This window comes from Zingiber officinale, chromosome 11A (assembly GCF_018446385.1).
Source record: "Zingiber officinale cultivar Zhangliang chromosome 11A, Zo_v1.1, whole genome shotgun sequence".
In the NCBI taxonomy this organism is placed as follows: Eukaryota; Viridiplantae; Streptophyta; class Magnoliopsida; order Zingiberales; family Zingiberaceae; genus Zingiber; species Zingiber officinale.
The window spans coordinates 25027744-25099533 of NC_056006.1; the positions used below are offsets into that span (position 1 = coordinate 25027744).

The window sequence follows — 71790 nt, forward strand, 5'->3', positions numbered from 1 at the left end:
CAAAAAATTTATTACTGCAGAGTCAATAGGAGGATGACAAATCAAACTTATAGAACTTAGCTTTTAGCCCTGCCAGCATTATTGTCTTTGATATTTGCACGATTATCTAGCTTAACGAATCGTTTCAGGTCTTCAAAAGGAAGAGATTCTGAGTCCTTTCTTCGGAGCTCACTTAATGGAGGGCATTTGTCTAGTAGATGCCACAGCAAATCTGGATACTCTGTGTCCGGCAAAATTTTGGGGTCTCCACCTTCCTTAAGAATGTTGGCTCCATAAACTGTTGTGCTTTTCACTTCTTTGCTTAATCCAGCTGCTTTAGGAGCATCACCACCTTTAGAACCTGCTGCAAACCCTCTGATTGCCAAAAATTGTGCAGCCTTGTTGGGAATGATGAAACCTCTCATTAACCTCCCGTAACTCATGTCTTTTGCATCAAGTTTGAAGCTGCAGATTATGCATGCATTTAGAAAATGAATGTAACTACTGACTGATTCACAATTAGCACACATAACATAAATAAGAATAAAACTTTTTGCTATCGAGATTATATAAATGAATATTGTGTATTCATTCAACATCAACCCTATCTAATGTTATTCTACATCTAGTTCAAAAGGAGAAGTTGGGAAAACTAATTGTCTGTGTTTGAGAATAAGAAAGGCACATTTGGACTCTACTAATATCTTAATCTCTTCAATAACAATTATAATGAAGAAATATGACTCTTCTGCAGGTTGACATAGGAGTGAAATGCACAATGTGCTCATCTTGATGCTTGATAGTAAATTAGGTTCAATCAAACTGTATTCTCTTCAAAGTAGTAGATTGATATCCATTTTGTAAAGTTGGAAAAAGGAACAACATAACTCAGGTCCTATAATTCTTTGATTCTGCTGAAAAAGCAGTGTTTGGGAAATAATCACACGAATTTCTTCATGACCTTTTATACTTTAGTTAGCGTGCCCTCCTAACTCATACTATCGCTGAATAAGCTCCTCAACTAAAGCAATATGATCCCACGTTCTTATTTATACCTGAACTTTTAACTCAAGAGCTGGTTTAGTGTAAGCACTGGAGTTTTTTCTCACAAAAATAAAATGTCCATTTTTGCTAAAAAGCTTTTATGATGTTGCATAATTTGTAAGCATAGTTTCATAATCATTCTTCAGTGTAACAATGAATTGGTGGATCTTCAAGTACAACTACAATAGACTTCTTTCCCAGGAACACACTACTTATGCAATATCACCTCATTACTTAATTATTTCCTATTATTGATCGTTGAAAGAAAACTAATAAACTAATTGGAAAAGAAAAAAAAAGATTATGGAAAGCTTGTAGAAAATATTCTCAATCAATAATGCATGATATTTTTGCATCACCACATTGTCATCAAAGATATTATCATGTATAACCTAGATAAATGCACTAAACTCATTGTTGGGAAGAAAACAATAGAGGGAAAATCCAAAACTTCCAAATGGTGTCTATAGCTTCTATTCACACATCATGTTGTGACTAACTTTTCTTTCCATTTATAAACACCCATGTTTCTTTAAGCCTTTGGGGCTTTCAAGGGTATTAGCCATTGGATTTACCTAATGGGCCTTTGAATTAAAGACAAAAGATGGTGGGATCACCATACCATGTCGGGCAAAATCAGGAGTGAGTATTTTAATTGGAACAACCTTTTAGCTATTTTAATTTTATTTTAATTTTGAGTTTCAATAGATAGATGTAGCTTTTCATATGGATTCATCAGTTTCAAGGAGTGAAAACTTTCAACAGGTACAAGTTTGGGGAGCCAACCATCATAAAAGAGGGTCAATACAACCCACTCACAGATATGGAAACACTTATGAATTGTGACTAATTTGTTGTGTGCTCTCAAATATCTAAAAGCACTCCTTCATTCTTTTCTTTCCGATGTTCGACTTTGTTTTCCATTGCTACTCAAGAGTTGAAATGGTCTTAAGACAAGCTGGAACACCATTGTGTAGGCAGCGAAGGTGTCAGTTGCATCCTTGAGGTGCTAGAAGGCTTGATTCATCTGCACAGGGGTCAGAACGAGCCCTGGCTCGCCTAGGGATTAAACTTCTCCCCATCTCTTTTCCTTTCTTTACAAAATAAATATCTATAGAATTTGTGACGGATTCTCACCGTAATTTTTGATTGGTAGTTATTCATATGACAATTTCAATATTTCAACATCAAGGAAACTACTTAATACATGGGGATAAACCATACATGAACCAAATAATTCATGAATCGAGTATATCTTACACAAGTTCTTTATGCAATCTTATCTCGTTCACTTATTTCCTACACTTGATGTTACATATCTCTATATTTGTTCATATGCGCATCTGCATTAACTTTTTTCTAGAAATCAGCACATACATACTAGAAACACTCGAAAATCAGGTTATGACCTATATATGGAGGTTGAAAGATCCCAACTTTAGAATAAATCTGATGCAGACAACAAGAATTCGATATGGAAAGTAATTCATTCCATGAGTTAAAAAAAAGAAAGGGGAGGAGAAGAGGTTGCAGAAAATGATGAAGAGAGGAATAGAGAGCGATAGAAAGAAGAGAAAGAAGAGAGGAGAAAGCAGAAGCTCATACCTTGATGCTACTTCGCAAAGGTGAAGACGGGTAGATGGAGGCAGCGGACGACGAGTAGGGCAAAAAGAGGCAGTTCAAGAGGCCGCCACCCACGATGAAGCGTCTAGGGTCACAAAAGTGTTTATGTGATCATTCTAGTTTACTCCCAAAAGTATCAAACATTTCTGAATCAGACCGATAAAATTCAGAAATTTCTGAAATGAGCTGGAAATGATATATGTGGTCTACCCAAAATGCCCCTTTCAAAATAAGTCATTAGCTCCGGGCTATGGCCGATCCATTAAAAAATCCCTCATCTGGTGGGATGAGCTGGTCCGTCATCTTACCAAGCTAAGAAATATTCAAGTCAGTCCAATTCAAGATAGGTTGTGATCAAAATATAGCTGATACCTATATGAATAGTTACTCCAATAAATTTTAGAGTCAATTTTTAATGGGTATAAAAAGTCTTGTTGAGTATCTAATCTCTTACGCAAAGAATCGTTGTATTAGGGCAAATACCTCTTGATATACCCATTTTTAGAGAGTGTGAAACTGTCCTGGAGAGACTTGTAAGGTGACAATTTCAATTTTTGCTTCAATTATTATTTATTTTATATACTCAAGTTTAAAAATACTCAAATTGTATAGTGTATTCTCGAAATATCCTCTTTTTTTTTCTCTTTAGATTTATCAACTAGTTTCGGACGAAATTAACTATGGACTTAGAGAATTTTGAATCATTCAAACTAAGATTAATATACTCTTAAAAATCTCTACTTAATGTATTTTTGGATATATAGTAAATTGAGAGTATATCTTTAATTTATTACTCTACTCATTTGAAAATTCGTCACTCTCAATTTATATTACCAAATATAAATATGAGAGCATAGAAACATTAAGGGGTTTTTAGAAATAGAATCATTTTAATTTACTCTCAATTTATATTACCAAATATAAATATGAGAGCATAGATATATTAAGGGGTTTTTAGAAATAGAATCATTTTAATTTAAAAAAATTTGGAGTTGTCTAGATCTTTTTGTCATTTTCATCCGAAAGTGAGTAATGGACTTGGAAAAAACAAGAAGGTATTTTAAAAATATTTTAAGTGATTTAAGTATTTGAAAATTTAGATCCGTGAAATAGATAATACATTGTCCAATAAATTGCCAAAGCGTTTTTTCCACTCTATTCAAACCCATCCGAGCCGTCTAACCGGACCCCTTCTATCCAACCCGGCCCAACGGACTGAGAGCCCGCCACACGGCTATAATAGCCCCCTACCCCTGCCGTTTCGTTCATTCCCCTCTTCTTTCCGTTCGAAGAATCCTTTTTCGGCGAGAGGCGGAGCTCAGGCGAGTCGGGCGAAATCTAAGCGGAGACCTTCTCCTCGCGATCGACGCCGTCCCACATCAATCTTGACGCCCCTCTTGTGCTGGCCGGGGAGATCGGCCTTGAAGACGCTAGCTTCGCGGGTCTCCCACCAGTCGACGCGGGCGTCCGCGAGGCAGCGTCGTCCCCGAAGCCTCGGCGAGAATAGAGGAAACAGACTTCTCGGGCACGGCAGATCCGCCCGCCTCGACCTTGACGCCCCTCTTGTGCCGGCCGGGGAGATCGGCCTTGAAGACGCTAGCTTCGCGGGTCTCCCACCAGTCGACGCGGGCGTCCGCGAGGCAGCGTCGTCCCCGAAGCCTCGGCGACAATAGAGGAAAGAAACTTCTCGGGCACGGCAGATCCTCCCAACTCGACCTTGACGCCCCTCCTGTGCCGGCCGGGGAGATCGGCCTTGACGCCCCTCTTCTCGGGCAAGACGCTGATGGCCTCGAAAGAAGAGAAGACGGCGGATGGCGAGGGCGGAGCAGACGGTTCTAGTTCTCCGACGGCCAGTGCGAATAGAGGTAAGGAGGCTTCGAAACCCTATTTCTTGCAAACTAGTCGTGTTATTCATGTTAAATGGTTTTTATTTATTTTTTTTAATGTTTGGCTTCTTGATTAGGTTTAGACGATGATCAAAGGCACAGAGATGAGAAATTAAGGAAATACGAAAAAGCTGCTTCCTTGAAAATTGAACAATACTTCCTCTTAGATGATATTCCACGACTTATTAAAGGACTTGAAGACCTGGCTGCACCCGAGTATAATATTTTCTTTATTAAGAAATTAATCACACTCGCCGTGCAATGGAGGAACCAAACGGATGCCACATCGCGATTTCTCGCAAGGGCTGTGAAAGAAGATGTTTTATCACCGATTGATTTAGAGATATGTAACGAGTTCCCTGAGAATTCTATTGAAAGTGAAATTGTATCCAAGGCTTGCGCACTTGTATCAGCTGCACATGCCTCAGAGGCAATGCATTCGGTAGGTGCCGCATTTTGGATGGTTGTTTATTTTTATTTTGAATAAAAATTGAATGGTTTTTTTTTGTATGATAGTACCATGGATTTGTGTGTAAATTTGCAATATTAACACAACTTTTTAAAATCATAAGTAATCAAGATTTTTCAAAATTAAAATAAATAACTAAAATTTAACACAATCGAGTAATCACTCACTAATAATATCTTATTTTTAAAGATAATGAATATAATCCAAGAATACATATATGCTCCGCATAACACAATTTTTAATATAAATTTAAGGACCAAACTAGAATTAGCACGATCGATGTAAAAGTACAAGAGCACGGCATGAGCAGAAACAATGATAGAAATTTTCTTAATCTACATCATGGTGGACAATACATCTCGTGGAGGGCAAGTTGAGGATGTATCAAGGTTCAGCTGCTTTTAGATCTTCTGCATCATCCTCTACTGAATAATTAATTGACGGGCTAGACCAACCAGTCACGCACTTGCCTCTCCCTTGCTTTTACGGTCAAATTTCAACAGCCTCTTCAATCCCTGAAACTTTTTGGGATAAAGAAGTTCATTACTATCAGCCAGAAGCATTTGAGATAAAGAATTTCGATCAAGCACAAGAAGATGGTTTTACTGAAACTTTTTGGGATACTGCTAACTTCGAAACTTCAGTTGTTTGTAACAACATTGGTGGAGGATCTCTCCGAGGTCTCTGAAGATCGAACCAAATTACCCAACTTTTTAGCAGTGACACCAGATGTAAAGGCCAGCTCTGCTTTGCTCAGATTCAAGGTTTCCTGTGACACCTCAAGTTTTTGTTCCATCACATGATGTTTGTTTGCATTGTCTGCTCAAAGTTTCTCATCGTGTTAGCAGTAGACTCGGAGGAATTATCACTTTCTGTCAAACTCTTCCACTCAGATTGTGCAATTTTTGCAGGAGAGATGCCCTCAGTAGAAGATTTTGGTTTACCAATCGCTGCACCCAATGGATATATTCGTTCAATAATACCCTTGGGATTATTCTGTGAACCATCACAGCATTTTGCTATAACTGAGGATTCAGCCACTTGGTCTCCAGAAATCAATGATAAAGTACTTTGATAAAGGATACCTAATATCAGAAAGAAACAAACTCATGTATAAACCCACACAGTGGTACATCATTTGGTTGCGAGAAAACTGAAATAAAAGTAAAGACATTGACAATGAAAGAGAAATCATCTTCTTTCAGCTCAGCACAATTTTAAATGCATTAGGATGATTTGAACTGATAATATAATTGAGTATTTTAAGTAATTTTCAAAATCAAGCAAATTTTTTAAAATCACAAGTAATCACTAATATTTTTAATTTTTAAAGATAATGAACTTATAAGATAACAAAAAGTAATTTTCAAAATTAAAATGACTTCCTAGATTAGTCCTTGAAAATAAAAAACCCTATATGCACTAAAAAATAAAATAAAAGTTATTGAAAGAAAACCTTTTGAGTTCTTTATCTATCTGCTTGCTTCAATTCAAGTTGATTTAAATTGTTTTAAAAAAAAATCTGTGTTTTCTATCTGCTTTCTTCAATTTAAGTAAATCATCTACCCTGACAGATGCCGAGAGACCTAGCCACCGCATCGCTAGAGCATACCATCAACGAGTCTGCGACGGAGAAACCTGCCAAGAAGCAGAGATTGATTCCATCTCCCCCGCCCAAAATCACACTCATCTTGGATTTGGATTTAACTCTGTTGAACTCAATCAGCGTAAGTAAACAAAACAAAAATGGTTCTTTCTTTATTGATCAATGAATCGATATTTACATGTTTTCTATTTTTTTCAACAGTTTGATCGAGTGTCTGCCATCCATGAGCAAATTCTGAGAAAGAAGGTAATAGAGCATGATAACCGTGATCTATTTCGCGTCAGACGTTTTGGATTCTGGATCAAACTCCGACCAGGGATAAGAGATTTCCTCCACAAGGTATCTTATCTGCTTTTTATCTATCTGGTGCTTTTTATTTATCTGATGCCTATTATCTGATGTTTATATGTTTGTTCATGTGTTGTTGCAGGCTAGCGAGTTATTCAATCTGCACATTATCACCTTGGGGCGCAAGGATTATGCATATGCCATGGCGAAACTACTCGATCCCACTGGCACTTTCTTTTCCGGGAGAATCACTTCCAGGGAGGAGGCTCACATGGGTAAGGATGGTTACGTGAAAAATCTAAACTATGTCTCGACTACTGTGTCCAATGTCTTGATTCTGGACGACACTCCTAGAGTTTGGCCTGACCACCAGAGTAACCTTATCACGATTAGCAGGTATGCATGTATTTATAAGTTAGTCGTCTATTTTGCCTTTAATTTCTAATTAATTAAATTGTTTAATTTGTGCAGGTATGCATATTTTCCTCAAACCTGGCAACAGCAGCAGATGCCAGTTGGATTATCACCTCTAGAAACTGGCATAGATACCGATGACACCCTCACATTGATCTTATCAGTAAGTAACTAGGATTTTTTTAGTTTTCAAATTAATAAAATTTTAGTATTTCCAGGCATTCATTCATTACTCGTATTGTGCAGATGTTAGAGAAAATCCATGGTGATTATTCTTTGGCATATCAGTCGATGAGGGATGTTGATATCAGGAGCATCCTTGCTACTCACCTCATGCCATAGCGAGTTTGCATTATACTACTAGTCTTACTTACGGACATTAATTTTTTGAGTTTTTTTAGACTTTATTTTTTTTTACTTCTAAGTTTAGACTGCTCAGTGCAATTACCCCTACAATTTAAGGAGACCTGATGCTGATATCAGGAGCATCCTTGCTACTCACCTCATGCCATAGCGAGTTTGCATTATACTACTAGTCTTACTTACGGGCCTTATTTTTTTGAGATTTTTTTAGACTTTATTTTTTTTTTACTTCTAATTTTAGACTGCTCAGTGCAATTACCCCTACAATTTAAGGAGACCTGATTTTGTATTACATTCGTATATACTTCTCTCAATGAACTCTTTTCATGGAAAGGAAATCACATAAGGCTTCACTTGGCTGTCAAATGTAAATTATGTGGAACAATATGTGTCCTAGCATGATAGTTATGAAAAGCTAAAGTTCCTAATAGTCGTCAATTAAAAAATAAATACTAAAATACCTCCTTTCTTTGGCCTATATTCTGAAAATAAACCTCTTCTGCATGCTGTAAAATCTCAAAATTTTTAGTATTGCATCAGTTGACATCCTAGATATAACTATATTGGTAGAAATATCTGGCTTATCTGTCATGTTAGGAGCAAACAAAGTAAGCAGGTCAGGTCTTGGCTCAACAGACTCAACACTTGGACACGAGACTTAGAAAAGGCACTGAGCAGTGCCAACGATGGCTTTGATTGATTTCCACCCTTGAATCTTATATGTCATTATCACTCTACCACGTCACGATGCTCTAACATCTCCCTTTAGGTCGATCCCTCCTAACAGTCGGCCCTTTTGGTCGATCCCTCCATGTCGTTATAACTTGTACCTTGTTCTTCCGATTTCCTTGTTGCACTTGAGCTCGACACCTAGCTTAACTCAGAACAAGACTATATAAGACAAGCATCAATGCCCAGCCCCACAAAAGAAGGATCCAGATTTTGAGTATGTTGCTGCGCTGGTTCAGAATCAACAAATATTGATGAAAGCATTGATACTGGCTTAAAGTCCTAAACAAGGCTAGGCACGAAGAAGAACATCAGTACCTGGGTCAGGCTCAACAGATCTTATTGGGTCAGACTGGTCAAGGAGAAGAATCAGGCTTGAAAGCAGGCATGGAGCACATCAACAATTCCAACCTAGAAAAGAGATGGATCTCCTGTAGGCAATATATACAAGAGAAGCATATCTTGTCTCAGACCTAGGCAAGACAGTTGGAACGAAGAAGAAAAAAGAAGAGAAGTCAGTCCTCTTTCTCGTTCGAGGGTCTTGCTCACTATTCTAAGACAGCACTTTCGACCGCAGCGATCATCCTTCTTTTCTAACCAACCAATGTGGGATCCGAACCAACCGTCTGATATACGTACAGGTGGGAAGCAAAGTAGGGCAAGGGAGAAGGCATTGAATTAATAGGGAACCGTAGCCAAGTGGCAAAGGCAGAAGTCTGCAAAACTTCTATTCGTCGGTTCGAATCCGACCGGTTCCTACAGCGCCATTCCATCCATCCGGTTACATGATCATGCTCTTCTTTCCACCCAAAATGGTTGAGTTTGAATTCAAGTCGACTGAAAAATTAACTCAACTAAAAAAGAATTGGAATAAGAGAAACAGCTATTATAGTAAGGGTAGTCCTGCCTCCAAGTAAATAAAAGAGAAGAGAAGTGGATTGCTCGTTGACTGCTCATTTAGCAGCAGGGATAAGAGAACAGCTAATGCTAGAGCACCAACCAAGCAAAAGAAAGAGTGAATGAAAAGAGTGTTAAGTACTCATAAGGCATGACTGATAAGGATAGGAATGAATGAAAGAAGATATTTGTCACCCCACCATAGGACATCTGAAGGATAGGATCGACCGATAGATATGAGCATCGCAACGTGGTAGATCTTTCATAGTTTCGTACCAAAGTCATTCACAGCTGTTGCTGAGGGACGAATCATACTTATGATACGCTCGACCAACGGGTGAGTCCAAGTGAATAGTTGTTTGTACTAAACCACTAACTACTGGTACAAAGGCTCAATAAAACTCTTAAGCGAGGTACAAAGAGGGTATCATAAGATAGGCTCAACGGTAAGGAGAGGAAAAAAGCTTATACTTATACAAACAACTGCTCAAGGAGAAGAGATACGAGAAACAACGACATGGAGAAGAAGGGCTCAAGACAAGATTCAATCAGCAACAACAGCAGTTCATGAGAGTTGTTCAGAGAAGAGCGCTTCTTATAAGTATGTTTTCTCTCATCAAACAACAAAGTACGTGAGCACTAATCAAATATAGCCACAAGGCAAAGGAGAGCAACAACCTACATTCCAGGAGCTACGCCAGCCTAAATTGGAAGCGATTCAACTCATCAAGCGTAGGGAATTATCAGCGGTGAAGAACTAGAAGCAGACATTCAGGCAACGACTAACTCATAAAAAACACGGGGTGCCTCAAACTAAGTCTGCAGAAAGGTTGAATTCGGACCCGACGATAGCTTCTTTCAAAAGCTCTTCCGGAGACTGATAGAGATTTATAGGCTGCTTGCGTTTCTGCTCAGGTTGGCAACCAAGTCCTATTCAAATTTTCCCACACATTGTTGCTAGTATTTTTCCTGTCCCTCTCATCAAGATGCCATGTCAGTATTTCTCGTTCCTCTCCCTCTCCCTAATGATTGAGTCTATTTGTATAGATGCCCTAATGGTTGAGAAGTCTAAATTTCACTCTATGGGCAATAGTCATGAATGACTATTCAAAACTACGAAAGATCGTGCATATCGACAACAATCGTGAATGACCATTCAAAACTACGAAAGATACACCCCTATATCCCAACAACTTATAGTAGTCAAGTGAATGACTATTCAAAACTACGAAAGATCTACCCCTACGGTCGTCCCTATGGTAAGAGCACACGAGCACGTCGCTTCTCTCGCCCCATAAAGTTGTTCCTCTCTCTCTCTCCCTAAAGGTCGAGCTATCTAACGATACCCTATGGTGGAGCGCGTCATTATCACTCTATGGAATCACTCCTCACAACATAACTAAAAAAAAAACTCTCTTTCCCTCTGCCTAACTGTCGAGCTATTGCAAACCATCTCACGCATCAGCTCAAGCTTACTCCCTCTCCCTTAGAGTCGAGCCCTCCTTATAGTTGACTCTAATGGTTGATTCTATCCTTATGTTCAGTCAAGCACGCCATTATCACTCGCTCCTCTCCCTCTCCCTCCCTAACGGTCAAGCGTGTCATTATCAATCATTCCTATGCTTAAGCACATCGATTTTCTCATCCAGTAAATAAGAATTGTTCCTCCCTCTCCTGAGTAGTCAAGCTATTATACATACCCTCTGCAACAGTCATGAATGACAATTCAAAATTACAAAAGATCTACTCCCAATGATCGAGCCTATCCTTATGGATGCCCTATGATCGAACCTATCCTTATGAATGCCCTCTCATTATAGGTCGAGCTATCTAACGATACCCTCTCCCTCACTCGAACCTCTCCTAACAACTCTCTCTTGTCAAAGTGTCTATCAGTCTCCTTCACTCTATGATGTACTAGGGTATTAGAGAAAGGACAGAAGATCCTCGTCTTGCAACGGGAACATATTCGACTCTTGTCTAAGAAAGATGATTCTAGGCTACAACGTCTTCATTTTAACTCTGAATAGCTGCTGAGGCTCCGGTGTTTAAGGGAGGGCCCGAAGCATTGAATGGAAAAAGTTATTGGTATACGAGAAAGAGATAGGTGACCTGATACAAAGAAGAAGACTAACATGAGTTTGTGCAGAGTGGGGAAGAAATAAGAACCTACCTCAGACTCGGGAGACATGAAACAAGACCCAATAACCCTAGAGAAAGAGTAGCAAAAGCAAGAAAAGCAGCAGCAACTACTTATGAAGCAAGAACAACCTACCAAAGAACAACATAAGCAACAAAAGCTTAGGCAGCTTCATAAGGGGTGTTGAGTTTTAAGTGTCATCTGAGTCCGTTCCAGTTGCTCTTGGTGTAGCTCCTTTCCTTTTTCCTTCTCGCACCTTCTTTGAATGGCTACCTAGGAGTGGATTTCATATCTCCAAGGGACTTTGACAAACAAAAGGAATGAGGCTGAGTGGTGAAAAAGAAAGGCTCGAGGTAACGACGGGTAGCAACGTGAGGTCCGGCACCAATTACATGAATTTGAAAGCCTTTGGCAAAGCTGCTGAATATGAGTTTGAAAACTCAATGGAGCTACTTAAGAGGGAATGATAGCTGACTTGAAAAAGGAAAGGGACGTTAAGTGCTGTCCTGTTAGGGAGAGGGACGGAGTGAGTTAATTATTCTATTCTTATTTCTGGACTCAGGTTCATATGGGCATATTTCAAGATGGCTCTACCGGAACAACTTATAACTTACCCAATCACACTGGAACCTCTTATGAAGCTTATGCAGCCGGGAATAAAATTAGTACTCAACGGGCAGGGCAGGGAACTCAACTTGAGCTAATATCTTTTACACATTGCTTTCCATAGGCATAGTACATATTCCCAATAGCAGCCAGCTGAGTCTCTTATTGTTCATGGCCTTGATGCAGCTAATATAGTAATGAATAGCAACAAGGCTTGAACTCACATTCCAAAGAAAGTAACAGCAGCATTGAATTCCAACAAAGAAGTAAAAAACTCATTTAATTCAAAAGCAGGTGCCCAATAATAGTTAGTCTAAGGTCAGGAGGAAAAAGAATCAATCAACTGCAGCAGGTGGAGCACCTGAAGGCATATATCCTGTTGTTCTAATAAGAGTGAATGGACAGAAGTAATTTCTAAAAGTCATTTGTGAACTATACTTATTGGCAGAATTTTCTACTGGAGTTGAAGGTTTAAAGGGTATAGGTGGATACAATATATAACTCTAATAAAGGTAATGAGAGTGATTTTAAAAATTAAAATTTTACCAGTTATATAACATATTCATATATCCGACCTCAACTTGATGAGAATAACACAGCTTGTTGACGATTACGCTGATGATACTTACCAGGATTTATGAATATTCAGCATAATCACCTTATTACACAATCAATTAATGATCAACTTGACGTAATAATAAGATTATTGATGACTGAAATTCACACACACTAAAAGATAAGATTGGCTCAAACCAGTGCATTATATACCTCCAGAATCTGGTATTGCTTCCTCGAAGAAACTGTCATCATCTTCTCAATTCCAAAATTCAGTATGTTGACCTTCTAAAGGAATGTAGGTAGAGCTGGAAAGAAGCAAAAATAAAACTAAGGTTCAGAAAAGATCAATCAAGGAATTTATTAAACTAAAATTTGCATATTGATGCTAAGCCATGAAGTAAGATTAGCAGCTTTATGAAGCTCATTCAGATATGATCATATATTCTCTTAATTCTGATGCAGAGACAAAGCTGTGACCAAAATATAGTGACTCTAGGTTCTAGGACAGCTCATTTAGGTAATAAAATTTTCTATTAGTATTTTTACCTTCTTCACCATCTTGCAATTTCCTTCATCCTCAAATCAATGCAATGTGCCATTTAAGACATCCAGAATAAATTGGGATGATTTATTTATATCAAGTCAACAAAATTCTTCAGATTGGCATCATTGATGATAACATGGGTTCTGAAGCATGAACTATGGCCCGACCTTCCTCCATGCTTCAATTTCTATATACAAACATAATAGCCAGATTGAGTTGATGAATTAATGAAGTTATACAACATTAAATCTCTAATGCTAGCAATATGAAAGGTTGTAGATGATTGTCCTCAGATGATGCCTAACTGTGAGTTACTGATACCATGCCAAATATTCCTTGCTTATTGAATAACAGGAGTATAGATGAAATTAAGTTTGTCCGCCATATAATTAGCATTTATCTTGTGGGTATAGGACTTGTGATACCATGTCTACAATCTAATAGTACAAGTTTGTGCTAAACTGAAATATTTGGCTTCAAAGGAACTACTAAAAGAGTATAATTATCTTGTAGAGTTATCTTCTCCTTGTGTATGCATCATCACCACTCCTTGTTTTCCTTTTTGCATGCTTGAGATAGAATTGAAAATAAGTCGCAGCATTATGAGGCCTATATGTGTAGTCATCCAGCTAAGGCCAGGGAAAAAGCATTATATGTGACCTTGAGTTGAGGATATGGCAGAAGCTGGTGTTCAAATTCAAGTACTCCAAACACTGACACTTTTGCTAAGCATAATTGTGGTGAAACTCAACACTGAAAGTGCTCATGTCTATGAAGCCAGTTACATGCTGAACATGTGTACCCTAGGGCTAGATTCGATGGTGTCAAGTGCAGAGATGCCTTGCAATCTTGGGTCATGGCCCATCACGTCTAAATGTTTTAATAAAATACTAGTAGAAAATTATACCCATACAATACAAACTACTGGTGTCAGAACTATAACCAAACAGCATGAGAAAAGTAATAGTTGCATCTTGCAAAGAACAATAAAGTTACCAAATCATATATTGGACTTCTTTTTTTGAATTGCATCCCCAATAGTGGTGAAGGATGGTATGAATTAAGATTTAAGGCCATGGTTTTTCATCACCTTTATATCCTGATATACAAATTTAATCCATATTTCTCATTATATCTTCTCCACATGGTTATCTTATATCAAGCTGTCTAAGGATGGATACCTTGCATTTAGGCTACTTGGTTATAAACAAGTATTATTAGACACATGATTAACCTAAACCTAATGACATCTAACTTCAGACTTACGGATTAAAATTTTATATGACTAGCTTTTGTAACAAATTATAAATGGGGTTTTCTATTAAGAGCTCTAAGAAAAACAAAGCAAAAAATGGCGATTCTGAAATTTTAATTGGGTTTCAGAGATTTGAGAGAGTTCAGACAATATACAAGTTTAACCCATTCAACTTAGTTTCAACAGGCAGAAGGAAAGAGTGAGAACACAACTCAAGCATCACCATTTACATGTCATGTAAAATCCACATAACTAATAATTTCAGCTATATGTTATCTGTAAACATGCTTTGATCAGACCGGAAGGCAAACAGATTAGGAGGAATAGATCAAACCCCAACCCTGAAGATATGAAGGCATTCTTGCATCAAAAAGAATATGCATATTTAAAAATGGAGAGTTGGGAGAGAGAGCGGGTCCATGTACAATCTTAACCCTCCTAGGGCTCTCGACATTTGGTTCCAAAATATATTTTATTATTGAAAAAAAAACTATTGCTAGTTTAACCCATGTAAAAATATATAGCCTCCCATTGGAAAACAAAGGGATTAAAAGTATCTACTTTATGTTGTCTGATCATTGGAAAAATACCTTTTAGTCAAAATGGGAAAGAACTTGTCCTTCTGGGAGTAAGTTTTTCCCTCAAGATCCTTTAGGTGTTGTACAACTATGCTTGGTTGTTTACATGAATCACATGATTTCTGACATAAAGATGTTGACACCTATTCATGGAAAATGTTGAATCAAAAACTAAAAAGTCAAACATACAAAGTTCATTTTTGTGGAGAAACTAAGAAATATCATTGAATAAATAAAGTCAAGAAATAAATTTGTAGGCACCTGTTCGCCAAAACTTGGAAGAATCTCCCCCCTATGACAACCAGAACCTTCGTAGTATTCCACCATCTGTAGTTGTAACGTCTGTAAGTTAATCCAAGAAATTTTTAAAATTGAACAACACAACTAACACACCTGAGTAAATGTAGCTACAGACTTCTCTGGCAAGCCACCTGAGGGAAGTGAAGATTCTCTCTTTTTCATAGTGGCATTATGTAGAATGAATTCCTAGCACATGTACCTAAGTGTTAAGTGGAGATGATGTCTAGTATGTATAGTATAAACACCATCTTTTTGCAATCATCCAGTCCATGGTAGAATATACTCCGGAAGATTTGTGATAAAACAATTCCATTGATTTTGGAATATTGAAGTGACAAACAATGTGGAGATCCTTTCTATCAATACCGTAAAAACTGAAATAATTAACAACTCAGTACCAAGCACCTTAATAGAGTTCAGGATTTAGGGTAAGTTTAGGGTAAAAATAAGCTTCAAGACTTCCAAGATTAAAAAAAAAATTGTTTGTACCAGCATAATTAAAGCGTAAAAACCAAACCACAGTAGCAGCATCCAGAGAAAATTTCATTAGTATATAGAATAATAAAAAGAGTAGAAAATGAAGGGTTAAAAGGGATCTAAAGCTAGAATATAGGAGATATCAGCTAATATTTAACCCATATGAATCGAATCACAAAATTCAAACCAAATACACTGAATTAATTAACAAATGATAGCCACTTTGCAAACCCATCAGAAAGCATTTTTTATTTACACGTAGTGATAGTATAACTAGCATCGAGTATACTGACTAATCAGAAACGTCAAAAGTATAACATTCTAATATGTTGGAGACCTACTTACAAATCTCTAGGGACTTACAATATGCTATGCAATTATGCAAATATATAGGTAAACAGGACTACCTTGCCAATTAACATTGATAATTTTCCCAAATCAATATGGTATCAGAGTTGATACTTGCATTAAATCTTTGAAAAAGCTGAACTTGTAGCCATGTCTTGGTCAATACAAACCTCTTCTATTGCCCTCAATCTTCTCCACTACACTGCTAATTTCATTTCGGCAAATATCTCCTCGAAGCTTGATATGGCTTCAATTCAATCTCTATGCATTTTAGCATCCTGATTAGGCTTCTAGATCAACATCTCCAGCTACACCTCATTAATTCCACCTACAGACTTCTTCCTTGCTACTAGTATCTTCACTGTGATCCTTTCTTTGCTGCTCTTCCCAGCAACCAACAGCTCACACAATCAACCTTCAGCCTCTTGTGGAGCTTGAATTCCTAGAAACCAACACAAACCTCTTACTAGAAGAGCCTTTCTCTTTTGTGGTAGATCTTCCTGAAATCCTGCAATCATTGACAAGCTTCCTTCTCTACCATAAGTTTGAGGCACCACTAGCAAGATGAATCAGACTCAATGACAAGATGATATTCTTGGCAAAAGCCCTCTACAACACTGTCCGATTAGGTACTAATGCTAGCTTAAATTCGAGACTTCTTAGGTACACCTTTCATGTCATGATATCCTTGATTTGCCAAGGCAACTGACTTGCTTGCATGACATATATTGCTAGGTTCATTTTAGACTTGAGACCCTTCTTAGTGTACATTTAATGACTTGACTAAATGTACACTGGCACCTTTTTCTTTAGTTTTTCGATAATTAGTGTCCTAGTGCTGTCATTTTAAATTTAGCTTTAGGTGTTCTGTTAGTGTCCTAGTGCTGTCATTTTAATAACTTGACTAAATGTACACTTTAATGAAAGTTTAAGTGGACAACTTAGCTTTAAAACTTAGCAGTCAAAGGAGGATAGAAATTTAAATGTTTATCAGAGAATTCAAACTTCAAAAGTAAAACATATGTTAAATGGGATGTAAAATGGGAAAGCAATTAGATTGAATGATATTCCAATAGAGTTATAGAAATGACTAAGGAAGCGGGGCATTAAATGACTTAGAAGTTATTCAACCTCATATTGAAAACAAACAAAATATCCGATCAATGGAGGGCTACTCAAATCTCCTACATAAAAGCAAAGGATATATACAAAATTATATGAATTATAAGGGCATTAAACTATGGGTTATAGCATGAAACTTGAAAAAAGAGTAATATAAAAAGATTAAGTATCTAAGGTGACCTAAAATCATTTTCGATTAGTGCCTAAAAGGTCAATGAAAGAAATTATACATATTCTCAAATAATTGATTGAATAATATCATGAAAAGAAGTAAGAATTACACATTGTATTCATTGACCTCAAAAATGTTTATAACAAAATCTTAAAGAAAATTATAAGAAGAATTCTAAAAAAGAAAGGTGTTAGCATTATGTATATTAAAATAATTAAGAGTATGTATGAGGATGTAGGCAGAATAATTAAAAAAATTATAAGGTTATATCAAGGATAAGCTCCAACTCCAAACCTTTTTACACTAATTATGAGTGAACTCACTAGACACATTGAGGACACATTATCATGGTGCAAATTGTGTGACATTATTTTGCCCAATTAGACACATGATGAAGAAGTAAATGTTAAGTTCGAATCTTAATAAAAATTATTGAAAGGAAAAGATTTTAGACTTAGTAGAATAAAAATAAAACATATAAACTCTAAGTTTAGTAATATCAAACATAACAAGACAATTATTAAGAGATGACAAATTATTGAGAGCTTTAAGTATCTAGAATTGTATTTTCAAAAGGATAGAGTGGTTGATAGAGATATTTTTCCAAGTATACAAGTAGAATAGTTGAAATGGAAGAGAGTGTCAAATGTTTCTTCTTCTTCTTTTTTTTATTGTAAGGTACCTATAAAGCTTAAGAGAGTGACAATTAAATATGCTATGTTACATGAAGTTGAATATTGTGCTATGAAGCGGGTATATGAACAAAAGATGAAATTTACAAAGATGAGGATATTAAGGTGGATGTGCAAACATATGAGAATGGAAAACGAGAATATTTGAGAGAAAATTGAGATTGCGCCTATTAAAGGAAAACTCTTAAAATCACATTTAAAATGGCACGGACATGTACTATGTTCAATTAATGTACAAATTAGACGATGATAGATTAGACAAATATACATAGGAAGAGGAAGACCAATAAAAAATTTGTTAGCATCGATAAAACAAAATAAAATTATTTAAATATAAATAAAGATATAGTAGGGATCGAGCAGATCCATATAGCTCACCCCACTTACTATAATAAAGGTTTGGTGATGGTGGTTGTATATAGTGTGTATGAGTAAATAATGAATTTAAACTATCCTTATATTTCTTAAGAAACGTACAACCACTAACTTAAAATGGCAATTTCAAATGGCTTTTAAATCAAACTAATTATACAAGATTGCGTCACATGTTACCACTATGACAAACCACCAAGGATAAAAATCCATGGAGACAGTTAGCTCTAGATTTGAGATATGTCTGGAAGGTTTGCTAGGATGTGTACATATGTATTTTCTTGACGAATACTAATTATCACCAAACTATTGGCAAGGATTAAACTAGCGGTGTCTCTAACAAAACCAATATAGTTCCGACCAACTTACAACTAGATAGATCTAATAAGAGAATGTTAAATCACAAAGAAACTTAATTATTCAATGACAATTGGAGCTTCATTGAATTTCATTAGAAGGGCATGGAGGGGAACTGCAAGGTGTAAAGGAGGGTAAAAACTCTTTGACATTTGAAGATTTTAAGCATACTAGCAATGTTGTTAGTGTAAATAGGTAGATTCAATTAATTGAACTAGATAGTCTTCTTCTATAGTTCCACCTATATATTTCATTGTATAATACATATTTACATATTGGTATGCACCATAGATATTTACAAGTAGATTCTCAATGGTTACTGGTGCGAAAGTAAGTGTAGAATTCGGCTGCGAAAGTAAGTGTAGAATTGGACTGACTTGAGAAATAAAGTGTCTATGTTGACAAGTATAACTTATGCGTTAATCAGAGCCGTACCCACAGCTGACACATCATCTTAATTAATATATTAAACACAAAAGTTTAGTGCAAAATAAACACAAGTGAATAACAATAATCTGACAACTTAGTGCATTGGTTGACACTGCTAATAATCATCCTCTACTGAATAATTAATTGACAGGCTAGACCAACCAGTCACGCACTTGCCTCTCCCTTGCTTTTACGGTCAAATTTCAACAGCCTCTTCAATCCCTGAAACTTTTTGGGATAAAGAAGTTCATTACTATCAGCCAGAAGCATTTGAGATAAAGAATTTCGATCAAGCACAAGAAGATGGTTTTACTGAAACTTTTTGGGATACTGCTAACTTCGAAACTTCAGTTGTTTGTAACAACATTGGTGGAGGATCTCTCCGAGGTCTCTGAAGATCGAACCAAATTACCCAACTTTTTAGCAGTGACACCAGATGTAAAGGCCAGCTCTGCTTTGCTCAGATTCAAGGTTTCCTGTGACACCTCAAGTTTTTGTTCCATCACATGATGTTTGTTTGCATTGTCTGCTCAAAGTTTCTCATCGTGTTAGCAGTAGACTCGGAGGAATTATCACTTTCTGTCAAACTCTTCCACTCAGATTGTGCAATTTTTGCAGGAGAGATGCCCTCAGTAGAAGATTTTGGTTTACCAATCGCTGCACCCAATGGATATATTCGTTCAATAATACCCTTGGGATTATTCTGTGAACCATCACAGCATTTTGCTATAACTGAGGATTCAGCCACTTGGTCTCCAGAAATCAATGATAAAGTACTTTGATAAAGGATACCTAATATCAGAAAGAAACAAACTCATGTATAAACCCACACAGTGGTACATCATTTGGTTGCGAGAAAACTGAAATAAAAGTAAAGACATTGACAATGAAAGAGAAATCATCTTCTTTCAGCTCAGCACAATTTTAAATGCATTAGGATGATTTGAACTGATAATATAATTGAGTATTTTAAGTAATTTTCAAAATCAAGCAAATTTTTTAAAATCACAAGTAATCACTAATATTTTTAATTTTTAAAGATAATGAACTTATAAGATAACAAAAAGTAATTTTCAAAATTAAAATGACTTCCTAGATTAGTCCTTGAAAATAAAAAACCCTATATGCACTAAAAAATAAAATAAAAGTTATTGAAAGAAAACCTTTTGAGTTCTTTATCTATCTGCTTGCTTCAATTCAAGTTGATTTAAATTGTTTTAAAAAAAAATCTGTGTTTTCTATCTGCTTTCTTCAATTTAAGTAAATCATCTACCCTGACAGATGCCGAGAGACCTAGCCACCGCATCGCTAGAGCATACCATCAACGAGTCTGCGACGGAGAAACCTGCCAAGAAGCAGAGATTGATTCCATCTCCCCCGCCCAAAATCACACTCATCTTGGATTTGGATTTAACTCTGTTGAACTCAATCAGCGTAAGTAAACAAAACAAAAATGGTTCTTTCTTTATTGATCAATGAATCAATATTTACATGTTTTCTATTTTTTTCAACAGTTTGATCGAGTGTCTGCCATCCATGAGCAAATTCTGAGAAAGAAGGTAATAGAGCATGATAACCGTGATCTATTTCGCGTCAGACGTTTTGGATTCTGGATCAAACTCCGACCAGGGATAAGAGATTTCCTCCACAAGGTATCTTATCTGCTTTTTATCTATCTGGTGCTTTTTATTTATCTGATGTTTATATGTTTGTTCATGTGTTGTTGCAGGCTAGCGAGTTATTCAATCTGCACATTATCACCTTGGGGCGCAAGGATTATGCATATGCCATGGCGAAACTACTCGATCCCACTGGCACTTTCTTTTCCGGGAGAATCACTTCCAGGGAGGAGGCTCACATGGGTAAGGATGGTTACGTGAAAAATCTAAACTATGTCTCGACTACTGTGTCCAATGTCTTGATTCTGGACGACACTCCTAGAGTTTGGCCTGACCACCAGAGTAACCTTATCACGATTAGGAGGTATGCATGTATTTATAAGTTAGTCGTCTATTTTGCCTTTAATTTCTAATTAATTAAATTGTTTAATTTGTGCAGGTATGCATATTTTCCTCACACCTGGCAACAACAGCAGATGCCAGTTGGATTATCACCTCTAGAAACTGGCATAGATACCGATGACACCCTCACATTGATCTTATCAGTAAGTAACTAGGATTTTTTTAGTTTTCAAATTAATAAAATTTTAGTATTTCCAGGCATTCATTCATTACTCGTATTGTGCAGATGTTAGAGAAAATCCATGGTGATTATTCTTTGGCATATCAGTCGATGAGGGATGTTGATATCAGGAGCATCCTTGCTACTCACCTCATGCCATAGCGAGTTTGCATTATACTACTAGTCTTACTTACGGACATTATTTTTTTGAATTTTTTTTAGACTTTATTTTTTTTTACTTCTAATTTTAGACTGCTCAGTGCAATTACCCCTACAATTTAAGGAGACCTGATGTTGATATCAGGAGCATCCTTGCTACTCACCTCATGCCATAGCGAGTTTGCATTATACTACTAGTCTTACTTACGGACCTTATTTTTTTGAGTTTTTTTTAGACTTTATTTTTTTTTACTTCTAATTTTATACTGCTCAGTGCAATTACCCCTACAATTTAAGGAGACCTGATTTTGTATTACATTCGTATATACTTCTCTCAATGAACTCTTTTCATGGAAAGGAAATCACATAAGGCTTCACTTGGCTGTCAAATGTAAATTATGTGGAACAATATGTGTCCTAGTATGATAGTTATGAAAAGCTAAAGTTCCTAATAGTCGTCAATTAAAAAATAAATACTAAAATACCTCCTTTCTTTGGCCTATATTCTGAAAATAAACCTCTCTGCATGCTGTAAAATCTCAAAATTTTTAGTATTGCATCAGTTGACATCCTAGATATAACTATATTGGTAGAAATATCTGGCTTATCTGTCATGTTAGGAGCAAACAAAGTAAGCAGGTCAGGTCTTGGCTCAACAGACTCAACACTTGGACACGAGACTTAGAAAAGGCACTGAGCAGTGCCAACGATGGCTTTGATTGATTTCCACCCTTGAATCTTATATGTCATTATCACTCTACCACGTCACGATGCTCTAACATCTCCCTTTAGGTCGATCCCTCCTAACAGTCGGCCCTTTTGGTCGATCCCTCCATGTCGTTATAACTTGTACCTTGTTCTTCCGATTTCCTTGTTGCACTTGAGCTCGACACCTAGCTTAACTCAGAACAAGACTATATAAGACAAGCATCAATGCCCAGCCCCACAAAAGAAGGATCCAGATTTTGAGTATGTTGCTGCGCTGGTTCAGAATCAACAAATATTGATGAAAGCATTGATACTGGCTTAAAGTCCTAAACAAGGCTAGGCACAAAGAAGAACATCAGTACCTGGGTCAGGCTCAACAGATCTTATTGGGTCAGACTGGTCAAGGAGAAGAATCAGGCTTGAAAGCAGGCATGGAGCACATCAACAATTCCAACCTAGAAAAGAGATGGATCTCCTGTAGGCTATATATACAAGAGAAGCATATCTTGTCTCAGACCTAGGCAAGACAGTTGGAACGAAGAAGAAAAAAGAAGAGAAGTCAGTCCTCTTTCTCGTTCGAGGGTCTTGTTCACTATTCTAAGACAGCACTTTCGACCGCAGCGATCATCCTTCTTTTCTAACCAACCAATGTGGGATCCGAACCAACCGTCTGATATACGTACAGGTGGGAAGCAAAGTAGGGCAAGGGAGAAGGCATTGAATTGATAGGGAACCGTAGCCAAGTGGCAAAGGCAGAAGTCTGCAAAACTTCTATTCGTCGGTTCGAATCCGACCGGTTCCTACAGCGCCATTCCATCCATCCGGTTACATGATTATGCTCTTCTTTCCACCCAAAATGGTTGAGTTTGAATTCAAGTCGACTGAAAAATTAACTCAACTAAAAAAGAATTGGAATAAGAGAAACAGCTATATAGTAAGGGTAGTCCTGCCTCCAAGTAAATAAAAGAGAAGAGAAGTGGATTGCTCGTTGACTGCTCCTTTAGCAGCAGGGATAAGAGAACAGCTAATGCTAGAGCACCAACCAAGCAAAAGAAAGAGTGAATGAAAAGAGTGTTAAGTACTCATAAGGCATGACTGATAAGGATAGGAATGAATGAAAGAAGATATTTGTCGTCCCACCATAGGACATCTGAAGGATAGGATCGACCGATAGATATGAGGATCGCAACGTGGTAGATCTTTCATAGTTTCGTACCAAAGTCATTCACAGCTGTTGCTGAAGGACGAATCATACTTATGATACGCTCGACCAACGGGTGAGTCCAAGTGAATAGTTGTTTGTACTAAACCACTAACTACTGGTACAAAGGCTCAATAAAACTCTTAAGCGAGGTACAAAGAGGGTATCATAAGATAGGCTCAACGGGAAGGAGAGGAAAAAAGCTTATACTTATACAAACAACTGCTCAAGGAGAAGAGATACGAGAAACAACGACATGGAGAAGAAGGGCTCAAGACAAGATTCAATCAGCAACAACAGCAGTTCATGAGAGTTGTTCAGAGAAGAGCGCTTCTTATAAGTATGTTTTCTCTCATCAAACAATAAAGTACGTGAGCACTAATCAAATATAGCCACAAGGCAAAGGAGAGCAACAACCTACATTCCAGGAGCTACGCCAGCCTAAATTAGAAGTGATTCAATTCATCAAGCGTAGGGAATTATCAGCGGTGAAGAACTAGAAGCAGACATTCAGGCAACGACTAACTCATAAAAAACACGAGGTGCCTCAAACTAAGTTTGCAGAAAGGTTGAATTCGGACCCGACGATAGCTTCTTTCAAAAGCTCTTTCGGAGACTGATAGAGATTTATAGGCTGCTTGCGTTTCTGCTCAGGTTGGCAACCAAGTCCTATTCAAATTTTCCCACACATTGTTGCTAGTATTTTTCCTGTCCCTCTCATCAAGATGCCATGTCAGTATTTCTCGTTCCTCTCCCTCTCCCTAATGATTGAGTCTATTTGTATAGATGCCCTAATGGTTGAGAAGTCTAAATTTCACTTTATGGGCAATAGTCATGAATGACTATTCAAAACTACGAAAGATCGTACATATCAACAACAATCGTGAATGACCATTCAAAACTACGAAAGATACACCCCTATATCCCAACAACTTATAGTAGTCAAGTGAATGACTATTCAAAACTACGAAAGATCTGCCCCTACGGTCGTCCCTATGGTAAGAGCACACGAGCACGTCGCTTCTCTCGCCCCATAAAGTTGTTCCCCTCTCTCTCTCCCTAAAGGTCGAGCTATCTAACGATACCCTATGGTGGAGCGCGTCATTATCACTCTATGGAATCACTCCTCACAACATAACTAAAAAAAAAAAACTCTCTTTCCCTCTGCCTAACTGTCGAGCTATTGCAAACCATCTCACGCATCAGCTCAAGCTTACTCCCTCTCCCTTAGAGTCGAGCCCTCCTTATAGTTGACTCTAATGGTTGATTCTATCCTTATGTTCAGTCAAGCACGCCATTATCACTAGCTCCTCTCCCTCCCTAACGGTCGAGCATGTCATTATCAATCATTCCTATGCTTAAGCTCATCGATTTTCTCATCCAGTAAATAAGAATTGTTCCTCCCTCTCCTGAGTAGTCAAGCTATTATACATACCCTCTGCAACAGTCATGAATGACAATTCAAAATTACAAAAGATCTACTCCCAATGATCGAGCCTATCCTTATGGATGCCCTATGATCGAACCTATCCGTATGAATGCCCTCTCATTATAGGTCGAGCTATCTAACGATACCCTCTCCCTCACTCGAACCTCTCCTAACAACTCTCTCTTGTCAAAGTGTCTATCAGTCTCCTTCACTCTATGATGTACTAGGGTATTAGAGAAAGGACAGAAGATCCTCGTCTTGCAACGGGAACATATTCGACTCTTGTCTAAGAAAGATGATTCTAGGCTACAACGTCTCATTTTAACTTTGAATAGCTGCTGAGGCTCCGGTGTTTAAGGGAGGGCCCGAAGCATTGAATGGAAAAAGTTATTGGTATACGAGAAAGAGATAGGTGACCTGATACAGAGAAGAAGACTAACATGAGTTTGTGCAGAGTGGGGAAGAAATAAGAACCTACCTCAGACTCGGGAGACATGAAACAAGACCCAATAACCCTAGAGAAAGAGTAGCTAAAGCAAGAAAAGCAGCAGCAACTACTTATGAAGCAAGAACAACCTACCAAAGAACAACATAAGCAACAAAAGCTTAGGCAGCTTCATAAGGGGTGTTGAGTTTTAAGTATCATCTGAGTCCGTTCCAGTTGCTTTTGGTGTAGCTCCTTTCCTTTTTCCTTCTCGCACCTTCTTTGAATGGCTACCTAGGAGTGGATTTCATATCTCCAAGGGACTTTGACAAACAAAAGGAATGAGGCTGAGTGGTGAAAAAGAAAGGCTCGAGGTAACGACGGGTAGCAACGTGAGGTCCGGCACCAATTACATGAATTTGAAAGCCTTTGGCAAAGCTGCTGAATATGAGTTTGAAAACTCAATGGAGCTACTTAAGAGGGAATGATAGCTGACTTGAAAAAGGAAAGGGACGTTAAGTGCTGTCCTGTTAGGGAGAGGGACGGAGTGAGTTAATTATTCTATTCTTATTTCTGGACTCAGGTTCATATGGGCATATTTCAAGATGGCTCTACCGGAACAACTTATAACTTACCCAATCACACTGGAACCTCTTATGAAGCTTATGCAGCCGGGAATAAAATTAGTACTCAACAGGCAGGGCAGGGAACTCAACTTGAGCTAATATCTTTTACGCATTGCTTTCCATAGGCATAGTACATATTCCCAATAGCAGCCAGCTGAGTCTCTTATTGTTCATGGCCTTGATGCAGCTAATATAGTAATGAATAGCAACAAGGCTTGAACTCACATTCCAAAGAAAGTAACAGTAGCATTGAATTCCAACAAAGAAGTAAAAAACTCATTTAATTCAAAAGCAGGTGCCCAATAATAGTTAGTCTAAGGTCAGGAGGAAAAAGAATCAATCAACTTCAGCAGGTGGAGCACCTGAAGGCATATATCCTGTTGTTCTAATAAGAGTGAATGGACAGAAGTAATTTCTAAAAGTCATTTGTGAACTATACTTATTGGCAGAATTTTCTACTGGAGTTGAAGGTTTAAAGGGTATAAGTGGATACAATATATAACTCTAATAAAGGTAATGAGAGTGATTTTAAAAATTAAAATTTTACCAGTTATATAACATATTCATATATCCGACCTCAACTTGATGAGAATAACACAGCTTGTTGACAATTACGCTTATGATACTTACCAGGATTTATGAATATTCAGCATAATCACCTTATTACACTATCAATTAATGATCAACTTGACGTAATAATAAGATTATTGATGACTGAAATTCACACACACTAAAAGATAAGATTGGCTCAAACCAGTGCATTATATACCTCCAGAATCTGGTATAGCTTCCTCGAAGAAACTGTCATCATCTTCTCAATTCCAAAATTCAGTATGTTGACCTTCTAAAGGAATGTAGGTTGAGCTGGAAAGAAGCAAAAATAAAACTAAGGTTCAGAAAAGATCAATCAAGGAATTTATTAAACTAAAATTTGCATATTGATGCTAAGCCATGAAGTAAGATTAGCAGCTTTATGAAGCTCATTCAGATATGATCATATATTCTCTTAATTCTGATGCAGAGACAAAGCTGTGACCAAAATATAGTGACTCTAGGTTCTAGGACAGCTCATTTAGGTAATAAAATTTTCTATTAGTATTTTTACCTTCTTCACCATCTTGCAATTTCCTTCATCCTCAAATCAATGCAATGTGCCATTTAAGACATCCAGAATAAATTGGGATGATTTATTTATATCAAGTCAACAAAATTCTTCAGATTGGCATCATTGATGATAACATGGGTTCTGAAGCATGAACTATGGCCCGACCTTCCTCCATGCTTCAATTTCTATATACAAACATAATAGCCAGATTGAGTTGATGAATTAATGAAGTTATAGAACATTAAATCTCTAATGCTAGCAATATGAAAGGTTGTAGATGATTGTCCTCAGATGATGCCTAACTGTGAGTTACTGATACCATGCCAAATATTCCTTGCTTATTGAATAACAGGAGTATAGATGAAATTAAGTTTGTCCGCCATATAATTAGCATTCATCTTGTGGGTATAGGACTTGTGATACCATGTCTACAATCTAATAGTACAAGTTTGTGCTAAACTGAAATATTTGGCTTCAAAGGAACTACTAAAAGAGTATAATTATCTTGTAGAGTTATCTTCTCCTTGTGTATGCATCATCACCACTCCTTGTTTTCCTTTTTGCATGCTTGAGATAGAATTGAAAATAAGTCGCAGCATTATGAGGCCTATATGTGTAGTCATCCAGCTAAGGCTAGGGAAAAAGCATTATATGTGACCTTGAGTTGAGGATATGGCAGAAGCTGGTGTTCAAATTCAAGTACTCCAAACACTGACACTTTTGCTAAGCATAATTGTGGTGAAACTCAACACTGAAAGTGCTCATGTCTATGAAGCCAGTTACATGGTGAACATGTGTACCCTAGGGCTAGATTCGATGGTGTCAAGTGCAGAGATGCCTTGCAATCTTGGGTCATGGCCCATCACGTCTAAATGTTTTAATAAAATACTAGTAGAAAATTATACCCATACAATACAAACTACTGGTGTCAGAACTATAACCAAACAGCATGAGAAAAGTAATAGTTGCATCTTGCAAAGAACAATAAAGTTACCAAATCATATATTGGACTTCTTTTTTTGAATTGCATCCCCAATAGTGGTGAAGGATGGTATGAATTAAGATTTAAGGCCATGGTTTTTCATCACCTTTATATCCTGATATCACAAATTTAATCCATATTTCTCATTATATCTTCTCCACATGGTTATCTTATATCAAGCTGTCTAAGGATGGATACCTTGCATTTAGGCTACTTGGTTATAAACAAGTATTATTAGACACATGATTAACCTAAACCTAATGACATCTAACTTCAGACTTACGGATTAAAATTTTATATGACTAGCTTTTGTAACAAATTATAAATGGGGTTTTCTATTAAGAGCTCTAAGAAAAACAAAGTAAAAAATGGCGATTCTGAAATTTTAATTGGGTTTCAGAGATTTGAGAGAGTTCAGACGATATACAAGTTTAAACCATTCAACTTAGTTTCAACAGGCAGAAGGAAAGAGTGAGAACACAACTCAAGCATCACCATTTACATGTCATGTAAAATCCACATAACTAATAATTTCAGCTATATGTTATCTGTAAACATGCTTTGATCAGACCGGAAGGCAAACAGATTAGGAGGAATAGATCAAACCCCAACCCTGAAGATATGAAGGCATTCTTGCATCAAAAAGAATATGCATATTTAAAAATGGAGAGTTGGGAGAGAGAGCGGGTCCATGTACAATCTTAACCCTCCTAGGGCTCTCGACATTTGGTTCCAAAATATATTTTATTATTGAAAAAAAAACTATTGCTAGTTTAACCCATGTAAAAATATATAGCCTCCCATTGGAAAACAAAGGGATTAAAAGTATCTACTTTATGTTGTCTGATCATTGGAAAAATACCTTTTAGTCAAAATGGGAAAGAACTTGTCCTTCTGGGAGTAAGTTTTTCCCTCAAGATCCTTTAGGTGTTGTACAACTATGCTTGGTTGTTTACATGAATCACATGATTTCTGACATAAAGATGTTGACACCTATTCATGGAAAATGTTGAATCAAAAACTAAAAAGTCAAACATACAAAGTTCATTTTTGTGGAGAAACTAAGAAATATCATTGAATAAATAAAGTCAAGAAATAAATTTGTAGGCACCTGTTCGCCAAAACTTGGAAGAATCTCCCCCCTATGACAACCAGAACCTTCGTAGTATTCCACCATCTGTAGTTGTAATGTCTGTAAGTTAATCCAAGAAATTTTTATAATTGAACAACACAACTAACACACCTGAGTAAATGTAGCTACAGACTTCTCTGGCAAGCCACCTGAGGGAAGTGAAGATTCTCTCTTTTTCATAGTGGCATTATGTAGAATGAATTCCTAGCACATGTACCTAAGTGTTAAGTGGAGATGATGTCTGGTAAATGCAGTGTTCCTAGCACATTTACCGTAAATGTTTGTTTAACTATAGTATGTATAGTATAAACACCATCTTTTTGCAATCATCCAGTCCATGGTAGATTATACTCCGGAAGATTTGTGATAAAACAATTCCATTGATTTTGGAATATTGAAGTGACAAACAATGTGGAGATCCTTTCTATCAATACCGTAAAAACTGAAATAATTAACAACTCAGTACCAAGCACCTTAATAGAGTTCAGGATATAGGGTAAGTTTAGGGTAAAAATAAGCTTCAAGACTTCCAAGATTAAAAAAAAAATTGTTTGTACCAGCATAATTAAAGCGTAAAAACCAAACCACAGTAGCAGCATCCAGAGAAAATTTCATTAGTATATAGAATAATAAAAAGAGTAGAAAATGAAGGGTTAAAAGGGATCTAAAGCTAGAATATAGGAGATATCAGCTAATATTTAACCCATATGAATCGAATCACAAAATTCAAACCAAATACACTGAATTAATTAACAAATGGTAGCCACTTTGCAAACCCATCAGAAAGCATTTTTTATTTACACGTAGTGATAGTATAACTAGCATCGAGTATACTGACTAATCAGAAACGTCAAAAGTATAACATCCTAATATGTTGGAGACCTACTTACAAATCTCTAGGGACTTGTAATATGCTATGCAATTATGCAAATATATATGTAAACAGGACTACCTTGGCAATTAATATTGATAATTTTCCCACATCAATATGGTATCAGAGTTGATACTTGCATTAAATCTTTGAAAAAGCTGAACTTGTAGCCATGTCTTGGTCAATACAAACCTCTTCTATTGCCCTCAATCTTTTCCACTACACTGCTAATTTCATTTCGGCAAATATCTCCTCGAAGCTTGATATGGCTTCAATTCAATCTCTATGCATTTTAGCATCCTGATTAGGCTTCTAGATCAACATCTCCAGCTACACCTCATTAATTCCACCTACAGACTTCTTCCTTGCTACTAGTATCTTCACTGTGATCCTTTCTTTGCTGCTCTTCCCAGCAACCAACAGCTCACACAATCAACTTTCAGCCTCTTGTGGAGCTTGAATTCCTAGAAACCAACACAAACCTCTTACTAGAAGAGCCTGTCTCTTTTGTGGTAGATCTTCCTGAAATCCTGCAATCATTGACAAGCTTCCTTCTCTACCATAAGTTTGAGGCACCACTAGCAAGATGAATCAGACTCAATGACAAGATGATATTCTTGGCAAAAGCCCTCTACAACACTGTCAGATTAGGTACTAATGCTAGCTTAAATTCGAGACTTCTTAGGTACACCTTTCATGTCATGATATCCTTGATTTGCCAAGGCAACTGACTTGCCTGCATGACATATATTGCTAGGTTCATTTTATACTTGAGACCCTTCTTAGTGTACATTTAATGACTTGACTAAATGTACACTTGCACCTTTTTCTTTAGTTTTTCGATAATTAGTGTCCTAGTGCTGTCATTTTAAATTTAGCTTTAGGTGTTCTGTTAGTGTCCTAGTGCTGTCATTTTAATAACTTGACTAAATGTACACTTTAATGAAAGTTTAAGTGGACAACTTAGCTTTAAAACTTAGCAGTCAAAGGAGGATAGAAATTTAAATGTTTATCAGAGAATTCAAACTTCAAAAGTAAAACATACGTTAAATGGGATGTAAAATGGGAAAGCAATTAGATTGAATGATATTCCAATAGAGTTATAGAAATGACTAAGGAAGCGGAGCATTAAATGACTTAGAAGTTATTCAACCTCATATTGAAAACAAACAAAATATCCGATCAATGGAGGGCTACTCAAATCTCCTACATAAAAGCAAAGGATATATACAAAATTATATGAATTATAAGGGCATTAAACTATGGGTTATAGCATGAAACTTGAAAAAAAGAGTAATATAAAAAGATTAAGTATCTAAGGTGACCTAAAATCATTTTCGATTAGTGCCTAAAAGGTCAATGAAAGAAATTATACATATTCTCAAATAATTGATTGAATAATATCATGAAAAGAAGTAAGAATTACACATTGTATTCATTGACCTCAAAAATGTTTATAACAAAATCTTAAAGAAAATTATAAGAAGAATTCTAAAAAAGAAAGGTGTTAGCATTGTGTATATTAAAATAATTAAGAGTATGTATGAGGATGTAGGCAGAATAATTAAAAAAATTATAAGGTTATATCAAGGATAAGCTCCAACTCCAAACCTTTTTACACTAGTTATGAGTGAACTCACTAGACACATTGAGGACACATTATCATGGTGAAAATTGTGTGACATTATTTTGCCCAATTAGACACATGATGAAGAAGTAAATGTTAAGTTCGAATCTTAATAAAAATTATTGAAAGGAAAAGATTTTAGACTTAGTAGAATAAAAATAAAACATATAAACTCTAAGTTTAGTAATATCAAACATAACAAGACAATTATTAAGAGATGACAAATTATTGAGAGCTTTAAGTATCTAGAATTGTATTTTCAAAAGGATAGAGTGGTTGATAGAGATATTTTTCCAAGTATACAAGTAGAATAATTGAAATGGAAGAGAGTATCAAATGTTTCTTCTTCTTTTTTTTTTTATTGTAAGGTACCTATAAAGCTTAAGAGAGTGACAATTAAATATGCTATGTTACATGAAGTTGAATATTGTGCTATGAAGCGGGTATATGAACAAAAGATGAAATTTACAAAGATGAGGATATTAAGGTGGATGTGCAAACATATGAGAATGGAAAACGAGAATATTTGAGAGAAAATTGAGATTGCGCCTATTAAAGGAAAACTCTTAAAAACACATTTAAAATGGTACGGGCATGCACTATGTTCAATTAATGTACAAATTAGACGATGATAGATTAGACAAATATACATAGGAAGAGGAAGACCAATAAAAAATTTGTTAGCATCGATAAAACAAAATAAAATTATTTAAATATAAATAAAGATATAGTAGGGATCGAGCGGATCCATATAGCTCACCCCACTTACTATAATAAAGGTTTGGTGATGGTGGCTGTATATAGTGTGTATGAGTAAATAATGAATTTAAACTATCCTTATATTTCTTAACAAACGTACAACCACTAACTTAAAATGGTAATTTCAAATGGCTTTTAAATCAAACTAATTATACAAGATTGCGTCACATGTTACCACTATGACAAACCACCAAGGATAAAAATCCATGGAGACAGTTAGCTCTAGATTTGAGATATGTCTGGAAGGTTTGCTAGGATGTGTACATATGTATTTTCTTGACGAATACTAATTATCACCAAACTATTGGCAAGGATTAAACTAGCGGTGTCTCTAACAAAACCAATATAGTTCCGACCAACTTACAACTAGATAGATCTAATAAGAGAATGTTAAATCACAAAGAAAACTTAATTATTCAATGACAATTGGAGCTTCATTGAATTTCATTAGAAGGGCATGGAGGGGACCTGCAAGGTGTAAAGGAGGGTAAAAACTCTTTGACATTTGAAGATTTTAAGCATACTAGCAATGTTGTTAGTGTAAATGGGTAGATTCAATTAATTGAACTAGATAGTCTTCTTCTATAGTTCCACCTATATATTTTATTGTATAATACATATTTACATATTGGTATGCACCATAGATATTTACAAGTAGATTCTCAATGGTTACTGGTGCGAAAGTAAGTGTAGAATTGGGCTGCGAAAGTAAGTGTAGAATTGGACTGACTTGGGAAATAAAGTGTCTATGTTGACAAGTATAACTTATGCGTTAATCAGAGCCGTACCCACAGCTGGCACATCATCTTAATTAATATATTAAACACAAAAGTTTAGTGCAAAATAAACACAAGTGAATAACAATAATCTGACAACTTAGTGCATTGGTTGACACTGCTAATATGAGTAACATACTTTATCGAAAGATACATCATATTTGAGGAATTCCTTGTGTGCAGATATGAGACATGCTTCAAGACCATTAATCACATGTTAGATTCATGTAAAGGAATGAGTGAAGCAAGAAGAAGTCATATAGATTCATTATATTAATTATGAAAGACATACCCAAAAGCAACTGTTGCAACAACCTGAACTTTGGAAGATAATCAGTCACCCAATACACTAGTTCGCAATTTTCTACTCAAACCAGCATGGTAAACTATACAAACAAAAAGATTAGGTGCCTTTTAGTGCTTATAATTATTGTAAAGGAATTGAATGCTTAGCATTTTAAACCCAAGAGACATACCTGCTGACGAAATGCCATTCTTTGACAGGTAAGCTGATAAGTCAACGCAGGAGGCATGCTCAAGACAATAAATAATTGAGCATGCATTTCAATTAGACTTGAATAAATTAGAGAGATCAACATAGGGATCATCCAGGAGGTCTTTAGATTGAACTGCAATGATAAAACATGAATGATATAAATCTCCAACAAAAGAAAATGAATGCATTTCACTCTTTTTTCTTTTGCTCAGAAGAAAATAACAGAAAAGGAATTAAAATTTTTTAAATACAATGTTTAACAAGATTTGTAACTCTAAAGCAATTTCACATTCAGAAGGCTACCTTTAACAAGTATCATAAGCTAGTAGAAAATGTTTGAATAACTAACAAAAAAAAAACAAAATCAATTAAAAACAAAATTTAAGGTAAATTTAGCATGCTTCTCAGTTTTGTTCTCACCATATAATATTAACTTCATAGAAAATATTAGGTTGACTAAATGAAGCCCTTAGCACTAATGGTTGTCGAAGGCATAATAATTCTATCACATCCTTCGCAACTCAGCATCACAGCAAAATTTGAAGTTAATACTACCAAAATATTTTAATTATGAATAATCAATAAATTTCTACATAAATATTCACCAAAATTAAAAGTCAAATACACACTAAGAGTATTTACTCATTTGAAAAATCAAGAGTCTCTATTTTCAATAATATTTATAACAATACTTGTTCCATATATGCATCTTAAGGTAAGAGTTTAAGTTATAGGAAAAAATAGAGAAGTTACATATCTATAAAATTTAAGATATCAAATAGTTTATAGTACAACAACAATCAAGCCTTATCCCATTAGGTGGGGTCGGCTATATGGATCCTTTTATGTCATTGAGCTCTATTTCCTACTATATCATTATCTATACTTAAATAAATTTTATCTTGTTTTATTGTTGCTAACTAAATCTTTTTTTGGTCTACCTCTTCCTCGTTTGATACGAGTGTTTGTCATAGTTTCACATCGCCTAACTAGAACATTAATTAGTCGTCTAAGCACACATGCCTGTACTATCTTAAACATGTCACTGAGAGTTTTCTCTCAATAGATGCAAATCCGACTCTAATGCTCTCATATCATAGCTTCACCTTAACGCTCTCATTTCTGCAACTCTCATCTTCTCTCATGTGCTCGAGTGATAGCCCAACATTTATCTCTATTCTCTATATAACATAATAGGTCTAACTGTGATTCTGTAGAACTTTCTTTAAGTTTTAGAGGTACTTTATAGTCACATAAAACACCCAACACTCTCCTCCATTTCAATCATCCTGCTTGTATTATATGTAAGACATCTTTCTCAATCCTTCCATCATTTTACAAAATGATCCTAAATATTTAAAGCTCCCGGATATAGGCAACTCATCATCTCCTATCCAAACAATTGTCTAATATTGCTAAACTTACATTCCATATATATTATGTCTTTATTCTACTAAACCTAAAATTTTTCCCTTCTAGTGTTTCCTGCCAAGATTCTAGTTTAGCACTTACTCCTTCACGTGTTTCATCTACTAAAATAATATCATCTACAAATAACATGCACTGTGTTTTGAATATGTGCAGTGAGTTCGTCATAATTGGTGTAAATAGATAGGGACGAACTAATCCTTGATGTAATCCTATCTTTATTGGAAATGCTTCAGCCACTCCGCCTGAAGTCTTTACTCTGGTAGTTACATCCTTATATCTATCCTTAATTAGTTTAATATATGTTATGCTAACATATCTCTTTTATAGAATTCTCCAACTCTATATTATAAGTTTTTTCTAAGTCAATGAATACCATATATAGATCTTATTTTTACTCCCAATATTTTTTAATTAATTATCTAAGAAGATGTATATCTTCTATTGTCGACCTTCCAAGCATAAACACAAATTGATTTTCGATGGTCTCTTTCCTTAATCTTTTTCTATTACTTTGCCCCAAAGTTTCATGGTACGCCTCACAAGTACCAAGGATAACCCAACTAGTTTATAGTAACCAGAAGTAAATTCAAAATCTAAGTTTCAATCTTAACTAGAATCATATTATTTTACTAGCGTGACAACATTTCAAATTTTCAATGATGGTGTTAGTGGTAAATTGATAAACTTTATCTCATCTAGAATAGTACAATTTTGATATTGTATTATTCAGACATAAGCTACAAAAAAGGATAACAAAGCATAATCCTAATTTTCCATGAAACAAACAAAGTGTGATCTTAATTTTCAACATATACAGGTAAGGTATTGTTCGACATGGAAAAAAAAGAGAATCATTCAAAAATAATAAAACTAAACAAAAGACGTCGATATATTGTAGAAATTAAAATGCTACTGGTGGGAATTTCTCCTTAGAAGTTAGAATTTAACTCACTGTGAAACAACTGTGGCAGTTAAAGCTAGAATTGGGACACCTGGAAGGTGGATCCTTAGTGAAGATAGCTTGTGATAGCTAGGCCTGCCTGCAAGAACTGAGGCCATTACCTATACAATATCCATATCGAAAATCTTTGATGCTAACCTGAAATCATGGCCCCATGATGAAATGCAATGAGCCTGTAAATCCATGAAAGGTTCAATAGTTTCTCCAAATCCTGATGCATTCGTTTTTTCAGGATCCACAGGAAGCTTCTCGCATGATGTCAACAATGAAAGGATCAGTTCCTCCACAACAATTCCATTGTCATCAATATATTACCTAGTGCTTCTTGAAGACATTTTTTCAGAAAAGAAAGGCCATTTAACTTGACAACTTGATTAAGGCATTCCTTGTGGTCAGTAGCTGCTAAAAGACTAGCAAGTGTAGACCATTGCCTTAGCTGTATCACCCAAGTTACTTGTAGAAGTATCATTCGGATTCTGAATCATGGAAATGCTACAATAGTTTCAACAAATCCATGAGAGACCTCCTATTGTGTTTGATCATTTAGGGTGGGGATGTGCTAAGATGCAGAAATGCTAAAATAGTTTCAACACGAGGTTGAAGGTGGAAATTAGAGGATATCACATCAAAAATTGAGAAAAGGAGGGAGGGAGTCCAGGGGATTACCTCGTCCTAGGCACCAAGGAAGATGAGGAAGGCAACAAGAAACTCCGTCTCCTTCCGCCTCTCCCTCTCTCTCTCTCTCCTCCTATCGAGTCTCCTCCTCTCCTTCCCTGCTCTCTTCTCTCGTCCAAAGGCGCCACGAGGACGAAACCCTAGAGTCCAATCCGGACGCGGAAGAAGACGAAGGCAACAAGAACCCTAAACTCCGTCTACTTCCGCCTCTCCTCTCTCTCTCCTCCTCCTCTCCCTCTCCTCCTCCTCTCCCTTCCCCGCTCTCTTCTCTATTCTCGCTTCTAAGAACCCTAACGTTCCAGCGTCTGCATGCTGTGGCCGGCTCATTTCATCGAAAAAAAAATTTGAATTATTAAATAAGGAGCCTGTGACATGCGCCTATTTGGAGGGTTTAAATCAACCAACGATCCGGATCCGGATTCGGATCCGGATCCGAAACATAAAAGGACCCGAAACCGATTCTCCGGCAGCTCGGCATCCGAGTCGAACCTGTTGATCCTTTTGGGGACTCGCGAGCTCGAACTCACCGCAGACAAGCTCATCAGCTTCGACGCCTTAAACTCGACGAATCCCTCGGCTCTCGCTCGATTCCTCCTCAGCGCCCGCTGCGATTTCATCCATTCTCACCGGCGGCCGCGCTATGGCGCAAAAGAAAGGGCAGCGCGGCGCCAACTCCGTCGCTGCCGATGACTCGGAGGTTGTCTCCCGCGTTCCCCTCCAGGCCGTCCTCCTCGCTGACAGCTTCAACCTCAGGTTCCGCCCCATCACCCTCGAACGGCCCAAGGTACTTCCGATCAACGATCTATTGAAGCCTCCCCTACTTAGGGTTTCCCTTGAATACTCACTCGATTCTCGAATTGTGCATTTAGGTGCTGTTGCCTCTGGTGAACGTTCCCATGATCGAATACACTCTTGCTTGGCTCGATTCCGTCGGGGTCGAGGAGGTTTTTGTCTTCTGCTGCTCCCACTCACAACAGGTGAAGGACTACTTGAAAGAGTCTGAATGGACTAAGCCTACATCCAGGTTTTCTGTCACTACGATTGAGTCGCATGACGCCATTAGTGCTGGAGATGCGCTCCGTGTGATATATGAAAAATCTGTGGTATGCTACTATTCTATTACTAGAATTTGTTGTAGTCTCCTGGTTGCAGGATTCATCCTAGATATTATTCTAGGAAATTTGCCAAGAAAGAATATAAGTGTCGCCACATTTTCCTTATGGCTTCTTACTGTTGGAGCCTTTCTTTCAGCAAAGGAAAAATATATTAAAAAAATATTAACTGCCCTTTAAGGCATATGAAAAAACATAGATGTCAATCTGATTTCATTGGAGAATTTTTTGGTAGCAACAATCTTCCAGAATACCAAAACAATCATGAAATGCTGGAGATTTAATGTATTCTTAAGTAGCTCAAATGGAAAAACTTGTCAATTTGTTATGAAGGTTTGTAGAGTTGGATTGTACAGAAGTAATAGGAGAAGGATAGAAAGATTAAATGACTGTTCAAGAACAAAAATGACATTTGAATTTTCTAATAACATTTCTCACAGTAGATGGATTGGTGGTAGATTAGTCATGCTAGGAATGAGCATCATATCTTCTCTCGACATACCAGCATTGCAGATGCCTCTCAAGTCTCAATAGCATACAAAGAGTGACGCTCATCAGACAGATCTAAGACAGTTACCTTTTGCAAAGACCAAAAATCCAGCTGTGCCTAAGTTTGTCCTTGGTGGGTAATATTAACTTATAAAGCTTATTATAGAAAACAAATCATGAGATTAATTGTGCTGGAATTATGTAACTTGATTTCTTATCCCTAAGATAATTGTTCTACCTACTGACACAAGGGTAATTTATAGTATTTAGTGGATAAAAGATGATTGTGGACCCTGCAGCATAAGGCTATTAATTTGATTCATATGATGCACATTTTGATTTGTATGACGAACGTATACTATATATCCTTCAAAAGAACTTTCATATTGAGGTTGAAAATCTTGTATGTATTATAGAATAAGTTTAGCCATTTATCTTGACTATTTTACATTTTCTTGCCTCTTTAGATACATGGGGACTTTGTTCTCATTAGTGGCGATACAATTAGCAATATGAACTTAGCTCAGGCCCTCCGCGAACACAAGGAAAGAAAGAAAAAAGATCCGCTTGCTGTTATGACAATGATCATTAAACACTCCAAACCATCAAACTTGACACATCAAACTCGGTTCGGCACCGACAAAGTTCTAATGGCTATTGATCCTCAAACAAAAGAGCTTATTTTTTATGAGGACAAGGTTAATCCTTCTCAGCGGTTTATTTCTATTGATAAAACGTTGTTAGCTGACAATACTTCAGTTTATTTGCACAATGACAAGCAGGTATTTTTCCCAACTTGTTTATATGCTTATTATGTATCTTTTTCACTTGTCTTTCTTATTATTTTACATCTACTGGTATTCTGGCAATTAATCGCACATAGATGCACTGGCCTTATTGTTCAAGACATCCACAATCAATTAGAGGGCTTTTGTGCACAAATCAATCTGAAAATCTTGGCGCTGAAAGATAGTTGCATATGTATGTTTATGCTATTGTGGTTGGACATTATCTTTAGTAACCTGATTAAAGTTAGGGGCATATTGCCACTCAGGCCAAGTATCATGATTTTGGCGACATGTGGAGACTGTACCCACAAGTGGCACATATATAAAGATAGTAAGGCATTTAGCATGATTATTTGGAAAGTGTTTTAAAGGTAATTTTTTCCCCAAATAACATGTGGTTATCATTTGTTGATATGAAAAAGCGTGACTCAATATATTAAAGCACAGAGGAGATTTATTTAATATGGGTAGTAAAATATAAGAGAAACCATGCAAGGGATAGTGCAAATTGCAAAAAACATATAGGTAGCAATTGGTGAAAAATGAACCTGTATAATAAAATTGTTTAATTCCTTGCACTTATATAAAGGAAAATATTTTGTTTGTAACTTCCTTACAGAGAAAAATTACCTGAGCAATGTTTTTCTTGTACAAATGAATATATTTGATCCAAATAAATCTCGTTCATATGCATGACAAGACTAAGAAAATAGGATGTAGGTATAAAGGTCACTCCTGTGTTACATCTCGGTACAATCGATGGGTCCTGTAAAGGCTATCTCAGTGGGTGTGACAAGACTAATAAAATAGGATGTAGGTATAAATGCCACTCCTGTGTTACATCTCGGTACAATTGATGGGTCCTGTGAAGGCTATCTCAGTGGGTGTACCTTGGTTTACTGGAGGCAACAGGCACCACCTTGTTAGTGTTGGTTTACATTGAAATGTCAATGCACTCAGTTTTAGTTGTGATATTTCGGATCTGTAAAAAGTCATCTAAGATAGTGCATCATGGTCGTCTGTAATACCTAGACACAATGTTATTAATGTTGGATTTACAATGCTATTAGTGATATTTTGAACGACTATTTGCCAGTTTTTAAAAGTGATTAAATAATTCTTTTGCAGGATTGCTATATAGATATCTGCTCTCCAGAAGTCCTCAGTCTTTTTATGGACAATTTTGATTATCAACATCTTCGCCGCCATTTTGTCAAGGGTTTGCTTGTTGATGATGTGAGATTCACTTTTGATATTGTTTGCTTTTATACATCATGTGCAACATGATTAAATGTTACATTTGTTTCATGCTGTTTTTCCTAATTTTGGAAATCCTTGATGAGTATGCATTATAGATTCTACCTTTGTCTTTCTACCTCTGTTTCTACTTGTAATTTGAGGATTCTGCTTGTGGTGCATTTGTTTAGGTACTTCATACCCTAATGGTTGCCTTATCTTGGCATTGAGAATTGAGTTTCTAATTTGCAAGCACGTTCAGTTTAGGATCCCATTCAAAATCTCTTGTAAAAATTTAGGTGCTACTTATAGGATTACACTTTGTTGGTTTGTTAGTTTGATGAAATGTCTGGCAGGTTAGATGTTGGTAATTCTTGGTCTCCAAGACTTGTTTATTGCTTATTTTTTGCATAAGGAAGAAACTATAAAGTAACAGTGAAATTTCAGGACTTTACTTTTTCAAAATTTTAATCTCTCAAGAATCTTCTTGTTCCTTGTTGCTTTGCAAACATTTTATGTTGCGTCTTTGATCAGTTAGCTTTATTGGACAAATGAATGAGTATACTACTATAGATTTTCTTCCCTGGAAGAATCCAACAGCATCTAGGAATTCCAGAAATCTTTTTGTTATATATGTAAATTTTACTATCTTGTGAAAATGTGTTACCATCTACACCTTAGGCAAGTTTATTTTGTGCTTCAAATGAAAGTCACCACTTTAATTCTTAAACTCCCTCTGATGTGAGGTACAAATTGCATAAACTATTAATTTGTACATTGAATTAGGTTTACTTGCATTCCTCTTACAGTCACACCTTGCACTCCCAGTCTTTATGTTTATGGCAAATGTAAGCTTGTAGATATTTCATATTTCACTTGTGTAATTTAGTTCCTGAAAATGTTCACAATATGATAATCATATAAACTTTTACTAATATCACCTGATGATATATTGCAGATCATGGGTTACAAGATTTTTACCCATGAAATTCATTCAAGTTATGCAGCAAGAATAGATAATTTCAGGAGTTATGGTACAATTAGCAAGGACATACTGCAAAGGTGGACATATCCTTTGGTGCCAAATTTTCAATACTTTGGGAATTCATCAAAGGTGAAGCTAGATAGAGAGGGAATATACAAAGCATCTGGTAAATCTAACCTCAATTAGAAGTTTTATTGATGATCATCTCTTTTCCTTATATGGTAATTATGTCTTCAGTTTTTTTGCTTTGATGGAAAGTATTTGATGTAGTCTGCCTGTCTTTAGATTATTGATTGAATAAGTCTTGTCTAGGTTGTAACTTAGAGCATGGCCTCAAACTTTTTTTGAATAGGACATTCTAAACCTTCCAAGTGAACAAATGGTAGGAGACAACCATTGCTAATACTATAGATGAGCATCTTCAATTACATGAGGGTGTCTTTTAGCTATGCCTTCACCTTGGATGGGCACTTGTTCTTAAGTCCATTTATTGTAACCAAGGTTTGAAATCTCATGCCGAGTCGGTCGAAACGGGCGAAACATTTCGTTCTGCCCGTCGACCGACACCGGCACGAACCCGACACTAGTTCCGTTGTAGCCGCAAAGGCGTCGCGATGCTCGCGGCCGCAGGAAGGGCATCGCAGGGCGTTGCAACACCTTCGGTCACACAGGAGGGGTTGTGTGACCCCTGCGACGGCATAGGAACGCCCGCACAACCCCCGCGACCGCGTGAGCCCTGCAGCCGCGGCAAAGGGGCCGCGTGAGCCTCGCTGTCGTGTCGGAGGGGTCCTGCGACCCCGTTGGAGCGGCCGCGCGACCCCGTCGAAGGGTCGTGTGGGAGGGGTCGCGCGACCCCGACAACCGCGCCTGAGGGGTCACGGTTGTGCCTGTGGTCGCGATCCCTTTTTTTAATTAAATGTTTTGTTAATTAAAATAATTCCCAAGGTAGACAAGGGCAATTCAAAGATGCTTAATTAAATCCTAATAAAATTATATAATTAATTAAATATTTTATTTATTTTAATTTTAAAAATATATGATAAATACTTTATTAGGAAACCGAAACTATGATAATAATCAAATATTAATATACATTTATATTTATATTTAAAAAATACCGAAACTATATGGGCACGGTATGATATGATATGAGACCGAAACCGTATCATTCTAGTCCAGGTCCGAAATTTTGGCACGGGTCGTGATTTGATTGCAACCATTAGTATTTTGATGATATTTACTAATACCAGCTCTGTGGTTTACTTGGGCTGGTTCCAGCACCATTGATCTGGTGGGAATTTGTTGGAAAATAGTAGAATCTTGGTTGCTCAAAGCTTTTATTCCTAATTTGCTTGAATCCTGTCGATCCAAGTTTCCTTGCCAATTTTTTGTTATGTATACTTTTGTTTTGTTCGATGGTTGTAGCTTTTAGGTGTGTTTTACATGCTATTGATATTAATTTGTTTCAACCAATTACTGGGAAACTCATTTCAGTTTCAACAAATTTCAATCATATTATCAAATCAGTTTGCCTCTGGGCAATTTCTTTGGCAAAGTTCAAGTTATTTAAGTAGGATAAAAAGGTTGAATTGGTGAATGTCAACCAATTATCACACACTATGACCAATCAGAAACCTGCATGTATCACTTCAATAATCATCACCTTTTTTTCTCGTTGATTCCTGAATGTGTTTATTGTTCATTGAAGTTAAATTTTTTTCCTTTTTGGTTGATATACTGTTAATTTTTTTCCCTTCAGATATTGTTCAATCACAATCTGCACGAATAGGCGCTGTTACCCTGATTGGAAGTGGAACTACAATTGGAAACCATAGTGTTATAACCAACTCGGTAGTTGGTCACGGTTGTACACTTGGGAACAATGTATGCATCAATGGTTGTTACATTTGGGATAATGTCATTATAGAAGATGATTGTAGATTGAATCATGCTATAGTTTGTGATGGTGTTCATCTAAGAGCAGGGGTAGTCTTGGAACCTGGAGTCATTTTATCATTCAAGGTAATGGTGCTTATACTCAACCTGCTGTTCTCCTTTGATATCTATTTTCTTGTAGTTAATTAGTTTGTGCTACTTTTTCTTGTTTTGCATAACCTAGATCATAACATCCATATATCCAATTGTTCATTGCTAGTGTTAGCATTTAATGAGTTTAGTCCTACATTTTTAGTAGTTCTCGGCGATATGTATACATGGGTTGTAATATATCTTTAATGTACAAATTTTGAAGATTAAACGAAGAAAAATACTTTAATGTATTGACTATAAATGCATATTACTTGGATATATAAAAGATCAATGGCATAACCTTAAACCTTAAATCTTAAACATTAATTTGTGGCTAAATCCATCGTACCAATAACCATGGTTTGAAATTTTGTGCCCTGCTTGGCAACATAGTTGAAACATGAAAGGTACACTTATATTAAATTATCAAAATTTGACACTAATTGGCGTGTGTTACCTCTTCCACGTCGCTTGTGTTTAGGAGTATTTTTCCATGATGTTTTACACACTTCCTCACGCATCAATGCATGTGCCATAGTATTATTTTTTAGAATTAAACAAGTTGATTAAAAGTGCAAAACTGAATTCATTTTTGCATGTTCTAATATGTGTTGAAATGTGGAGAAATTTTTAATTCAATTACTATCTTATTTTTGGAATAAAAACCCTACGTAGAAGGGGATTAAAGGAGCAAATGAAAAGGGATTAAAAGAGCAAATTTCATTTGAATTCATCTTAACACACTTGGCCATATGTTGAAGTATATTGAGCATTGGCATGGTATGGTACAATGAAGTTTTAATTTAATGCACTATGGTATGGTACAATGAAGTTTTAATTTAATGCACTATTTTACTGTTGTAGTCTTAAATTTGTTGAAAATAATTGAAGGATTGATGTCCACCTAAATTCATCTTGGTACATTTTAATATGTGTTGTAGCATGTCGGCAGTCAATAGTATAATACCAAAATTGCATCAGTATAGTAGAGGACTGAAACATTGGCGTGAAATAATACTTTAAAGCCTTCTAATGACCTTCACCTTGTTGCCCTCCTCAAGCGTGATGACATGGGGTGCCTATTCATTTTGTACCCCTCATTGTTTTCTCTGCTCTTTGTATTGAGTTGCATCCTTGAGCTTGTCTCCTTTTCTTCCTGGCTCCCTACTCCTCGTCAAGTACACCTCCTTATTCACACTTCTATCAATTTACATCACCCCTTCCCTCTCCACATCACTCCCCTCCACTAATCAAGCTATCTTAGCCCTTCTGCCTTGAACCTCTCCTCGCCTTGTTACTATGTTCCTCTTTTGTATTTTTCCCACTATATAGGATGTTTTTTCTTTCTCTTTAATTCTTTATGCTAATTTAAACCTAGGATCATTTGTCCTCCTTGTCATTTCTCTTCCCTTAGACATCCTCTACCAATGACATGGAGTCAATAGTTCCCTTGCTCATGTATATGATAAAATAGGTTGTACTTAAGAATTTGAGCAACATGCATATGATAATATCTGAAGTGTTTATTACTTACAAAATACTTATAAGTTACATGCTACCACCAATTGGTAATGGTATCATCTCTTTGACGCTTTGATTTACATCCTTCGTGCTTCCCTTGCTCATGTATCCATGATTTCCACAGCTTCATCTAAGTTGCTGCTTCTGTCTGGATGAGTTTGTGGTCTCGAGCAAAACTAATTTTCGCAATATATTCACTGTGATCACATCAACCATCCAATATACACTGTGGACACACTTTGAATGTTGCTCTATTGGGCATGCCATTGCTAATTTTCGCAATATATTCATTTGTGATCACATCAACCATCCAATGTACACTGTGGGCACACTTTGAATGTTGCTCTATTGGGCATGCCATTGCTACTCTAAGTCTCTAACATCATCTTGACTTTGTGCCAGCATCCTCAACAAATATTTTCTTTGAGCATGAACAATTTTTGGCTTTACTACAGAATACCTTTAGTGAATTGTTGTCACTACTTCCACTTTGCTACTGCATTTATGGAAAATTTAAGGCGTTGTGGTGTCTTGATTCTGATGTGTATTCTCATATCCAAGATAAAAATGAGTTGTCTTTTCTACCATATAAAGTTTTCATTCAAATAAATTGGCAAAGTGACCAAGAAGATGCACTTTTCTTTGTTTGTTTATGACATTGAAACGTAGTTCCAATTAGGTATATTTCATGTCTCATTAATTTACCCTTTGCTTTTCAATTGTGAGATAAGCTTGAGAGTTGAAATTGTTAAACTTGGAGTTCATATTCTCATTTTTTTTGTTCTTTGTTTTTTTAGATCACATACTAGCCACATTGTATTTGCACGTAATCCACTTTTTCACAGATTGATCTATGGCATATTGGCAGAGAGGCCAATCTCATGTTATTCATCTAGAAGCAGTATTATTGTAGAATGTATGATAAGTTATTCATCTAGAAGAAGTAATATTTTGTGGAATGTATGATCTTCATTAGATGGTTTGGTGGGTCATATTAGTGGATTGACGAACATCACTAGACACCAGAATCGACAATTGAATTTGTTGAACAACAAAATGTGATGTGCAGCAGCAAAATGTCATATAAACTTTTCATAGTTGAAAAATACCTGTTTTTTGTGATGTGTATTTTTGTGCTTTTCCATTCCTATGGTCTTATGTTAATGGAATGCCTAAGTAGCATTGTCTTCACGTCCAAGTATCTAGCAACTACTACTATGGATTATTATCTAGCATACGATATTCACTAATACTGGAAGCTTGGTGTTTCCAGTTTCTAACCTCTGTGACCTATGAAGTTTCTAGTTCTAGTTAAATTATTGATGATTTTTTTTTTTACGTTTGTAACTGTATTTTTTCAGTTCTCTTATTTGGTTGATTAATTTGCTTTTCCATTGCCAGGTTGAAGTTGGGCGATTGATTACAATTCCTGCTTATTCGAAAGTTTCTTTACGTCCTCAGCCTTCTATCCAAGATAGTGACGAGGAACTTGAATACGCTGATGCAAGCAGTGCAGTTATAGAAAGTCCTTGTAAATTCTTTAACTCATGATCTGATTCCTATTTATTAGCTATTATAATTGTATAATCTATTGGTCGAATCCAGTACTCAGCTACATATAATTCTATCTCAGTCAATTGATTTAGTTATTCACATGGCCCAGGATTTAATTTTGAGCACTAAAAGATTCAATCAATTTAATTGTTATGTTTAGGTTATGTCATTATGCATATTACTAGTTGTGAATGATGCTGTACTGCTTGTAAGAGTGTTCTTTCCTGTATAGTTCTTACACAGACTTTACATTCTAGTTTTCCATCCATATTTATTAAATTTTCTTAGACATTGTAGCCTCTATTTAGTGCTATTACTTTTTATTGTTAACTTCTTATGTGACATCATGAGTCTTTAGTTTCTGCATGTTATTGTTTTGGTTTCTTTGATTTGGTGGAACTCTGATAGAATTTTCACTTTGGCATTTTGCAGCAATTACTAGTATGGTCAGTAGTAGGAATGCAGAATCAACCCCAAATTTTTCAGTCATGGAAAACTCTAACTCATCTGAGGTGTACATGCACTTTATTATTCTTTCTTCATCTAATTTATTCTTGGATTCATATAAATCATATTGATGCCATCTGCGAATCAATTTCAATTTTGAATTCAATTTAAGTTGTTTGGTAATAATTCAAATTGTTTGGCAATTTGTCTTTTTGTGTAGTCAATTAATGGGAATTGTTGAATTTGCTTATTTGGTTTCTATTTTTTGCAGGATAAGTCTATAAAAGAGTTGCAAAACAGTGTTTCATGTAATAATCAGTTGCCACTTTCATTTCTGTGTTAGACCCTTTTCTCTATACGGGATAGCTATTCTTGTGCTTCATCTAATTTGTCCCAATTTTCTGTCCTATTAGAGGTTTCAAATTTGGTGTTGCATCACATATATTGTTCACTCATGTGATCCTAATGGCGAGGATCCTAGTTAAACATAAAAATTGTTTATTTTAAACGGATGACAAATAATTTGCTAAAAAAGCAAGTTGCTTTCAATTATTTGTAAGTTGAAAAGGCCTGCAAACAACTTGTTAAGGCAAAAGATCTGTTGTTAGAGGGAAAAGGATTCTTAATGTGTACAATTATGCGAGTTGCTCTTTATGCTATGTAAAAAATGATTTAATTTCAAGAGGTAAGGTTATACAAAATAATTGATCCAAGATGTTGTGTGCTGCTAGTTGTAGTGACTTTGTAGTTTGTAGATTGTATTACATCTTTCTCTTTTATTGTATAGATGCTAAATAACTTCCGCTTGTCATTTTAAAAGTTCTTGTTGCTCATCCCAATGATATTTTCCATCTTGTTCTTTAGGTTGGTATTGCTGGTGTTGGTTACATATGGTCTACATATGAAGGGGAGCACGAGGAAGAATGGAGACACTCTATTGCTCCAATTCCCGAAGCAAAATTGACAGAGTTATCTCATGCTTATCATGAGGAACCTGATGTGTCTTATCAATTTGTGAGTAATACTCCAGTTTCTGGTGAGCTACAACTTGATTCAGAAAGTACTGGTTTTGATGATGGTGATGGGGGAGATTATGTAGATTCAACCGATTTTGATAAGGAGGTAATTAATGGGAATATCTATGTGTGGAGACTTTTATTTTCATTTAATTCACAACAATTATGTTATATCAACTTCAGGTGGAAGCAACTTTCCATCGGGCTCTTACAGGAGTGAACCAAGAAACGGTGATTTTAGAAATAAATTCACTGAGGTAATATAGTTCTAGTCAGGAATTACACTCTTTCTTTCTACGTTGTTGTTGAGTTAAAATATTTGGCATACTTGATTCAAGGTTTCCATAGCTTTGATAACAATCACAAACTAATCAAGTGAACTATGCCTTGATGCTTCCATTTTACATATATGGTTGATACTTGTGCTTTCATTAGCAGATTTCTTATTACTTTTTTTTATAATTAGTCAAGGAATAATAGTGTCAAAATTGATAAGACAATATGTAGACAAATATTGCTGAATATACAACATCTGTGGGTCTATCTCCTTTTTCAATACCATGAACGAGATTGATGAAATGATTTCTCTGAATTGAGTTTTGACACATAAATTAGTTTTTTGGAGCAAGCTTAGTAATTTTATTTTGTATATCATTTCTGGTTGGAGCTTTATTACTTCTTGAATATAGTCCTATGGTCCTCTGCATCACATATATTTCACTGAGCCATATTAATTAAGATCTTTTTGCAATATTAGGTTGTCATGCAATAAGTCACATGCTGATTGTGTTGGGGCGTTATTCTTTTCTGTGATGAAGTTGGGTTTAGAAGCTCCTCATTCCTCTAACAGTGAGTATCGGCATAAAATTTTATCATTCTAAACTATTCTCAGTTTCTAGAAACTAAATATAGATTACATTGGCTTCTTTATTTCATTCAATGGTCAGTTGCTAGTGATTAAACTTGGTATGTATGGAAATGCTAATGACAACCATAGGGTTGAGGTGGTATAAATTGAAATTTTTAAATGAGTAGGATCAATTGCTTTTCCACACCATACAAGCACTCAGTTACCTTTTTGACACAGTATGTTATATGCTGTGTATGTCGACACTTGTATCCTGTATTTAGGCCCAAAATGGATTTTTTTTTATTAATTGATCATCTCTTTTGAAGAAATGTGTTGCTAAACTTTCTTATAGATGGACAAGTATTCTCATTTATTCTACATTCACACTATATCCTCTTCTAACATCTCTCCTAGAATCATTTGTATGTCATGTTTAATTATGTATCCGAGTTTAGGGACCTTGCACTCAAGAGAAGTGCTACAAGCAAGGACCAAAACGAGGCATTGGCTAAGGAGCGAGCAGCTGCAGCCCAAGTGGAACTAAAAACATAGTTTTTTCCTAGCAGTATTTTATTTTATAAAAATTCCTTTTAAATCTTGATTGCTACAAAAGTTCTCTCTATTTCTTTTTCTTTTTTAATTGTTGTGGGTTTTCAATAATAAATCAAGATTTTTATAGATGAATGATTCTATATCACCAAAATTTTGTTTTACTTTATTATCTTCTACTTACTAGCCTTGCCTTATGTTTGAACTTAACATACATATTTTTTGTTGTATTTTGAGCCATCACTCAAGTATTTTCATGATGATTTAAAAAAAAATCACTGAACAGTTGACTTTTTTCCTACCTGAAAGTCATAAGTAATACATTTTCTTATTCAGTCATCAGAAATCGGAATAGTTTGTTTGAGTGATATCACAAGAATTGTAGCATTGAGCCATTAGTGTGGACTTCGATTTACTTACCCTATTAACTGTCTCTTGATGACAAAACACAAGGTAATTGGTGGTATGTAATTTTTTGGGGTTTTAGGTATTTCTCAAAGATTGCATGAGAATATTATAGGATTTGTGAAAGCTTTATGAACTTATGTCACTTTGGTTCTCTAGGTTGTTTGTCTTGATGACTGATGGCCATGCTTGGAGCCGAAAATAAACATGTGATCCTGTATTATGAAGCTTCTCTATTGTAGGGTAAGGTAATTAATACAACAAACAAGGGAATGAGAATAAAATGTTTAATATAATGAAATTCTGGATACCTTTAGTCTTTTGAGTGATAGGATCCTCTCATTAAACCCTAGAAAACACATGAAGCGGGAAATTAAAGCAGAAAATTTTAAACTATACTAACAATTGGCTGCCAACTCAACAATTGAGAACTTGTTGGGGGACCGAGGAAGTGGAGTATATTAACATGCTTATTTTACTGCTTCTTGCATACTAGGCACTTCTGAATCATTTTTTTTAGAATATCTGATAAAATTTATGTGTTAAGGCTACTATGGATTAATCATATTTTTGCCTGGTTAACATATTCGAATATTTGGATTCATCTACTTGCAATTTCTAGAATTTACTATTTCTATATTCATATCAAATAATATGGACATCTAAGATTTGATTGACTCTGTGTACTATATTGATCCTTAGGTGAGCTATACCAAAGCATTGCCAAGGAGATCAACAAGTGGAAGGATCTTTTGAAGCATTATCTAAAGAGTGTAGATGAAGAGGCAAGTAACATATGTTCTGGGACTTACATTCTTTATGGTGGTCTCAATGACTGCAATTTGCAATCAAAAGTAAAAGTGGTCTTTCTAGTGGCTGTTTTGGGGAGACTTCTCTTTAAGCGAATTTAGTATTATCTTTTTTCCAAATATTTATTCTGCTTTACCTATATATCAACATACATATTATCCATATTTACTTTCATCTGCATGAAAATTGTGGTAGTTACTCTATTTTCTCGTATCGGTTTAACCTATCACAGTGGCTTGCTGTGAGAATCTGCTATTTTAGCAAACTCCATTATCCGTTTCCTAATATTTTTACTGCTGAGCATTCATGCTATCCAGTTGCTTACATGTGTTTGCATGGAAAATTGTGGTAATTCTCTTTTGCTCTTCTTTCTTTAATCGGTTTAACCTGTCAAAGTGGCTGCTGTGAGAATCTGTTATTTTAGTGAACTCCGTGTATCTGTTTTCCTAATATTTTTACGACTATACCATATAACAATTTTCATGTTATCTTGTTGCTTGCATGTGTTGACTGTCTGGAGAATCTGCTCTTTTCGCTAACTCCAAGTATCTTCTTTTCCCAAATATTTGTACTGCTATATCCATGGTTTAAAATTTCATTGTGTGTTGATCGACATAGGCAGAACATCTTATTCTGCCTGCCAGTTGGCACACAGAACAACCCAAGATTAATCCCTCACCTAGGGAATGTGACTCTTACACGAAACAGATGATTCTTCCACAACGAGCCAAAGGTTTTCATGAATCCTTTGGAGGTTTCTTAAAGCGTTGCGAGACAATTTGTTGGCTTCTTGGAGCACACAAGATGCTTTTACAACGAACCGAAGCCTTCCATGAGTCTCCTGGAGGTTCTCTAAGGAATCGTGAGAACCTGCATCAACTTTTTTAGGCATGTAAGATGCTGTCACATTCACCAAAGGCTTTTGTGAGTCTTCTAGAGGTTCTCTCTAAGGCATCACGAGATGTGTTGGCTTCTCGAGGCATGTGAGGCATTGCCGTGACACATTGGAGGCTTCTGTGAGTCTTCTGGAGGTTCCTTGAGGCATCATGAGATGCTTCGTCGACTTCCTCATGGGCATGAGATGCTCGTCAACTTCCTGAGGGACATGGATGACAGGATTCTAGGCACACAAGACATCCTTTTCTTCTCTTTTGGCGATTGACACACCCTCTAGCACTGACACTTGGCATGGTGTTGAAGTGCCAAGTGTGATGTATGCAAGACATCCTTAATACACCCTCTTCTTCCTCTTCCTTCAAGAGGGTTTCAAGTATGTGAGATATTCTCTTCTTCCTCTTCTCTTTTGGTGTTCAACACACCCTGCAGCACTAACACTCAGCATGGGCAACATTCTTGAGCCTGCCAGGGACCAAAACCCCAGCTTGGCTTGGGATTCGAAGCCTTGGATGTATCTATATATCAACATACATGCTATCCACTTGCTTACATTTGTCTGCATTAGAATTGTGGTAGTTATTCCAGACAAGAAGCACAAATAGGCTATTCATTTCTCCTTAAGATGACGTAAGATTCTATTCTCAAAGAATCTTTGGAGAAAATACAACTTTCGTAACATGCCAAAGGCCCTTGATAAAGTGTAGATTGGATCTTGTTATTTGATGGTTGGTTGAACTTAGATTGGCTCACTAATGCTAAAAGTTATACATTTAATGCTCGCATTTCTTATTTTAACTGACCATCTTCTGTCTTGTTTCATTGCATGTGCTTCCATAATGTTCTTGAAGTTCTCATCCATCTGCTTGATTTTTTTTATATACTTGGTAATCCAAAATATCTACCAGCTTAAAGTACGTCACTGGAAGATATTGTTTGCACCCAAAATGATTAATTGCTAAGATGATCAAGATAGTGTCAATTACTTGGAGGGTAGTGGTAGACCTCCTTTGGCCACTTCAAGCAGCATATACAAGGAAGAAGAGTTAATAGACTTTTTAGATGATCTTTAGCTCACATACTTATAACCATAAGATGATATTTTAAATAGAAATAACTTGATAAGGCAGAAAAAAAGATAAAATAGAGGAATAATAAAACATAATTTATATAATAGAAAAACTCAATCTGATTTATTTCCAAAATCAAGTGGTTTCTGTCCGAGCATATATTCTTGTTAGAAGTGATGGCCTTTTTTTGTGTTTTCATTGAACAAAACACAGTTCAATTCACTGCTTCTATTGTAGCAAAAGATGAGGCGCTCCTCACGACCCGCCCCTATCCTAAAAATGATCAATATATACAATAAAGTATAGTCCCCACCTAGTGGGATAAGGCTTGTTGTTGTTGTTGTTGTTGTTTATATACACTAAAGTATATTTGTCAACACTTGCCATTCACATCTCCTTGTACTATATGTTACTTGTACAATGCAAAACATTTGAAGTATAACAATAAATATCTGACAGTGTAGTCGTATATATAAAACATGCATATAAATAATATTTGTCTATCAATTGCAAAACATTCTATGGGGCCCCCTTCCAAAGTTTTAGGCAACCTCTTTCTAGAACCATGATTAGAAGTCATCTTAACTGTTGGTAATTGCATATGAATTTATCTTGTATAACCCTACTCTATTTAGTTAAATATTTGATGATAGGATGGAAACAGTGCATTTCCATAATCAATTATCTTATACGCTGTGAAACTTATCTCTAAATCTAAATGGCAAGTCTGACAATGCCGCAGCCTGAACAGACTGAGAGTCAACTTGGTTTATTACATTGGTTAATATTATCATTTTCTAACATCCCACAAAAATGCGCGACTCACTTTGTCAAAGGACAAGGTCATATTTGGTTTTTTTTCCTTTTTTCTATTTAATATCCTTTTGGTTTTTTTCTTGTTCAGTATGGAGCCATTAGGACATTGAAAATCATGTGATCCTAGTGCCTTCCTTTTCCAAATTGTAAATGATTTTTTTGATTAAGTTTTTTTTTCTTTTTAAAAAAATAAGATGAGATTTCAATCTAATTTTTGTGCAGATTGAAGTAATTCTGAAGTTTGAAGAGATTTGCTCGGAGACTGCTACAGAGTTATCACCTTTGTTTTGTACAGTAAGTAATAGCTTCATCAGTAGGATACAACTACTCTTCATCAATTGCATTGAGAAACGTAGATTTTTATATTTTATTTACAATTCATAAAATTGTTAAGCTGGGATGTTCTGTCTAGAAGTTTCTGACTACATTAGGTTAATTCATTTACTAAAATGTTTTGATAGATTAATAACATTTTGCACTTGTTATCTGCTCAGCAGAGCTAGAACCTTTATTTTATGTTAGATCAAAATAAATGTTGGTAAATGGGAAAGTCTAAGCTGTAATCTCTAAGGTTATGCTCTCTAGATAATCAACCTTGTATCTCATTATTCGGTAGTAAAAAGAATTATTATTTATTACTTTAGGTATTTATGTAGCTTTTGGTTAGTCTCATTGTAGAGAGTTGAACTATGAATTATTATTACCTGTTATTCCAACTCTGTTACGAGTATCTAACATGGGTATGGATTTCCATGTCTAACACAACTATACGGATGTTGGTATGGGAGTTTGCATAGCTGACACTGCTACAAAGAGGTAGATGAAGAATGCTTGTGTCCCAGCCAAGTACTACTATGCAATCATGTTTCTTTTTTCTGAATAAAATATCATTCAATTTGGTGCTTGCTCAAGAAAAAAGTACATCAACCAAATCTTTTAGATTGCATCAAACCAATTTTGCTGCAAGATAAAAACTTTCTTTTGTTTGATGGACTCAAACTAATGCTGAATTCAATGCATGAGATGAATACTAATCATATTGAGTTTTGAGTGTATTCATATGTTATACCATAGAAAGAACTATAAAATAAACTTTATATAACAATAGCTTCTGTTTGAGGTTGTTAGTCATTATACTCATTTTTTCTTGGCCAAGTGATAAATTCACTTAATAGTTTATCTTGATCAAGTTTTCAAGCAGAGCTAGTAGGTGGCAATGAACCTTATCAAAAGCTTTTTACTTTTTTTATCTTCAGATGCTTGAGTTATTTAGTAGACATTTCCTTTTGTAGATCTTGAGCTACCTCTATGAGAAGGACATTCTATCAGAGGATGCAATTTTGTCATGGGAATCGGAGAAAGGAGCAGCAGATGAATCTGACAAGATATTTGTTAAACAATCTGAATCATTTATCACGGTACAGTTTTGATGAGTCTTTTGTTTAATGAAGATAATCAAGGTTTAGCTATAGAAATATGAAATTTCACTTAATGAATTTCAAATATTTGAACTTCAATTGCCGATAGAAACAATTAAGATAATAAAGACTTTATAATTAGCTAGAACCTAACCCCAATGCCAGATTATTTGTAGGGATGGCATAATCATCAAAACTCTATTGGTTTAATGAGGCTGAAAATTTTATAAGAGAATACAATTTGTTTACTTTTTAGACCAATGGTGTATTTAACATTTGCGAGGGCACAACAATTCCCCTTGTCCCACCTCAAGTTCTGATTCTGCTTATGCAATTATTTGATTGACCACAGAATTTCTTGTTCTTGCCTATTCAAACTGGGATATTCCTTGAAATCTTTCACTATAATGTTGGCAAATTTTTGCAGTGGCTAAAGGAAGCTTCGGAGGAAGAAGATGAGGATGACGAATGAGTTATCGACATCCTTGTACGGAAGAATCTTTAGAATGTGCTTTGGTCATATTCCGATCCTGATTGTCATCGACGAAGGCATAGTATTTTACTAGAAATCCTTGCAGCCCTCAGTTTTGAAATCGAGGGAGTAGGAAAGTGAGTGTACATCCGAATTTGATTTTCGGTGTTTTATTTTTGGATACTCGTGTCATTTGGGGAAGAAAATAAGAGAGTTGAGGATCATTATGTTATTTTTATTTTATTTTTTGCTTGTACATATTATTTTTGGCAGCAAATGGTAGTGTTTTTTAACAGATTATTTGATGGCTAAGGGTTGAGAAGTTATTATGATTTATCGACAATTTATCAAATCACGCATACAATTTTAAGAAATATTTAAAAGGTTTGCTTTTATTTTTATTAAAGAGTAACTCAGTTCTGAATTCAGATTATTTTGAACCGAAACTCCTGGTTGTGTGTATATATATATATATATATATATATATATATATATATATATATATATATATATATATATATATTTATAGAGAGAGAGGATAGCCTGCGGCAGTTTTTCTGCGGTTTCGTGCGGTGCTCGTCCACGTCATTCCAGTGGCGTGAGACGCGTAAAGGGTTTAGGCAAAATTCACTTTCCCAAACCTCCTCACTGTGAGCCCTAGCAGAAGCACCCCCGCGAGCCCGACGCGAGCCCTAGCAGAAATCGCGATTCGCGAGCTCTCCCTCTCCCTCTCTTCGCCATCGCCTGCCGCGATCGCACTTTCCCAAACCTCCCTCTCCCTCTCTTCGCCATCTCCTGCCGCGATCTCCTTCCTCTCTTGAAGCGCCATCTCCTGCCGCGAGCCGCTTCTCACCAGCCATCTCCTGCCGCAAGGATCCTTAGCAGAAGAAGCGTCGGCCACTCCCTCTCCAACGCCTCCCTGCGGCAACCCGCTACCTTTCTGGCCTCGATTTGGGATCCACGACAACGCCTCCCTCTCCAATGGTTTTCTCACGCCTGGACTTCTCCGGTAAAAAATTTTTTTTGCCTGAACAACTACATAGATTTTTTTGCTAACCCATTAACACAATAAATCGACGTATCTAGTCCATTCCGCTATGGATCGGTATATTTGACAGATGAAGGTTTAAGTTTTGTTTAATTAAAAATTTTATATTTTAGAACTATCTATCTAGTTAGAGTTTGATATTACAGAATTCCTGAAAACCTCTTTATATATTTGTAAGTTTATTTTCAAGTTTACTAATAAATATCATTCATAAATTTTGTTTATAACGCTAAGTCCCAACAAAAACTAACACAGTGTTTATGGGTGCGTGCCTGAGGGAGATGCATATGCTACATTTTACTTATAGTTTTGTTGTTTTTTTTTTCCTGAAGAACTAGATGTTTGGCCTTGAAACAGTGCTGCTCTGGAATGTTGATATACCCTTGTGTCTATGAGAATGTGCTTTGGAATGTTTAAATATAGAAACCTGAACAGCGCTACATTTTTACTTATAGTTGTGTTGTTTTTTTTTCCAGAACACCTAAATTTTTTTTCTCGAAACAGTGCTGCTCTGGAATGTTGATATACCCTTGTGTCTATGAGAATGTGCACTGGAATGTTGAAATAATACAAAAATTCTAAGTTGCTTAATTTTGTGTTAATCTAATTAATGTAAATTTGATTATTAGGTTGCTATTTCATGGCATCATCAAGTCATAGCAGCATCGACAATACGAGATTTCAAGCTGTAACCTGTAGGGACTGCGGGCAAAGAACAATGGTTTGTATTTCTAGATCAACCAAGAATCCTGGAAGACAGTATTACAGATGCGGGCAACATGGATGGCAAAAGTGGGTGACACACAATACTAGTTCATCTGATAATATTGAAAGTGAACACAATGCTTCTCATGAACATAATCCAGGAATAATTCATGTACCGAAATTTATTTGGATATCAATAATGGTGAACTTGATTCTCTTAGCCGTAATATTGATTGTGTTGTTAGTTCATCTTGTTAGCTAAAATTCCTCTAAGTAATATTGGTTTTGTAATGTAACTGGTTGAATGTTTGTAATTTTGGATGCAAGCCATCAGTTTAAATTCCATGTTGTCGATACTGGTATGGAAATCCAACAATTATATTGTTGTCTCACTAATTTAGTTGTTTCAATTTTGTGCTCGTGATCGACACTCATAACTTGTACAATTCGATAAATTTGTTTTTGCTCTTGCAATACAAGTGTGCTCGTGATCGGCACTCAAAACTTGTAAAATTTGATAAATTTGTTTTGATTTGTCTTATCATCTTTTGTGTAATTGAAAGTTCCATATTGATTTCACAAATTCTATTGTTCTAATATGGGTCGATTGAATTCTATTGTCTATTTGCCTAATTCGTATATGAATATGATACTGCAAATTATGAGTATACAGAGTATTCAAATGATTTGGTCAATTTGATCTTTGTCAATCAATAAACAAACACAAGAAAATCACAGCAAGAGAAAGAGAAAGTAGAACTGATACAAAATAATAGTGTAACAACCCGCCTTCTACTACTAGGCTGTAAGGCCGATCGCTACAGTTATGCTGTACTACATGACTAATACGGAATGAAAACTGGATTTATTAAAATTTTGCCTGCGGAAAACAATTTATGCCTCTACAATGTCCTGCTAACTATAATCAGGCATTTCAATCGGTCCGTGGATCGATTGGGCTTGTCGGATCGATCTCGCGATCGATCCAACTTGTTATTGGCACGAAACAGGGCTCTGGATCGGTCGGCAGACCGATCCATAAACTATTTGCCGCTGCACACTACTGGATCGGTCTACCGACCGATCCAGGAGCACTCTGATCGGTCGGTAGCACCGATCAGTGTCTCACTGATCGGTCTGCTGACCGATCAGTGAGCTTCCCCGTGCTCACTGCTCGCATGTGGATCGGTCGGCTGACCGATCCTTAAGCCACGCGAACTCTCTGTTCGCATCTGGATCGGTCGGCTGACCGATCGAGTGGCACTGCCCAGACCCTGATCGGTCCGTGGACCGATCTGGGGCTCTGATTTCACCCTGAAACTCTGATTTCAGCACTCTGGCGTACCAAAACCTCACACAACAATTCAGTTGTAGAATGTTTCTCCAAAAGGAATCGTAAAGCATCGTCTTAGTTAAATTGGTCATTCAGTTTCAACTCAATTTGGTTTATTTTGTAATTTTAATTTATTCGGGTTGATATTGACACAGACCAGATGAAGCATAAAAAATTCAACACCATAAAAAGATTGTAAAATTTTTGGTTTCTTTATCGTCAACTGATGACAACATCTGCTTTAACATAAAGATTCAATACCATAAAAAATTTTCTGTTTGGGCTGGACATAGAAGTATTGCAAAATCTCAAACAATCTAAGTCACTAGATCAACGGGAGTTAGCATCCATAGATTCAATTGGGGAGCAGTGCAGTGTACATTTCAAAATGATAAATTAAAATCAAAATGCAAATAACAGAGAAGCAGAAGTGTACATTTCAAGACCAATTAGAAATAACTCTCTGGATATAACAAAGAAGCAAATAACTCTCTACTATAATGTGAGCAGTGCAGTGTACATTTCAAGACCAATGAGAAATAACTCTCTGGATATAACAGAGAAGCAAATAACGTTTTACTGCACAGAGAAGCAAATAACGCTTTACTGCACAATCTAGTCACTACAAGATGCATATAACAGGGGATGCATCCAATCGAAACCAAAGCAAGCCAACTCTTCTCTAACACTGGATTCACTGAAAGAAGACACACATCAAGTTAAATACAAACAACAATGATAGAATTGTTTAACATTAAACTGCATGAAAAACATACCTTAGAAGAAGGGAGCTCCTTTCCATTTCCATAAACAAAAGCTTGTGTTTATCTAATCACTGTTGATACACATAGGAAATGCACTAAACAAAATAGCAAACACCTTAATACAAGAAATGCACTAAACCAATCAAGCAAGAGAAACAAAGAAAATAGATATATCAACCATACCATAGATAACTACAACATCCTAGCGCATGTTATTAGAACCTATAACAATAAAGAGAATTTATTAATTTTATTTCCTCAATAAACAATAAATCACTATAAGTTAACAAATTAAAACTTTGATAGTACCCGCTATAGATCCCAAATCCGGTTCATATGTGTCGTCAAAACTAATATGATGATTATCTTCAATTGATCTGATACTTGACACTCTGTCATATACAAAAGATAATAAAATAAATTTGTTTACAAGAAAAATATAATAAAAATGAAAAATTTAATCGACATATACCCTTGTTACAAATTGGGGCAATTACGCTTGTCATGTGACACTCCTCGATGTCCGCATCCACGACAAAGTCTAGAATTTGATGTTGATTTCTCCTTTGATGATTTTAATCTCTTTCCACATCCCTTAGTTCTTACTACAAAAGGATCAATAATACCAAGGGTCTCATCAATGAATTTTTTCCTTTGACTTATATCACTGCATGTTGTACTAATGGACATCTCTTGAATTTTTTTGTAGATACAATCGAATTGTTCATCCAAGAAGGTTGTCCTCTCATTACTCAAAGATGCATCATCAACTAACACTGAAGCTTTATAGGATAACCTCGAGTGCCTGGACATCAAATACTTTTCTGAATTTGGATCATCAATGACATTTTGCTCCCCTAAAGCATATATTGCTCCAACTTTTGCATCCCGTGTCCATCGTTTGAGTATATACGTATCAGGTAAATGAAACACTTGGTTGATACGAAAAAAAGCTAACATATGTCTACATGGAATGCCCTCAAACTCAAATTTTCTGCAGCTACACGATATGTAATCCCTTTGTTTGTCATGCATGAGCACTCTTGGTTTTGAGGAAGAGGAACTTTGAAATTTCATCACGTGGTAAACCGTTGAGGCAACTTCTGTAAATATCTGTTGCACATAATAACTATGACTCTCGATCATTTCACTTTGAAACTCCAACCATTTCTTTTTTGTGTACAGCTTAACCATTTGACTTTCCATTGGCCAGGTTGTATTAACTTTGGGATTCTCATTCATGTCAATATGGTCCGCAACTAACTCGTTGTGTCTTTGGTGTCTCAGTGCTCTATTAAAACGTGTGATAAAATCCATTAATGAGTTCTTATTTGAAACATATTTCTTGAAAAATGCATGTGATCCTTCAGATCTTTGGCTACTTGACATTCCTGCAGAAAATACATGACTAAAATATGTTGGCACCCATCTGTGTCGTAATTCATACATCAAGGACAACCAATCATTCTTCTCTAAGTTAGCTTCCTTGATAGTCTCTTCTCATGACTTCTCAAAATCATCAGGTGATGTAGAATTTGCAATGATGTTCTTTATGTTGTGATAATGGTTTTGAAAAGTCAAAGGGTCTAATTTTTCTGGAAATTTGTTCAATATGTGCCATAAACAATATCGATGCACTGTTTGAGGCAAAACTTGTGCAATAGCTTTTGTCATTGCAGGATCTTGATCAGTGATGATAATATTTGGTGCACCTTTAGGCATGGCTTCTAAGAACTTTGTAAGCAACCAAACAAAAGATTCAATTTTCTCATCACTAAGAAACCCACAACCAAAAAGAATTGTCTGATGATGATGATTAACTCCTACAAATAGTGCCAAAATCAAACCATATTTATTGGTGTTATAAGTTGTATCAAATACAATAGCATCACCAAATACACTATATGCCCTTCTTGATATATGATCAGCCCAAAAGCACCTACTAAATCTGTTATCTGAATCAGTCTCGTAGGCAAAGAAAAAAGCTGAATTCTTCTCCTGCTCAGATGTAAAAAACTCGATAAGGGTTTCAGCATCAATACCCTTTTGTTCATCCCTTAGATTTCTCTCAAAGTTTCTAATATCAGTTTCTGTACAACCTACCCGTTCAAGGCCTCCATACTCTATCTCCAATAAACGAATTTGTTGACAAGTTGGTACATTGGCCTCTGAAAACTGTTTTGTCAAAGCTTTTTTGGCTGTAGAAACACTACAATGTGAGCGAAGCAAATGCACCTTTGATGGAGTTGAGAGCGGATGATTATGAGCTTCTATAAAGTTACAGATAACCCAATCCGGTCCCATCTGTTTCTTGACAAATGCAATATTTGCCTTACAACCCGTTCTAACTGTGCCACGTGCTCTTTCCCTTATTTGTTGATCAGGGTTTGGATGTTTATTGTGTCGCATTAGATCTGTATGTCCTTCTTTAAAGCATACAATTTGTTTCCATGTGACTTCATTTGTCATTTTGTTTTTCCTGCTCGTGCTATTCCTTGAACTAAATCCGGCTTCTCGTGCATATTGGTTATAGAACGAATATGCATCATCTAGAGATAAGAATTCCATTCCAATTTGTGGCTTTCGATCATCTGGAACTTGGGGAATGAATTCCTGATCATCAAATCTATTTTCTTCCATTTCTGGGTGCCCTCGCATTATATTTGACAATAGATAAATAAATAAAAATTATTCCAATTAACAAAATAAACCATAAGTGATTTTGATATGAATACAACATCAAGTCATAGACATGATATAAATACATTAGTAGATACGAATTGCTACTCTTGGATGTTGGGCACACGTATCTTTTGTCATAACAGAACATCAGCTAAGTTAAAGATGGAATTGAATGTTAGGAAGGAAAAAAAATCTAGCTGTTCAGTAAAAAAAAACACAACTATAAGTAAAATGTAGCACTGTTTCGAGAAAAAAAATCTAGCTGTTCTGCACTGTTTAGGTTTCTATATTTAAACATTCCAAAGCACATTCTCATAGACACAAGGGTATATCAACATTCCAGGATATCAACTTAGCGTTATAAACAAAATTTATGAATGATATTTATTAGTAAACTTGAAAATAAACTTACAAATATATAAAGAGGTTTTCAGGAATTCTGTAATATCAAACTCTAACTAGATAGATAGTTCTAAAATATAAAATTTTTAATTAAACAAAACTTAAACCTTCATCTGTCAAATATACCGATCCATAGCGGAATGGACTAGATACGTCGATTTATTGTGTTAATGGGTTAGCAAAAAAATCTATGTAGTTGTTCAGGCAAAAAAAAATTTTTACCGGAGAAGTCCAGGCGTGAGAAAACCGTTGGAGAGGGAGGCGTTGTCGTGGATCCCAAATCGAGGCCAGAAAGGTAGCGGGTCGCCGCAGGGAGGCGTTGGAGAGGGAGTGGCCGACGCTTCTTCTGCTAAGGATCCTTGCGGCAGGAGATGGCTGGTGAGAAGCGGCTCGCGGCAGGAGATGGCGCTTCAAGAGAGGAAGGAGATCGCGGCAGGAGATGGCGAAGAGAGGGAGAGGGAGGTTTGGGAAAGTGCGATCGCGGCAGGCGATGGCGAAGAGAGGGAGAGGGAGAGCTCGCGAATCGCGATTTCTGCTAGGGCTCGCGTCGGGCTCGCGGGGGTGCTTCTGCTAGGGCTCACAGTGAGGAGGTTTGGGAAAGTGAGTTTTGCCTAAACCCTTTACGCGTCTCATGCCACTGGAATGACGTGGACGAGCACCGCACGAAACCGCAGCAAAACTGCCGCAGGCTATCCTCTCTTTATATATATATATATATGTGCTATATTAATAGTCCTTTTAGCGCCGGTTCTATATATATAGAGGGAGGTATATGTAGGTACATAGGTGTCAAATGTATAGTGGGGCAAATTTTATATTGTCAGTTCTTGAGACGTGCGGTCATCATCTCTACTACGTCCTAAGGACTCCAGGTCCTTTTTACAATTTGTATATTAGATGGTGGTTGGAATTTAGTCAAAGTTGATTGTGATATCTTTTGGATTTGTCTTCTTATATAGGTTATAGTTTTCAGTTGAATCAAGTAGTTGGAGGTCTCATGCGGTGGGTGAGCTGTTCTTTGCTCGATATCATATGGTTCGTCGATCATCGATGGTCTCCGGTTGTTTGGCTCGACTTAAAATTATAATTTATGTGAAAAGATAAATTTAAGGGAGATGATAATCAATTGTAATTAAATTTCAACCACGATTTAATGTACAAATTACATATGGGACTAAGAATTGCAGACTACAAAATCTGGACTCATCCCAAAGACACATTTCTTTACTATTTTACCCGGGTTAAAAGTTGATTTTTTTTTTCTTCTCTTTCATTTTTTGCCCGTAATAATTTTTTCCTCTGGTTAAATTAAATTTAAATTTTCTCTCATGTATGTAATAGTTAGTATGATATAGATTTTTAAAAATTAAGACTACAGTTTAATTATTCTAGCATGGTTGAAAATTAGCACCGCTCTAGGGTTGGTTTTTGAACATCCATACTATAAAGTGTTGATTTTTAAAAATTAGTACTATAATAGTATTGGTATGATGGTGCTAGTTTTTAAACTCAACATTTTGGTAATATCAGTCTGTTATGCTGTGATGTTTATTTTTAAAAATAGTAAAGAAGAATATATTTGGATTTCGGAGCGTTATAGAAATTCACAAGATTTAGAATGAGCCTAATCGGAGTTCTCTAGGTTTATTAATAAGTTTTAATCGAAATTTATTAATGGATCTAGGATATTTGAATTTTTAAAATTTTGTCATGTAATAAAAGTATTTATGATGTCCATGTCCAGTGTATCCTTATGATAAATTATATGTATGTGTTAATTACTTTAAAGTCATAAATTTTGATCTGTAAATAATTTAAGCTTATATCTTCCATTAATGGAATGATGGATATAAGAGATTTAGATTTTTAAAAAGATATTATATAATGGAAGAGAGTAGTACAATGAAAAAGATATATAAGATATTCATATCTGATTCTAACATTTCTATGATAAGTTATATATATGTATACGTCAATTGCATACTTCCAAAAGTTATAATTTTTTACTCAGATATCATAATAAGATGTTGATTTTTTAAATCAAAAATCATTCAGAGATCTATATTTGTTACCCGGTGAAACTCGTAATAACCTAATTTAAACCCAAAAAGTATCATTTAAAGTCTTTTTGGATTTATTCAAGGTTTTCAATCAAAACTCATTAATTGACCTAGAGAGTTCCGATCAGACACATTCCAAGTGCTATAGATTTCTAAAGTGCCTCGGAGTCTATATGTGCCAAAAACATTATCTTGAAGTCATTAACAATTATTAATTAGAAGATTTTCAAAATTTATAACTTTAAGACAATTGATATATATACAATTTATCGTAAGGATCTCATAATTAAGATGGACATCATAAATATCTTCACTGTACTATTCTCTTTTATTACATGTTAACTTTTTAAAAATTCAAATCCCCTAAATTCTTCAATAAATTTCAATCAAAACTTATTAATGAACTTAAAGAACTCATATTAGATTCATTCAAATTACTTTGGATTTCTAAAATGTTCCAGACTTTAAATATATCATTATTTACTATTTTAAAAAACCAACACTATAATTTAACATACTAATATTATCATAGTGCTAATTTTTAGAAAATAGCACCGTCATGGTGTTAATTTTTAGAAACTAGTATCATCACGGTTGATTTTTAAAAATTAATATTAAAATATAAAGGAAAGAGAAAAGGCTTAATTTAATTCAAGAGCAAAGAAAAATGAAAAATGAAAAAAAGTTGTTGAGAGAGAGATGAAAGAAAAGAAAAGTGTAGCGGGATAAAACGGGAAATATGTTTGTCTTTTGAGCATTTTCAAAATTTAGGGTGTTCGTTGTTAAAAAAGATTATGATTTTAAAAGATTTTAGATTTATTTAAATTTACGGACATTTTGGAACAAATATACTCTTTATAAATATCAAAATTGTGTATAAAGTTTAAATGTTTTTTAAAGGTAAATTGTGCAATTTCGTAAATTTTCGTTGGAAACTATTTTCAAGCATACCACTGTCTGAAATTAATCTTTTATATATCTATACTGGATCAATATTTAGTTTTTGGATGTTATAATTAAAAAAAATAGATTTTTTTTTTCAGTTATGATTGATATAAAGATATTTTTGAAGGGAGTCTTAATATAATAGTAAAATTATAATTGTGTGACATGATGAATTTGAGTTCGAGTCTCAAAAATTACTTTTTAGAATATTGAATAAGATTATGTATAATAGATCTTTTCTCGGATAGAAGTTTCGGATAGTAATTTCGTGCATTACTCTTTTATTAATATGAAGATATTTTTATAATCAAAATAAATTTAGACAAGTTATGGTGGTGTCTTGCAATGGCTAGATGGGCCTATTAATTAGGTTGATCAAGACAACTTGATCAATCAAGTTAAGTGAATTTAATTTGATCATGTAGTAAGATATAATATGAAAATATCCTTATAACACCCACTCAACTAAAAATAATTATTATCCAACTTGGAAATATCTATTCATAATGCAGGATATAATTATGTAGCATAGATCTTATATAGTCCAATTTTTCCTCGAGACATCACATTGATGCGTGCATCGAATCATCCTTTATAAATCAACATAAGATTATTTTATTTTCAAAAATAATTATTCTTAGATAAGACAATGCGAACCATTTGAGAAAAGAGAAAAATTAAAATAATATAATTGAACTATGAAATTTTAGAAAGAGAAAAATAGTTGATTGATTATTCCAACTATCTCTTTAATTAATCCTCCTATAATCATAAACAACAATTGTAAATATCTTTTTGATAAGTTCTCTATAATACTTTATTTATATATATATATATATATATATATATATATATATATATATATATATATATATATATAAAAGCTAAGAATAGAATATGCCTAACAAACTTATTCATCAAATTTACAAAACAATAAATTTAGAGAGCTTTCCATGAATATTATACACACGAATGAATACAATAACAACTAAGTTTTAATTCACTAAGTATGATCAACTATATAAATTCTTCTACGTTATTGAATTATATCCCTTATTATATCAACATATATATGATACGATGCATAAAAGAGGGGTCCGATAAAACTAAGAAGTTAAAAGTCAAGAGGGCGTGATAGTCAATAGTCAAGAGGCGCGTGGCAATCAATAGTCAAGGGAAAATGAGAATTAGAGCCGCTTCGCCTCACCAGCTGCATCGGTCACAGGTAAGGCAAGTCCCTGGGTCTAAGCCCTGAAATGAGACAATCCCCGACCGACTCTGCAGCAGCCATATCATGAAGGCTAGATCCTAGGCCATCATCTCCAATAATCCCCGACTGGGTCAACACGACTCCTCTTCATCAAAGCTCAATCCTTGTAGCACATCTGAGCAGTCACCCCGAGCTGTCTACAGCTGAACTTGTGCGAGACGGATAACGTTAAGCGACAACAATGTCAGGAAATCATAACCTCCTATTAGAGAATAACTATAATCTATCAGGGAATATTCTAGTGGTCTGCCACACACTAAAGATGGCACCTTCCTCCGGCTAATGGGAGGCCGCCAGACGTCTTCCCTCCCCTGACATACCATGACACCCGACATCCTCTGGCAACGATCAGACTCAAAAGGCAGGCAAAGTCTTATAAAAAGGGAGATCCTCTTCATTAGCCAGGTACGCGCACATCCGAACTCGTATTCAATAGTTCTTTTTCCTTCCATCGTACATTGCTTTTCCGGAGAAAAAGGACCTGACTTGAGCGTCAGAGGGTCTGCTCCGGGGATTTTTTTCTCTAATGTCTAGTTTCTAATACTCCATGTGCTTGTCTGAATATGTACAGAGTCTAAGTGGAAGGGGGTGCCAAAGTCGCCTCTCCGTCAATACCGACGTTATCTCATCGACATTAATCTGACTCAAATTTCGAACAAGATCAATATATTTAAATAAACTTTATCTTATTTTATTATTATTAACTAAATTTTTTTTTTATCTTTCTCTTTTTTATTTGATGTACATATTTGTCATAGTTTATATCGCCTAATTAAAATATTTATTAATCGTCTAAGTACATATACATACCATCTTAAATATGTCTCTCAAAATTTTCTCTCAATAAATATAATTTCAACTTTCTCTATAATATTTTCATTTCTTATCCTACTCATACTCATACTCATACTCATACTCATACATCAATTTTAATATCCTCATGACAACTTGGGTTGCAATTCAGAATCAACTAAAAATCTACGTATAATCAAAAGAATGTGCAAAGCCAGTTGCTGAAACAATGATGGCAACTCAACGACAATGGAGATGATAACAATAGCAAACAAATGCGCCAAACATGAAATTAATAAGAAACGAACAACTCCAAGCATGCAACCTCAAGTAAACAACAATGCGAAGAACCGAACGACAAGCCAAGATAGTAGCTTAACCCAATCACATCAACACTAGTCAAGCTACGAGTTTCGAATGATTAATCATATTGATTTTGCAAGTATCACTACCACTGCAACTCCATCAATGATTAATAGATATTCAAATTGACTATAGTTCTAATTCTCAGTAAAATCTGGCAACAAAATCAATATAAAAATATGGTGGACGGATGAAAATATCTAAAAGATGGAAAATAGTTTTTTTGTTAAAGGGTTTGACGGATGAAGATATCAGAAAAATAACCTCCCTTACAAAGTCATAAACACAAATGTTTATTCAAGATTGTATGTCTGCTCTATTGCATTACACTGGGCCGTATCGAAATGTTTATTCAAGATTGTAGTAACACACAATACAACGCTGAAAGACGTCTCCTACTGTACCTGCAAAATGAGGTGGTGGTTGTTGCTCTATTTTCCCTTCATGCCAGCCAAAACAGTTGCAGCTTGACGAGCGAAATAGGTGAGAATGATGTCTGCACCAGCTCTTTTGAGGCACAGCAGCGACTCCAGCATGACCTTTTCTTCATCAATCATTTTTAGAACAGCACCAGCCTTTATCATTGAATACTCACCAGAGACCTATATTGTCATAAAGATATTTATTCTATGGATAATGTTGTCACAATAAGTGCTAGTACTAGAAAATAGGGTAAAAAAACTAAATGAAGTCAACGAAAATTTATCATCTGCAGCAACTTTGAAATCCTATTTGATGTTTGGAAAGTTTTCGGCATTGAATTAAGATGCACGCCAATTGTCTCCTTGAATGGAAAGCAAAAGCTGGTTTATTTTGACATGACAGTAAAGTGGCATAGTATAAAATTATGCTATATTAAATTTTAGAAATGTTTAGATTGTTTGTGGAATTTATTATAGTTTTTCTGATACCCAACTCATATTTTTTATAAAGAACCGTCTTATAAAATGCATTAGGATCTCATATATTCAATCCCCTTGAACTTATGTAGATGTTTGTCAGTAGCTGAACTATCCCTTCCCTTTGGCATTGGCTTTCTCTCTTGGACCTTAGGAGACTGGCCTTTTCCTCACACTGACTCCTCCAACCATGTGAACTGTAGAGGCAGAACCCTCATCTCCTCTACATTCAGGCACTTGTTCCTCCATGTCTCCACACGCCTTGTGCACCCCAGCCACCAGCAAAGATCTTGATCGGTTAATCTCATTGAATCCTGCATATGAGGCCTAATTACCACTGAGTTACTGTAAGTCACAGTCGTTTGCAAACACAGACATACACCTGTCCCTTGTGTATCCACTCGTGGCTGCCTTGCTTGTAACCGAGTGACACAGTCGCCTGCACCTTGTCTCTGCAGCTATATCTCATGGCATTGAGGTGCCATCAGCAACATTGTCAGCCTTATGCAGTAAAGGTTTGTTACTGTCCTTCGTGCTAGAGATTTTGTGCCACCGCGCATCTCCTCCCTGTTGCTTTGTATACCACAGTAGGCACTACAACAATGGTCATCTCCACCCACTTGGACTTGATAACAATTGACATTGCTTCCTAGGAACAATCTTCATGCAAATTATGCCCAGCACTGGTTTCCTGTGACCAAATATTGTCTGTCACCCACTAGTCCCTTTGTTGTCAGCACACTGTACACTACCCAGCGTAGTTGCACCTCGTCACCACCACCACCATCTCTACTCCACATAGACCTGGTCGTGTCAACCACAGAACTTCTTCCCTCATTTTGGTAGTTTTTGACTTGGTAATTGCCATAATTAAAACAAAAAGAGATATATTTCATGTTTAATCAAGTTCTTTATGGTACATCCTAGAATATTTTTATTTTTTTTTGCAATTTTGTTTGGTTGGATTCTTTAAAGGGACCTTGATCCCCGTGTTAGAACTACTTCATGATAAAATTTCCTCTTTGTAAGTTCCATTTTTGGTGTGAGATCATTTTTCCAGTGACATTGTTTATCCTTCATGCAACATTAGGTGCTACTAGATCTCTATGTGAAGTTTGATCTGCTCGCATGCACCTCTAAAATTACAAACAAGGCAGAAATTCCATTGAAAAGAAACATACTCAAAATGGTAGTATACCACCATAATACTAGAGTATAATATGATACCGAAAGCAAAGGATACCTTCTTTCTGAAAGAAAGTTTCTGAACTAATGAAAAACTGCTACAAAATGTGCATAATATTGAATGCGAAATATAAGCAAGGGGTTAACCTGATAAGCAGCTATTGGTAAAGCAGAATTATCACGAAGAAGACGTATGACATCCAAATAAGGCAAGCCAGGCTTTACCTATAATATGGAATTACAAAATTCTTATACTGAAAAGGAAAAAAAAAACAAATTGGAGATATCATAAAGGGCTATTCATCTTGAATGGAAACCAACTAACCAACAGGATATCTGCTCCTTCAGCCTCATCAGCCCCGACTTCTACCAGGGCCTCTCTATAGTTTGCAGGGTTCATCTGGTAACTTCAATCAGCAAAGAAGTACTACAATTAGTTTAACTTGGACATTAATCAAGTAATACATCCCTAAAATGGATAACAAAGAGATTTCAGAAAACAATATGTTGCTTGCTTACGTTTTTTTATCTCCAAAGCGTGGGTTTGAGTCTAGAGCTTCTCTAAAGGGACCATAAAAGGAGCTGGCATACCTGATTATGCAAATGCATTTAGTACAAGGGTTAGCATTAGACGTTTGAGTTTCTGAAGTTGGCTGTTTCTAACATGTTAGCATGGTTATTAACATTGCAGTACCAAAGAACCAAACTAGAGCAGTCAAAGGAAATACTTGGCGGTGTATGACATTATGGACACATCATGAAATCCTTCAGCATCAAGTGCTTCTCTAATGGCACCAACACGACCATCCATCATGTCACTGGGGCTAACTACATCAGCACCTGCACGGGCCTGTTTGTCAACCAGATAGCATAAATTCAACAATTGCCATTAACAATGATAAAATAATAAAAAAACTTAAAAGAAAATCTTAAATACCTGTGAAACTGCTTGTTTGCATAACTGATACACTGTTTCATCGTTCATAATAACACCTTCAGATAAAAGGAAAGCAACTCGTGTAAGTATCAAACTTCTTAAAGTTTATAATTTACATGCTCACAACAATTATAATGAATCAACACAAAATACAAATCCCTTTGTCGAGGAAGTGTTGAGTGCGGAAGGTAATAACTCTTTTGTCATATAATGCAATTGAACATCTGAATTATTTTTGTCCTATATAATATATTGAGAACGGAAATAACTATCCTGATATATTTTTGGTTTCAATTTATGTTGACCTAATTCAAGTAATACTACCATTAAAATTTTATCTCAAACTTTCTCTTAATCTTAATCAGAAACATATGGGTCATACTCTTCAACCTCATGAAACTAGTGAGTTCTTTGCTAACCCAAGTTGCAAAAACCTCATAGAAGAATCATAGAAGACTACTTCATTAATAAAGTCAGATTTGAAAAATGAAAGCAAGAAAATAAAGGACGGAAAAAATCAATAAGATTATTACCATCTTCCCTCACAATTCCATCATGCCCATCTGAGGAATAAGGATCCAGTGCAACGTCGGTGTAAATGACCTAATAGATGCAGAAAGTTCAGTTGGAACCTGGAGAAAAAAGAGAAAATGAAGAACAAAAATGCTTACTATCTCTGGGTATTTGTCCTTGAGAAGACGTATGGTTCTAGGTATTAGACCATTGTCATTAAATGCTTCATCTCCTGCTTGAGACTGAATAAAACATGTTGCACAAGTTCAATATCAAACAAAAGAATGATATAAAAGTTACAAGAATATGCAAATAAATAAATAAATAAAAATAACCTTCAAGGCATCAGGAATTTTTGGAAAGAGCACAAAGCTGTAAACACCAACATCACGTGCCTTGTAAACCTGCATAGAATTAAGGTAGTACTTTATAAAGACAAGTAATGATTAATAGTATAGAAGCTTGTCAAGGAGAAAGAGAAAAAGAAAATAGAGAATAGTTCTTGAAATGGAGTCATTTCTGTAATTCATAAGGCTTTCAATTTTCTTGGATAGAGAAGCTATCCTTACTCAAAAGAGCATGTTTATTTACAATTTTCTGAAGCATCCATTTACATTAGAAATTTTCTAATTACCTCTTCA

General features: G+C 35.8%; 5 protein-coding genes, 2 long non-coding RNA genes and 2 other non-coding genes across 30 annotated transcripts in view; 4 read left to right on the forward strand and 5 right to left on the reverse strand.

Moving 5' to 3' along the window:
• Positions 1-56: 56 nt before the first annotated feature.
• Positions 57-422, reverse strand: LOC122031305. The gene has a single exon (XM_042590430.1). The coding sequence runs from the start codon at positions 420-422 to the stop codon at positions 57-59; it is 366 nt and encodes a 121-aa protein (XP_042446364.1).
• A 3536-nt stretch (positions 423-3958) lies between these two features.
• LOC122031960 lies at positions 3959-4339 on the reverse strand. The gene is made up of 2 exons (XR_006125908.1): positions 4197-4339; positions 3959-4030 (listed from the first exon to the last, which is right to left on the reverse strand). It is a non-coding gene; the product is annotated as an uncharacterized LOC122031960 (long non-coding RNA).
• Positions 4023-5042, forward strand: LOC122031958 (MA3 DOMAIN-CONTAINING TRANSLATION REGULATORY FACTOR 4-like). The gene is made up of 2 exons (XM_042591191.1): positions 4023-4511; positions 4610-5042. The coding sequence occupies exons 1-2, from the start codon at positions 4430-4432 to the stop codon at positions 5017-5019; spliced, it is 492 nt and encodes a 163-aa protein (XP_042447125.1). The 5' UTR covers positions 4023-4429; the 3' UTR covers positions 5020-5042.
• Positions 5043-5157: 115 nt separating this feature from the next.
• LOC122031181 lies at positions 5158-19340 on the reverse strand. 3 transcript variants are annotated; one of them, XR_006125794.1, is made up of 7 exons: positions 15373-19340; positions 15241-15306; positions 14992-15122; positions 13149-13333; positions 12813-12907; positions 6568-6639; positions 5158-6086 (listed from the first exon to the last, which is right to left on the reverse strand). It is a non-coding gene; the product is annotated as an uncharacterized LOC122031181 (long non-coding RNA). The 3 variants fall into 3 exon arrangements; XR_006125793.1 differs by lacking the exon at positions 6568-6639 and having other exon boundaries at positions 5158-5522; positions 5608-6086; positions 15373-19332; XR_006125792.1 differs by lacking the exon at positions 6568-6639 and having other exon boundaries at positions 15373-19335.
• TRNAC-GCA lies at positions 9087-9159 on the forward strand. The gene has a single exon. It is a non-coding gene; the product is annotated as a tRNA-Cys (tRNA).
• A 58-nt stretch (positions 19341-19398) lies between the features above and the next one.
• LOC122031179 (ATP-dependent DNA helicase Q-like 3) lies at positions 19399-37165 on the reverse strand. Of its 20 annotated transcripts, none has more exons than XR_006125784.1 (12): positions 36783-37156; positions 36432-36691; positions 36255-36361; positions 36108-36195; positions 33705-33857; positions 33521-33614; positions 29307-29399; positions 29175-29240; positions 28926-29056; positions 27082-27266; positions 26746-26840; positions 19800-20040 (listed from the first exon to the last, which is right to left on the reverse strand). XR_006125784.1 is itself a non-coding variant. In XM_042590318.1 (5 exons), the coding sequence occupies exons 1-4, from the start codon at positions 29373-29375 to the stop codon at positions 26792-26794; spliced, it is 315 nt and encodes a 104-aa protein (XP_042446252.1). In that variant the 5' UTR covers positions 29376-29418; the 3' UTR covers positions 19800-20040; positions 26746-26791. The 20 variants fall into 20 exon arrangements, 2 of the variants coding, with proteins under 2 accessions (XP_042446251.1, XP_042446252.1); XR_006125785.1 differs by having other exon boundaries at positions 36108-36191; positions 36479-36691; positions 36783-37155; XR_006125782.1 differs by having other exon boundaries at positions 36108-36191; positions 36783-37155.
• TRNAC-GCA lies at positions 23026-23098 on the forward strand. Its single transcript has one exon. It is a non-coding gene; the product is annotated as a tRNA-Cys (tRNA).
• Positions 37166-37270: 105 nt separating the features above from the next.
• Positions 37271-55587, forward strand: LOC122031178 (translation initiation factor eIF-2B subunit epsilon-like). Its single transcript, XM_042590316.1, has 15 exons — positions 37271-37575; positions 37661-37894; positions 38860-39174; positions 40309-40416; positions 41375-41567; positions 43161-43423; positions 46352-46481; positions 46937-47016; positions 47816-48073; positions 48151-48224; positions 48725-48816; positions 50474-50556; positions 53584-53655; positions 54654-54779; positions 55207-55587. Exons 1-15 carry the CDS (start codon positions 37432-37434, stop codon positions 55249-55251), a joined length of 2217 nt encoding a protein of 738 aa, XP_042446250.1. The 5' UTR covers positions 37271-37431; the 3' UTR covers positions 55252-55587.
• A 12253-nt stretch (positions 55588-67840) lies between these two features.
• The window catches only part of LOC122031895 (delta-aminolevulinic acid dehydratase, chloroplastic-like), a 4981-nt gene continuing 1031 nt past the window's right edge, over positions 67841-71790 (reverse strand). The window contains exons 4-13 of the mRNA XM_042591112.1: positions 71784-71790; positions 71485-71553; positions 71308-71391; positions 71170-71239; positions 70637-70692; positions 70428-70549; positions 70219-70290; positions 70025-70106; positions 69847-69924; positions 67841-68217 (exon numbers count right to left, since the gene is read on the reverse strand). The exon at positions 71784-71790 is cut by the window's right edge and continues 67 nt beyond it. Coding sequence (XP_042447046.1) covers positions 68047-68217; positions 69847-69924; positions 70025-70106; positions 70219-70290; positions 70428-70549; positions 70637-70692; positions 71170-71239; positions 71308-71391; positions 71485-71553; positions 71784-71790 — 811 coding nt within the window. The 3' untranslated portion in view covers positions 67841-68046. The remainder of the gene's footprint in view (positions 68218-69846; positions 69925-70024; positions 70107-70218; positions 70291-70427; positions 70550-70636; positions 70693-71169; positions 71240-71307; positions 71392-71484; positions 71554-71783) is intronic.

Bases quoted from the DNA above. Each gene is read 5' to 3' on its own strand.
- LOC122031958 (XM_042591191.1), top strand. From the start codon at position 4,430: ATGGCCTCGAAAGAAGAGAAGACGGCGGATGGCGAGGGCGGAGCAGAC. The intron at 4,512-4,609 runs GTAAGGAGGCTT...CTTCTTGATTAG, and splicing joins GACGGCCAGTGCGAATAGAG to GTTTAGACGATGATCAAAGG.
- LOC122031305 (XM_042590430.1), bottom strand. From the start codon at position 422: ATGAGTTACGGGAGGTTAATGAGAGGTTTCATCATTCCCAACAAGGCT.
- LOC122031179 (XM_042590317.1), bottom strand. From the start codon at position 20,645: ATGAGTGTGATTTTGGGCGGGGGAGATGGAATCAATCTCTGCTTCTTG. The intron at 20,041-20,521 runs GTAGATGATTTA...TTCTGATATTAG, and splicing joins GTCTCTCGGCATCTGTCAGG to GTATCCTTTATCAAAGTACT.
- LOC122031178 (XM_042590316.1), top strand. From the start codon at position 37,432: ATGGCGCAAAAGAAAGGGCAGCGCGGCGCCAACTCCGTCGCTGCCGAT. The intron at 37,576-37,660 runs GTACTTCCGATC...TTGTGCATTTAG, and splicing joins TCACCCTCGAACGGCCCAAG to GTGCTGTTGCCTCTGGTGAA. The intron at 48,074-48,150 runs GTAATTAATGGG...TATCAACTTCAG, and splicing joins CAACCGATTTTGATAAGGAG to GTGGAAGCAACTTTCCATCG.